The sequence below is a fragment of the Python bivittatus genome, unplaced genomic scaffold (genome assembly GCF_059951505.1).
Source record: "Python bivittatus isolate LINGU-HERP-01145 unplaced genomic scaffold, Pbiv_v1 ctg000340_np1212, whole genome shotgun sequence".
Taxonomy (NCBI): domain Eukaryota; kingdom Metazoa; phylum Chordata; class Lepidosauria; order Squamata; family Pythonidae; genus Python; species Python bivittatus.
In genome coordinates this window covers 922,124-985,584 of record NW_028277056.1, presented here as the reverse complement: position 1 = coordinate 985,584, position 63,461 = coordinate 922,124, and the positions used below count along the sequence as shown (strand labels likewise).

The 63,461-nt window shown below is 47.6% G+C and overlaps 7 protein-coding genes across 7 annotated transcripts; 3 read left to right on the top strand and 4 right to left on the bottom strand.

Moving 5' to 3' along the window:
* Positions 1–16,429: 16,429 nt before the first annotated feature.
* Positions 16,430–19,329, top strand: LOC103060431 (olfactory receptor 52D1-like). The gene is made up of 2 exons (XM_088140875.1): positions 16,430–16,487; positions 18,380–19,329. The coding sequence occupies exons 1-2, from the start codon at positions 16,430–16,432 to the stop codon at positions 19,327–19,329; spliced, it is 1,008 nt and encodes a 335-aa protein (XP_087997001.1).
* A 6,731-nt stretch (positions 19,330–26,060) lies between these two features.
* Positions 26,061–30,239, top strand: LOC103060679 (olfactory receptor 51E1-like). The gene is made up of 2 exons (XM_088140874.1): positions 26,061–26,980; positions 30,206–30,239. The coding sequence occupies exons 1-2, from the start codon at positions 26,064–26,066 to the stop codon at positions 30,237–30,239; spliced, it is 951 nt and encodes a 316-aa protein (XP_087997000.1). The 5' UTR covers positions 26,061–26,063.
* A 41-nt stretch (positions 30,240–30,280) lies between these two features.
* LOC103057328 (olfactory receptor 52K1-like) lies at positions 30,281–31,267 on the bottom strand. Its single transcript, XM_007445319.4, has one exon. It carries the CDS (start codon positions 31,265–31,267, stop codon positions 30,281–30,283), a length of 987 nt encoding a protein of 328 aa, XP_007445381.4.
* An 8,992-nt stretch (positions 31,268–40,259) lies between these two features.
* LOC148216021 (olfactory receptor 52K1-like) lies at positions 40,260–41,541 on the bottom strand. The gene has a single exon (XM_088140873.1). The coding sequence runs from the start codon at positions 41,539–41,541 to the stop codon at positions 40,552–40,554; it is 990 nt and encodes a 329-aa protein (XP_087996999.1). The 3' UTR covers positions 40,260–40,551.
* A 5,621-nt stretch (positions 41,542–47,162) lies between these two features.
* On the bottom strand, positions 47,163–47,972 carry LOC148216020 (olfactory receptor 52N4-like). Its single transcript, XM_088140872.1, has one exon. It carries the CDS (start codon positions 47,970–47,972, stop codon positions 47,163–47,165), a length of 810 nt encoding a protein of 269 aa, XP_087996998.1.
* Positions 47,973–54,072: 6,100 nt separating this feature from the next.
* On the top strand, positions 54,073–62,937 carry LOC148216019 (olfactory receptor 52P1-like). Its single transcript, XM_088140352.1, has 2 exons — positions 54,073–54,932; positions 62,715–62,937. The coding sequence occupies exons 1-2, from the start codon at positions 54,073–54,075 to the stop codon at positions 62,866–62,868; spliced, it is 1,014 nt and encodes a 337-aa protein (XP_087996478.1). The 3' UTR covers positions 62,869–62,937.
* Positions 60,544–63,147, bottom strand: LOC148216018 (olfactory receptor 52M1-like). The gene is made up of 2 exons (XM_088140831.1): positions 62,968–63,147; positions 60,544–61,548 (listed from the first exon to the last, which is right to left on the bottom strand). The coding sequence occupies exon 2, from the start codon at positions 61,507–61,509 to the stop codon at positions 60,544–60,546; it is 966 nt and encodes a 321-aa protein (XP_087996957.1). The 5' UTR covers positions 61,510–61,548; positions 62,968–63,147.
* Between the last annotated feature and the right edge of the window lie 314 nt (positions 63,148–63,461).

Here is a 63,461-nt window from a genome sequence, read left to right as displayed (position 1 = left end):
AGCTGATAGATTGATTGCTGGAAGTTCTGACATGCCGCCACTCAAAAGAAAAAAATCTTCAAAGTTGGTTCTCAAAGACCTGCAATGAAATGGATAAAGACAATAGAACAGAAATATATACATGCATTTTGTTGTTTAGTCGTTAAGTCGTGTCCGACTCTTCGTGACCCCATGAACCATATTGCGCCAGGCCTTCCTGTCCTTCACTGCCTCCCTGAGTTTGCTCAGTTTCATGCTCATTGCTTCAGTGATGCTATCTAACCATCTCATCCTCTGCCGTCCTCTTCTCCTTTTGCCTTCAATCTTTCCCAGCATCAGGGTCTTCTCCAAAGAGATCTCTCTTCGCATTAGGTGACCAAAGTATCTGAGCTTGAGCTTCATTATCGATCCTTCCAATGAGCAATCAGGGTTGATTTCCTTTAAGATTGACTGGTTTGACCTCCTAGCAGTCCAGGGGACTCTCAAGAGTCTTCGCCAGCACCACAGTTCAGAGGCATCAATTCTTCGGTGCTCGGCCTTCTTGATGGTCCAGCTCTCACAGCCATACATTACTACTGGAAAAACCATAGCTTTGACTATGCGGATCTTTGTCGGCAAGGTGACGTCTCTGCTTTTTAATATGCTATCTAGGCTTGCCATAGCTTTCCTCCCAAGGAGCAAGCGTCTTTTAATTTCATGGCTGCAGTCTCCGTCTGCGGTGATCTTGGAGCCCAAATAAATGAAGTCTATTATTGCTTCCATTTCTACCCCTTCTATTTGCCAGGAATTGATGGGTCCAGATGCCATGATCTTAGTTTTTTTAATGTTGTGTTTCAAGCCAGCTTTTGCACTCTCCTCTTTCACCCTCATCAAGAGGCTCTTTAGTTCTTCTTCACTTTCTGCCATTAGGGTGGTATCGTCTGCATATCTGAGGTTGTTGATGATTCTCCCTGCAATCTTAATTCCGGCTTGTGATTCTTCCAGCCTGGCATTTCTCATGATGTACTCTGCATATAGGTTAAATAAGCAGGGTGACAGTATACAGCCTTGTCGTACACCTTTCCCTATTTTGAACCAATCGGTTGTTCCATGACCGGTTCTAACTGTTGCTTCTTGGCCTGCATACAGATTTCTCAGGAGACAGGTAAGGTGGTCTGGTACTCCCATCTCTTTAAGAATTTGCCACAGTTTGTTGTGATCCACACAATCAAAGGCTTTTGCATAGTCAATGAAGCAGAGGTAGATATTTTTCTGGAACTCTTGTGCTTTCTCCATGATCCAGCGAATGTTGGCGATTTGATCTCTAGTTCCTCTGCCTCTTCGAAACCCAGCTTGTACATCCGGTAGTTCTCGGTTCATGTATTGCTGAAGCCTAGCTTGTAGGATTTTGAGCATAATCTTGCTAGCATGTGAAATGAGTGCAATTGTGCGATAGTTTGAGCATTCTTTGGCGTTGCCCTCCTTTGGAATTGGAACATAAACTGACCTTTTCCAATCCCGTGGCCACTGTTGCGTTTTCCAAACTTGCTGGCATATTGAGTGCAGCACTTTAACACCATCATCTTTTAGTATTTTAAATAACTCAGCTGGAATACTGTCATCTCCACTAGCTTTGTTGTTAGCAATGCTTCCTAAGGCCCACTTGACTTCACTCTCTAGGATGTCTGGCTCAAGGTCAGTGATCACACCAGCGTGGACATCAGGGACGTTAAGATCTTTCTTGTATAGTTCTTCTGTGTATTCTTGCCACCTCTTCTTAATCTCTTCTGCTTCTGTTAGGTCCCTGCCTTTTTTGTCCTTTATCATGCCCATCTTTGCACTAAACGTTCCTTTCATATCTCCAATTTTCTTGTAGAGATCTCTAGTCTTCCCCATTCTATTGTTTTCCTCAATTTCTTTGCATTGTTCATTTAAGAAGGCCTTCTTATCTCTCCTTGCTATTCTCTGGAAATCTGCATTCAGTTGCTTATATCTTTCCCTTTCACCCTTGCTTTTCGCATTCCTTCTTTCCACAGCTATTTGTAGCTCATCAGCCTCATCAGACAGCCATTTTGCTTTCTTGCATTTCTTTTTCTTTGGGATGGTTTTAGTTGCTGCTTCCTGTACAATGTTACGGATCTCCGTCCATAGTTCTTCAGGCACTCTGTCTACCAAATCTAATCTTCTAAATCTATTCATCACCTTCACTGTGTACTCACAAGGAATATGATCTAAGTCATACTTGAGTGGTCTAGTGGTTTTCCCTACATTCTTCAATTTAAGCCTAAACTTTGCAGTAAGAAGCTCATGATCTGAGCCACAGTCAGCTCCTGGTCTTGTTTTTGCTGTCTGTATAGAGCTTCTCCATCTTTGGCTGCAAAGTATATAATCAATCTGGTTTCGGTATTGACCATCTGGTGATGTCCATGTGTAGAGTCGTCTCTTGTGTTGTTGGAAAAGAGTGTTTGCTATGACTAGCTTGTTCTCTTGACAGAACTCTATTAGCCTTTGCCCTGCTTCATTTTGTACTCCAAGGCCAAACTTGCCTGTTATTCCGATTACTCCTGGACTTCCTACTTTAGCATTCCAATCCCCTATGATGAAAAGGACATCTTTTTTTGGTGCTAGTTCTAGAAGGCGTTGTAGGTCTTCATAGAAGCGGTCAACTTCAGTTTCTTCAGCATCAGTGGTTGGGGCATAGACTTGGATGACTGTGATATTGAATGGTTTGCCTTGGATACGCACTGAGATCATTCTGTCGTTTTTGAGGTTGTACCCCTTTACTCCCTTTCCCACTCTCTTATTGACTATGAGTGCAACTCCATTTCTTCTAAGGGTTTCTTGCCCATAGTAGTAGATATAATGGTCACCCAAATTAAATTCACCCATTCCAGTCCATTTCAGTTCGCTGATTCCCAAGATGTCGATGTTCAATCTTGTCATCTCATATTTGACCACATCCAGCTTGCCTTGGTTCATAGATCTTACATTCCATGTACCTATACAATATTGTTCTTTACAGCATCGGACCTTCTTTTCGCTTCCAGATACATCCACAGCTGAACGTCCTTTCGGCTTTGGCCCAGCCGCTTCACTCTTTCTGGAGCTACTTGGAATTGCCCTCCGCTCTTCCCCAGTAGCATATTGGACACCTTCCGACCTGAGGGGCTCATCTTCCGGCGTCATATCTTTTAGCCTTTTAACATTGTCCATGGGGTTTTCTTGGCAAGGATACTGGAGTGGGTTGCCATTTCCTTCTCCAGTGGACCACATTTTGTCAGAACTCTCTGTCATGACCTGTCCGTCTTGGGTGGCCCTGCACGGTATAGCTCATGGCTTCACTGAGTTATGCAAGCCCCTTCGCCACGACAAGGCAGTGATCCATGAAGGGGATATACATGCATACACATTACTATTGTTCACAATATGACTTCACTTTGGCTTATCAGGATATTTTTTATAAAATTCTCTATTCAGGTTTGAGGCTTTCATATGTTTCCTCGCTACCCATTCAGAGAAAGACTTTGGAAAATGTTTCCATTGGACTAGAAATTGTATTTCGCCTTTATATTTCCTGACACCTAGTGTTTCCCTTATTTCAAAATGTTGCTCGCCTTCTATCATTACAGGTTCCGGGACTGGTGGAGCCACGTGCCACCACGTTGATTCTTTATAAGGCTTCAGCAAGTTACAATGAAACACGGGATTAATCCTCCTTAATGATTTAGGCAGTTTGAGGCAAAAGGTCTCTGGGTTAATCACTGTTTCAGTTTCAAAAGGTCCTAGGTATTTAGGTCCCAGTTTCTTTATGGTTGTAACGATTTCAAATGTTTAGTTGAAATAAATACTTTGTCACCTACTTTCCATTCCTTTTCAGGTGCCCTCTTCCGGTCTGCATATTTTTTGTAGCTTTCTCTTGTTTTTTCCAGTGCCTTTTCTATAGTTGGCCACAGGTCTTTCATTTGCTTAACCCACTCGTCTGCCAATGATACGCCAGTCCTCTCACAAGGAAGTGTAGGAATTGGTATGAAGTCTTGACCCATGGCTACTTTGAAAGGGGTAAACCCAGTACTATCATGTACAGCATTATTATAAGGCACTTCCGCAAAAGGCAACAGATCAACCCAATTATCTTTTTGATGATTTACAAAACATCTGAAATATTGCTCTAAACCAGCATTCTGCCATTCACTTGCCCCATCCATCTCGGGATGATAACTCAAACTCAGACCCTGCTTGGCTCTAATGAGTTTCACGAACATTTGCCAGAATTTTGAGGTAAATTGAATTCTGCAATCGCTGATTGGGGGACGCGGTGGCGCAGTGGCTTAATGACGCTGAAAGTTGCCGGCCAGAAATGGTCGATGCTTCAGCAGTTCGAGTCCAGCCTTCGCGTTAGCAGGGTGAACTCCTGTTTCCTCCCCAGTTCCTGTAAACCCAACAGTTCAAAAACTCACGTGAGTAGATAAATGGGTACTCTCACTCCGGTGGGAGGAAAAGTGCTGGCGGCGCCTTGCAAAAAGGAGTCGGGAGCAGTTGCCGGTAAGTGCGAAAAACTGCGCGTGCCCGAAAAGGGCGCGAAGCAACGGAAACCCCACCTCCTGTGCTCGCCAGCTGGGCTCTGCCCTAGGAAGGAGGCTCTGGCAAACCACTTCTGAAACAATTGCCTTGAAAACTGCAAGGACTCGTCCAAGCAGTCACTGCAGAGTCGGTAACGACTGAGCGCAGATTAAAAATCAAAAATAAAAAATCGCTGATTATTCGATTGGGGACTCCGTGTAGGCGATATACGTGTTGAAAAACATTTTTGCTAATTGGATCGCTGACGGGATTGCCGTATACAGTATGAAATGAGGTTGTTTTGAAAACAGGTCCGTAACTGTCCAGACTACAGTCCGCTTTTTGCTTTCAGGGAGATCTACAATAACATCCATAGCAATCTCTTTCCAGGGTTTGGTTGGGTTCGCCACAGGTTGTAGCAAGCCCATTGGTTTCCCCCCCTGCTTCTTTGCCATAGCACAAGTAGGGCAACTAGCTACGTATTTGGCCACATCTTTTCTGATTGCAGGCTGCCAAACCTGTCTCCGGAGGGGATGGAAGGTTTTCACAAACCCAAAACGTCCAGCAGTTTTGTTGTCGTGGCCCCTTCCCAACACCACTTTCTTAGCTTTGGCTGGAACATAGTTTATTTCCCAGCCACCAAGCTCCATTCCGTTCTGCTAGGGAGTTTTTGTTCTGTAGGCACCATTCACCTTTTCCAAATACGAATTTAGCTCTTTTAACAGTTCCTGTTCTGGCTCTTTTCCCTTGCTTTGCCCTCTGGTGACTGCTGCCATTGCATCCTGGCAAATTGGAATAATTGCTGATTCAACCTTCTCTCTCTGGCTGTTGGGTTGCAGCAGTTGGGAGTGGGGATCAGCTAAGAAATTCTTTCCCCCCAGGATGTATTTCAAGGTGAATTTAAACCGGCTGAAAAATTGAGCCCACTGGACTTATTTAGGAGACAATTTCCGTGGGGAAATTTGAAAAGCCTCAGGGTTTTTATGATCAGTCCAAACCTCAAAAGGTGAGTCAGCTTCCTCCAAGAGGTTCCTCCAATTCATCAATGCCCATTTTACAGTGAAGGCTTCCTTCTCCCACACTAACCATTTCCTCTCCGTTTCGGTAAACTTTCAGGATATGTAGGCACAGGGATATAATACCCCGTTGTCAGTTTTTTGCAATAGCGCTCCCCCAATTGCCACATCGGATGCATCTGCTTGGATTACAAATGGTTTATTTGGGTATGGATGTTTTAGAATGGGTTCTGCAGTGAGCAGTCTTTTTAAGTGCTCAGATGCCTCTTGGCATTCCTCTGTCCAGGATAATGGTGACCCTGGCTTTTGAGCTTTGGTTTTATCTTTTCCTTTTGTCTTTAACAAATCAGAGAGGCAGAGCGACTTGAGCAAAATTAGGAATGAATTGGCGGTAAAAGTTAGCATATCCCAGGAAACTCTGTAACTGGCGCCTAGTTTTTGACGCTTCCCGGCCCACTACGTCATGGACCTTGTTGGTCTATCTCCACCCCTTCACTGGAGAATCGATAGCCTACATAATCAATTTGTTCCTGGTGAAAATCACATTTTGAAAGTTTTGCATACAGTTGTGCATCCAAGAGTTTCTCAAGTACTTTCCTCACCAATTCCACATGCTCATCCAAGGTTTCAGTATATATCAGAATATCATCCAAATACACCAAACGCCCCTTGTACAAATATTCATGTAACACTTCATTTATCAGTTACATAAAGTCCTCCGGTGCCCCCGACAGTCCAAAAGGCATGACTCGATATTGAAAACAACCTAGGGGGCAGTGAAACGCTGTCTTCCATTCGTCCCCCTCCTTGATTCATACTCTAAAGTACACGTCTTGCAAGTCCAACTTCATAAAAATTTCCCGTTTGCCAAATGAGGCAATACTTTCAGAGTCTGTACACTCATTCCCAAAGTTCAGTAAATCTGCTGGAGTCTAGATAATTCCATCAAAGATTTCTTTATTGGGAGAAATGCACAGCAGCTATAGTTTGTTGAGTCTAATTCTACAAAGCAAAACCTTCCCTTTTAAGCCCAATTTCCCCCCCTTCTCCTTTCTTTTCCTGCTTGAAATTCTTCGCGCCTCACTCCAGCTCTCACAGTGCTTGACCTTGTAGATGCCTCTGTAGAGATAACAACACCTGGCATCTTCCCCCCCCCCCAACTCCTAACTACAGTACAATGGCAGGTCAAGTAAGCAGCCTGCAATTAACATTTTTACCATTAACCATTTAATATGCAACGCTATACTATGTTAAAAGCAAATAAGGTTTGTAGCTTGCATAGATCCTGACATGCCACCCTCCAACAGAACGAATGTTTTTGCATTCGAAACAGAATCTGAAAAACATAAAGCAAAATATATACACAATGATATTTTACACAAAACCACATAGTTCATTTAGTTTTATCAGTCTATTTTGAATGAAAGTCAGAAATGAGTTTAGGAGCTTTTATATTTGCAACATCAACCCATTCATGATGTGTTTTTGGGAAATGTTTCCACTGGACCAAATATTGTAGTTTGCCTTTATATTTTCTGGAGTCCAAAATGTCTTTTACTTCAAAATGCTTTTGCCCCTCAATCATAATGGGATTTGGAGGTTGTACTGTTGGATGCCATGTATTAGAGTCTTTAAAGGATTTCAATAAATTAACATGGAAAACTGGATGTATGTTTCTGTAATGTTTTGGAAGAGTCAATTTAAATGCAACTGGATTAATAATCTTTTCAATGGGGAAAGGTCCAACAAACTTGGGGCCTAGCTTTTTGCATGGCTGGGTAGTCTTTAAGTTTTTGGTAGATAACCAAACCACGTCTCCAACTTTCCAAGGAGGGTTTGCAGACCGTTTTCTATCAGCAAATTTTTTATTTTGGTCTCTGGCATTTTGCAGAGATTTGACAATCAGAGGCCACAGTTTTGTAATATTAGAGATCCATTGATCTGTGGAAAGCTCAGGAAAATTTTTCAAAGGCAGTTCTGGGAAAGGCAGAAAGTCCTGACCAGTAGCTATTTTATAAGGTGTAAATCCAGTACTTTGGTGCACTGTGTTGTTGTAAGCCACTTCAACAAAAGGTAAAAGTTCTGACCAATCATCTTGTTGGTGATTAGTAAAACATCTTAAATATTGTTCCAATAATGAGTTCATTTTCTCCGTCAATCCATCCGTTTCCGGATGAAAACTGGAACTCAGGGTCTGATTGGAACCAATTAATGTAATAAATTCTTTCCAAAATTTGGAGGTGAACTGTGGCCTGTGATCTGAAATCACCCTCTTGGGGCCGCCATGGAGGGGGTATATGTGTTGAATAAACAATTTAGCAAGTTTTTTGGCATTAGGAATTGAAGTGCATGGAATAAAATGTGCCTGTTTAGAGAAAAGATCAATTACAACCCAAATAACAGTATTGTGGTTACTGTCTGGCAAATCAACAATAAAGTCCATAGAAATTTCTTTCCAGGGTTGTTTTTTTTTTTTTAATAAAATTTTTTATTCTTTACAACAAACACAAACATACATAAACAAACAAGAACATACAAAGGCATAAAAAAAACCATCTTCCATTTTATACCGTGTGTCAACCAGTTACCAAATCACTGGTGCCCCTTTCATAATCTTCACTCATTTATATAAATTCTCATATCATCTATTCAAAATATATTTGTATACTTATCAATTATCAATTATTAATAATTTATAACTAGTCTATAACATCATTTATTACAAGAAATTTTAGCTTTCATTATAGGATTTGTAATACATTTTTATCCATCGATTATATATGTATATATATATATATATAGTAATTAATATCAAATTTCTATTATAAAATTTCCTAATCCATTACATTACTATATTTTCTCATCCAACCATTAATAAAACAAATCCTATATCATATAAAATTGCTTATCTTCTTGCTCTCTAATTTCAAATATCAATTAACTCGTCTCTGCACATTCCATAATTTTCAATAACTTCCTCCTGCATAGGTACTTTTTCATTCTTCCAATTCTTAAGAGATACAATTCTAACCACTATCAAAACATACTTCAATTCTTCACTACATGTTTCAACAAGAATATCTCTAGTTTAAAATCTATATGTTACTATGTCCAACGATGTATGAATTTTAGTCTAATATCTTAAAACATTTACAATCAAATACAATTCTTTACTATATATTTCAGTTTTATACCTTATTCAAACGCTTGCATAGTTTTAAGTTCACCCTTTTCATTCAATATCCCAAAATATCTAGTTGTTTATTCCTTTTTCTATATTATTGGATAAGAGAAAGCAATAATAAATGTCCTTTCAAACATTCTGCTTTTTGAAGCTTCTGTCAGTTCCATCATTGTTATATTCCCCTCGTTTTTTCTTTAGGCATCTGGAGTAATTTCTTTAGGTGGAGCTGGCGTCGCGGCGATACAGTGGGCGATCTTGGGCTCCCAGGATTGCAGCCGATATCTCCCCCCCCCCCGGATGGTCCCGATGGACCTAAGCCGTCCCGTAGAGACGGTGATTGTAAAGGGCGCGTCCTGTAGATCCCAGGGACATCACAAGTCCCAGGTCGATCCAGGAGAAGCTCTTAAAGCCGGTGGAGGAGAGGCAGCCATTTAATGACTGTGAAAGCCGGGACAGCTCCAAAGGAAGAAGAAGGAGAGGGTGTGTCAACCGGGTGAGATGGACCTTTACTATTCAACTATTCTTAGAGAACACCTTAAGTAACTTAAAGAGATTTTTAAAAGTGAAGAAAAGTGGATTAAGCGGCGAGATCGAGCCTTATAAAAAAAAAAGGGGGGGAAAATCTTTGTTTTTCAACTTTCCCTTTTTAGTGGAATTGGTAAGATGTTTTTCTTTTAAAAAAATATATTTTTAACTGGACTGGCTTTTTCTTTTTAATACTCAATAATCTTTTATTTCAAGCTTCTTTTTTGATTAAGATTTTTTTTTTATTGTTATAAGAAACCTATATTTTTTGTTTTGGAAATGGGGAAAGTGGAGTTAAGAGAAAGTAAATGAAAGAAAGTTGCACTACCATCTAGAGGCTTGATACAGTGTTTTTTTTTCATTGTGACGTATACTCAAGGACTTTGGGCTTTCTAAAAATATAGTGGGATGTGCATGTTTATACAGGTGCCATCCGAATAACTATAAATAAGAAAGCGGAGTTGAAAGCGATTTTGAAAATATTCAAGATGGAAAGTTTGATTTAGTCACAAGAGCCTTGTTTAGTGGCAGTAGCTCTTCTTTCTGGTAGAAGCTTTGCTTTGCTCTCTATTCCCCCTCCAACTGGACTTTTAAAGAGACCTAGCCTTTCCCCTCCTCTTCTTTTTTTTTTTTCTCTTGGCAAGAACAAAGATAAAGAATCCTTTGACATAATGAAGGTCTATGCAAGGGGTTTGATAATAGACTATACAAGAAACATAATGCAGAAAAAGATTTTTAAACTATCGAGGATGACTATAAAAAACTGGAAAAAGAGCTGCAGAAATTCCTGCAAAAAAAAAAAAGACATCAAAGCTAAAATGGACTTAATTAAACATAAAACGGGATCAATGGAAAAGGAAGAAATAGCACAAGAAATCAGAAACACTAAACAGAACTATTTTGAGGCTTATAAACTGAGAATCAAAAAGGGTTAATCAGTTGATAAATGAAGAGGGACAGACTTGTTTTTGGTAATGAGGGTGAGAAAAAGATTATACAAGATTATTATGGAAAATTGTACTAAGAGAATACTTAAGAAGAAGAAGTAAAACAATATTGAAAGAAATTTTCCAGGGTTGTTGAGGAGATGCAATAGGTTGTAAAAGTACCAAAGGCTTTCCTTCCCTCTTTTTTGAAATGGCACATGTGGGGCATGTAGATACATATTCAGAGGCGTCTTTTCTCATGGTAGGCCACCAAAATTGCCTACGTAATAAATGCAATTTTTTTATAAATCCAAAATGTCCAGAGGTTTTGTCGTTATGGCCTTTTTGCAAAATGAGTTTACGTAGTGAAGCTGGTACATACAATTTGTCTCCCATCCACCAAGCTTGTTGTTCATGGGTTAAAGTATTTTTATTGTGCTCAAACCATTCATCTGAATCCAATGCTGCATTTAATTTATTAAGCAATTCATTAGTGGGTGCTTGTTTAGGAATTCTGGTACGAGCTCTGGTGAGTGCCACTGAGCCTGGTTGTGATTTTGGGATAACGGGAGCGACTATCTGCTCCCTTTGGCTGTTATGCTGAGGCAGTCTGGATAAAGCATCAGCCAAAAAGTTTTTCCCTCCAGGGATAAACTTCAGCGTAAATTTGAAACGGCTGAAAAATTGAGCCCAACGCACTTGTTTAGGAGAGAGCTTTCTAGGAGTTGTAAGGGCTTCTAAGTTTTTATGGTCCGTCCAAACTTCGAATGGGTGTGGTGACCCTTCCAAAAGATGTCTACATGTCATTAAAGCCCAGCGAACTGCAAAAGCTTCTTTTTCCCAAATAAGCCATCTCCTTTCTGTTTCAGTAAACTTCCAGGAGATATAGGCACAAGGCTTCAGTGATCCCCCTTCGTCTTTCTGAAACAACACTGCTCCTATGGCCACATCAGAAGCGTCAGCTTGAATTACAAAGGGTTGATTTGGCTCAAGGTGCTTTAAAATTGGTTCAGCAATAAATAATGCTTTCAAAGCTTCAAAGGCTTTCTGACACTCCTCAGTCCATATTAAAGGGGCTCCAGGCCTTTGGGCTTTTGGTGTTCCTTTGCCTTTGGTTTTTAACAAATCAGTTAAAGGCAATGCTACCTGTGCAAAGTTTGGAATGAACTGGCGGTAGAAATTAGCAAAACCCAGAAAACTTTGCAATTGCCTTCTAGTTTTAGGAGCTTTCCACCCCAGGACATCCTTTACTTTGGAGGGGTCCATCTCAATTCCTGCATGTGATATGCGATATCCCAAATAGTCCACTTGCTGTTTATGAAACTCACATTTTGACAGTTTGGCATATAATTGAGCATCCAGTAGCTTTTTTAACACATTACAAACCAACTTTACATGATCTTTCAAGTTATCAGAATAAATAAGGATGTCATCCAGATAAACCAATACTCCCCGATACAAATATTCATGGAGCACCTCATTAATTAGTTGCATGAACACCCCAGGGGCCCCAGAAAGCCCAAAGGGCATGACCTTGTACTCATAGCAGCCAAAAGGGGTGGAAAATGAGGTCATCCATTCGTGCCCTTCTTTAATGCGCACTCGAAAATATGCATCCCTTAAATCCAGCTTGGTAAAAACTTTCCCCTTTGATAATTATGCTAACAAGTCTTTCATAAGGGGTAAAGAATACTTGTTTTCTTTGCAAATAGCATTGAGGCCCCTATAGTCAGTACAAAGTCTTAAACTTCCATCTTTTTTCTCCCAAAACAGAACTGGTGCAGCCATTTGTGATTTAGCAGGTTGTATGAATCCTCTAGCCAGACTGGTATCTATAAACTCCCTTAAAGCTGCCAGTTCCTTTTGGGTCATGGAATATGTCTTCTTGTTTGGGAATTTAGCCCCTGGTTCAATTTCAATAGCACAGTCAGTGTCTCTGTGAGGAGGCAGCGTGTCTGATTCTTTTTTGCTGAAAACAGCTTTTAAATCCCTGTAAGGTTTTGGAATGTTTTCAATCGATTCTGGGTCCGAGGATTGAGGTGGAATCTCACTGCTTGCAGCTGCAGCCATCACGCCTTTTCCCTTGGGCAGGTCACAACTCAAATAGACCCCATCTGCAAACTGCATTTGCCCTGTTTTCCAAAAGACTCGAGGGTCCCACCGTTTCACCCAATTTGCTCCCAGGATCAGGGCATAACTACCCAAAGGAGCTACTAAACATTTAAGAGTCTCTCGGTGAGTCCCCACTTGCAGTTCAAAACGTTCAGTGCGGTACAGCATAGCCCCTCCCCCTGCTTGAGATCCATCCAACTGGTTAAATACTGTGGGGGTTTTCAGTTTTTTCACCCTTAGTTCTAAAGCGTTGACCAGAATTGGACTGATTAAACAGCACAAATAGCCTGTGTCCATTAATGCAGTAAGCGTAGCTCTGCGCTCCATTCTGGGTGCTGAGATAGTCACTTTTATGGTGGTCACACTCACCCCCTTGTCCTCATCAGAATCGTCGTCCTCGTCGTCCGTCGCAGCCTCCATTTTGCCAGGAGTCTTCCCGGGTTGGCTGTTTGGGTTTTCCTGCTCCTTTCCTACCAATCCCTCTTCATAGAGAATGTGGTCTGGGAACGGTGACTCCGTTCCCCCAGCTGCAGTTCCCCTCTTCCCTTTACAGATAGTGGGTTTTTGGGCAGCTCCGGAGGGTTTCCGCGGCTCCTGCACACGCGCAGGCATCGGTTTGGTGCAGGTTGGCGCAAAATGCCCCAGCTCTCCACAACAAAAACAGATGCGTTGCTTTGCCGCTCTGGGAAATTTCTCATCTCCTCCTCTCGCTGGCAGTTTCTGAGGTGCCAGTGAATGAACGCCAAGCTTCCGCTTAAACTCTGGATCCATGGCCATCCAATCGGCTTCCACTTGCGCGGCGTGCTCGATCCATCTATCAAGGGTACGTGGGTTTGTTCACGAGTAGACTAGCTGCCACAAATCTTGTCACAAGCCTTGTTGAAAGCAGGCAATTTAAAAATCTTCCAGCCACTGGGGAAGCTTCCCCGCAAGGCTTTGAAACTCTAAGGTATATTCACCCACGGTCCAGGATCCCTGCCACACTTTAACCAGTTGGGAATGAGCTCTCATGATTGCTCCTGGCTCTTCAAATCTCCTTCACAGGGCTGTTAGAAATCGGCCGAGGTGGTGTAGCTCAGGAGCTTGGGCTTCGCGCATTTCAATCAGCCATTCTCCTGCCTTTCCGGAAAGCGCCCTGCAAACATAGATCACACGTTCCCTGTCGGAGGCGAACAGATGGCCTGTCTGCTCCACGCACAAGGTAGCTTGAGCCATGAAGCTAGCCAATTCATTCGGATCTTTGCTGAATTTTGCGCTTAGTCCCCAGCACTTAAGGAGCTTGTCTTGGTTGTCTTGGGGAAGTGCGGCCGGCCATTGGGCTTCAGGAGGGTGCACAGGTGGCACGGCTGGAGCGGGCAGAGGATCCCGAGCTACCAGAGCTGCTGGAGCTAATGTTGCGGGAGGAGGGGGGGTGGCTAGCCGCATGTCCCCCAACCTCTCTTCTCCATACTCCCTCTCTGCCTCGGGGCCCCGGAACATACCCGAACGCCATATCAGATCGCCCAGCCCTCTTAGTTCTTGTCGCATCATGCTGTTCTCGGCTTGCAGCAAGCTCATGTCTTCCTCCAAGGCACCGATCCGGGTGGATTCTATTCGGCCAGTAGTTAGGGCCCATCGCTCTTTGGGTTCCATCTCTAGGAAAAACGTTCCCCCGTACAGCTCCTCCCGGCTCCATATCTTGGTTTTACGCCTGTCAGGATTGCTGGGCACCGGTAAGTGGGCGAAGGTTGCTGTTAGGAGTTCTTCCTCCTCTTCGCAGCCCCCCACTGCTCCTAGTTCAGTGCTCGCCTCTTCCATCCCAACAGCCGCTGGGCGTTTGGTGAGAGGGATCTCCACGGTAGGATTTTCCCCTGGGTAAATCCCTCGTTCAAGTAGTGAGACTCAACAGAATGTCAGAGTCTGCATACTCATTCCCAAAGTTCAGTAAATCTGCTGGAGTCTAGATAATTCCATCAAAGATTTCTTTATTGGGAGAAATGCACAGCAGCTATAGTTTGCTGAGTCTAATTCTACAAAGCAAAACCTTCCCTTTTAAGCCCAATTTCCCCCCTTCTCCCTTCTTTTCCCGCTTGAAATTCTTTGTGGCTCACTCCGGCTCTCACAGTGCTTGACCTTGTAGATGCCTCTGTAGAGATAACAACACCTGGCATCTTCTCCCCCCCAACTCCTAACTACACTGGCAGGTCAAGCAAGCAGCCTGCAATAAACATTTCTACCACTAACCATTTAATATGCAACGCTATACTCTGTTAAGAGCAAATAAGGTTTGTAGCTTGCGTAGATCCTGACAAATACATCTTCCATCAGTGGGAGGGGGTATTTGGTCTCTTTACAAATGGCATTTGACCCCCTATAATCAGTGCACAGTCTTAATGAGCCATCCTTCTTTTCCCTGAACAGCACAGGTGCCGCCAGGGGGCGAGTTGGCAGGTTCTATAAAACCTCTTTGTAAATTCTTGTCAATGAACTTCCTAAGAGCCACCATCTCCTTCGGAATCATACAGTACATTTTTGGTGTGGGGTATTCCACCCCTGACTCCAGTTCTATTGCAGTCAGTTGTGCGATGAGGTGGTAGCTGGTCCAACCCAGTTTCACTAAATACTTTTGCCAAGTCTCTATATTCTTCAGGAAATGATTTGGCACCGTCCGAGCCTCCCTGGGTTGGGACTTGCACACTAGTTGCCACCACCTCTGGGCCTGAGATTTCAGTGGTGCTCTCCTTTTTTACAGTATAAGTCCCATCCTGAAAAGTCAGGCTCCTGGTGCCACTTCAGGATTCCACTGTTCTAACCAGGACATCCCCAAGATCAGAGGGTGACCCACAACAGGTGCAGCTAAGCACTAAAGTCTCTTGATGGCAACCTGAGGAGGCATCCAGCCCACCCAGATGGGGAGGAAGAGGACCCCCTGGGGCTCCCGCCCTGCTTAGCCAGAGGGGAAGGTGACCCACTGAAATGGTCGGGGCTCAAGGAGCCGTATGGAGGAGACCTGAACGAGCTAGCCAGTTTCTTGAACCAATTCAGGATTTGCATGGGAAGCTGCGGTCATCTGTTCCTGAGCGATGCCTGGAGGGTCATCTCTGTGTCTCGCTACTTGGTGGGTCATGCGGCCAAATGGGTGATCGATCTGCAGGAAGCCAAGGCACCTGAGTTGGAAGATTCCCTGGGTTCATGATGGTGTTCTGGGAGTGGTTTGAAAATCCCTGGGCTTGTACCCAGGCACAAGACGCTGTCACAGAATTCAAGCAAGGCACCCGATTGGTGACTGAATATGCACTGGAGTTTAGACTTCTAGTGGCTAAGCTTCACGATTGGCCTGATTCATTCAAAGTGAACCAATTTCACCTCCAGCTGGGTGAAATTTATTTATTAAAATTTAGAGGTCACCTGATTCCAGATGACTCTGGGCCACTTACCTTTAAAAAGAATAAAGAATAAGGACAATAAAATAAGAAACAGTTCATAAGTGCCCAGATGGTCAACCCTCTGTAAAAATAAAGCATCCAATGGGGCTCAACCACCGTTTCTCCCGGGAGAAGAACGGCCACGTTTTCAGTGACTTCTGAACTTCCCCAGAGTGAGAGCCAGACAGCCACAGTTATCCATCCTTTGGAAGCATTGCCTTGTGCCATCATAATATTTTTATTAGGGTTATACATAATTAAAAGCTAAGAGATGATTAGAAAATAGATACAAACCAAAAAGAAAAGAAAGAGAAAAAGAAAAAGAAACAGGAAAAGGAAAGGGAAAAGGAAAAGGAAAAGGAAAAAGAAAAAGAAAAAGAAAGAGAAAAAGAAAGAGAAAGAGGAAGACATATAAAAAGTGACTCCCCCCTCCCTGCAGCAAGTATAATCATTTACAGTAACTTCACACTTCTCTGATATTACAGAAAAATAAACTTCATCTCCTCCAATAATAGTTACTTCTCTTCCCCGGACCAGCTACAGCCCAATGCTCAGTCCAACGGTAATGGAGAAGCCGCTCGGCAGCCATGCCGGTGTTTCTGTGGGCGCAGGCAGAGTTGCAGCCTGAAACCCTTTGGGGAACCCTCCTCTCCTCTGGCCTTTCTCTGATGGGAATTCCTGCTCATCCAAGCCTATAAAAGCAAAGGCTGCGGAGCTTCTCCTTCCGGCCCTGCCTGGCCACAGATGAGCAGCGTCTTCCGGCAGATGCAGGACTGGGCCGGGGGCAGAAGGAGGCCGCTTTGTGAGTATGGCTTTGCCCACTGCCCACAGTGCCCAGCTCCCTTCTGTGCTGTGCTTAGAACAGAGGGGCTTGCCGAGGGGAGAGCAGAGCAGAGCAGAGCAGAGGAGAGGAGAGGAGAGGAGAGGAGGTGGCCACACCGCCATGTAGCTTAAGTTTTCCCACCGCTTGTTGGCACTTGCTGAAAACAGAGACGCTTAGGGTCTTCCAAGTCAGAACGGTGACCATGTTCCAGACGAGATTTATTTCTAACTAGCAAAATGTGCCTCATCAAAAGCGGGCGGGGGGGTGTAAAAAAGAGAGAAGGAACGTGGCCCTAGAAATAAGGTTGAAGGTCTAGAAGAGGGATGAAGGTGACAAAGACACATATCCTGGAAGAAACTGGGTAGTTTATGTTTCCCCTTGTCAACAAGTATGTCACTGGGGATATGTTGAGTTATACAGATCCCACATTCAGAAGGATATTGGCAAAAGTGGAGATGTCCAGAGAGCCATAGAAACACCGATGGGTCTGGAGGCAGTCTGTGAGGACAGATGGAAGGAAGTAGATGTGCTTCACCTGGAAAACCCTGATGACCAGCTCATATGATAAACATTTCCAAACCACAAACCACAACAGTTCAGCTTCCTTCCTTCTGAGGAGGAACCTGCCACTATGTTCTCGACAAAACCTGTCAGAAAGCCTTCATTTCCCCAAAAAGTGTCTCTGAAGGTTCCACCTGAAAGCAGGTTCTGCTTTTTTTCCTTTTCCTCTTCTTGCAGGCAATACGGGGGAGCTTTTCTCATCTTGAACTTCTCTTCTTATTTACAGAGCAGAGAGAGAGAGAGAGAGTGAGTTGGATAATGCAGGGTGAGTAGTAACCTGAAAAGAGATTTGCGGTAGGAGCCAAAATGGAAGGAACTGTGAAAATGCTCATGTTTTCCCTCTGAGGGTTGCTTAGTCAAGCGTTGAGGTTCCACTAAGCAAGAACTTTGTTGCTGGAAAGGAAGAACTTCAGCTTAACCATTAATAAATACGGAGGGTACGAGCGTAAGAAGACCAGGGCTCCGCTGGTCCACCTTTCTGTATCAGATGGTGGCCAACCAGGTCATCCAGGAAACAAGAATATAAGCAGAAGGGTGACTGCCTCTTCTGCTGTTGCTCCCCAGCAGGTGCTACTTTCTGGGGGAAGCTGCCCAGGATTCAGGAGGTATGAAATGGATAGCTACTGAAAGCCCAATCCTCCATAAACCTCCTGGTCCACTTCGTCTGAACAAGTGGCCAACACCACAGTTTAGCTAAGCTGTCTGGAACCCACCAGCATTAGACCAAGAAGGATTTCCTTCTGCTGGTCCAGATTCTCCCAACAGATCAGCCTGACCCCGAATGTAACTAGAAGGGGAAAAAGTTCTCAGGGCCAGGACCCATTCTGGATATTTCTGATAACCAAACAGCATTAACTGGCCAGGATGTAAATTAAACGTGTACGAGGTGCGAAGCTCTGCATTGCTGCCATAGACCTTCAGCCTTAAACATAACCTGAGATACAGTTAGGGCTCCTGTTAAAATATGAAAAGTCCTTAATAGAAACCAGAGTATTGAGTAAATTAAACATTTTCCTGCGAGGGCTTCTTTCTTCCCTGTTTGTCACCCAACTGAAAAAGAGCCGAAGAATGTGAGCAAAGCCAGCATGTTTTGGTGGCATTACAGATGGTTTTCAGAAAAGGGTTTGCCAGGGGGTGGTTCCAGACAGAATGCCCAGAACGGAAGTCTGCCTGCCAAGGTCTGAAGTGGACAAGGCAGAGGTTGAGGCCTTGTGCCAGCTGATAATGAAAAATGTCTCAGAGTAAGTGGCCTTTATACCCTCCTGACAACAGACTCTCTCTGACAACAGCTTTCTCTTCCCTCTGATTAGTTCCTTCCAACCTCAGTGGCCATGCCTCTTCCACCTCCTTCTTCCTCCTGGGTCTTCCCGGACTAGAGAGCGTCCAGGCCTGGCTGTCCATTCCCTTCTGCCTCATCTACACCGTGGCTCTCTTGGGCAATGCCACACTGCTCTGGGTCATCTGGACAGAATCCAGCCTGCACCAGCCCATGTACCTCTTCCTCTCCATCCTGGCACTGACCGACATGGCCATGCCCACCTGTATCCTTCCCAAGATGCTTGGCATCTTCTGGACCAGTGCCCAAGAGATCACCTTTGCTGCCTGCCTGGTGCAGATGTTCGTGGTCCATGCCCTCTGTGTTGTGGAATCTGGGACACTCACCGCCATGGCATATGACCGATATGTGGCCATCTGCTACCCACTCAGCTACACAACCCTGCTGACAACAAAGACTGTGGTCAGGCTCGGAGCAGCCATCCTTATCCGAGCCTTTGTAAGCATCTTGCCCGTTCCTCTTCTTGTGCGGAGGCTGCCATTTTGTCACTCCCGACACATTTCTCATACTTATTGCGAGCATATGGCTCTAGTAAAACTAGCATGTGGGAACACTACTCCCAACAATTTTTATGGGCTGATTCTGTCCCTTCTCATTGTTGGTGGAGACCTGACCTTTATCTTCATCTCCTATGGGCTGATCTTACAAGCTGTATTCCATCTGCCTTCAGTGGAGGCTCGTCACAAAGCCCTGGGCACTTGTGGGGCCCACGTAGGTGTCATCTTCATTTTCTACACACCTGGCCTCTTCTCCTTCCTCACCCATCGCTTTGGGCATAGCATCCCCCACAGTGTCCACATCTTCCTGGCCAACTTTTACTTGCTAGTCCCTTCCATGCTCAACCCTATTGTCTATGGCATCAAAACAAAGGAGATCCGTGGGCGGGTGCTGATGGCTATGGGCTTGGGAAATAGCAAACTGTAGGCCCAAGGCACAGTTGCCAGCTTATATCCTGTACTAGTGCTGTGTGAAATTGTCAGCTTTGGTTGTTTTGATCTATCTATTCAGTGTGGATGCAAATAAATTATCCTGGGTGGAATAGTGAACTATTGCTCTATATTCGAAAATCTCTTAATGGATTGTGATTGAACTAAGCCATGAGCTCATCCCTTGAGCCTCCATTGCTCCTCCAAACCCTTCATCAGATAGCAAAATGGTTAATTAACTTCCTCTTCTGTCAGCAGCACTTCTTGAGTTCCAGATACCTGGAACATTCACCAGATGACTTTCATCATATTAACCATTTCCACGTGCAACCAACTGTTATGATTCATGGCCCGCTCGGATGTTCTCCTTGACCTCTCTCAAGAAGTCTCCTTGTTGGCACTTTATCCTTTGGCTTTCCCTCTGAAGCCTCCAGTGCAGCTTCTCCCCTGGCAGCAGTGGTGGCTTGACTCAGTAAACGAGGTGTCAGAATCCTCTCAATTGATCACTTGCCCTGCTAGTTCGCTTGCTTCGTTTCTGCCATTACAGAGAGAGGGAGGAAGGGGGAAAGGTTGGGAGGTTAACCGCTAGGCGCAGATGGACTGTTATCTGGATCTCAGGAATGCCCAAGGCCGTGCCAGCGTGAGACCCGGAGAGCGTCTTCGACCTGCTGAAGAGAGACTCAAAGACAGAGGGAGGGGAAATAGGAGTGGGGTAAAACTAAGTTTCAGCGCGCGCGGGACTCAGTTTCAGCTATGCTTTTAGAGCCATGCACTACTTTCCAATAAATGAACTTTCCTTTGAACCTGCATTGCTTTCAATGAGAGTTGCTTTCGTTGGGAACTGAGTTCCGTGGTTCTTACATATAGCTGGAACTCCCCTTTTGGATTTTGCCTGGAACAAAAGTTCACTGAGGAAAGTGTCGGATTTGCATGGAGAGGAGTTGTGTGAGCTAGAGATGGCAGATGAAACTACTGAGGCGGAGGTTGGAGCCATTAGCGGCATAGGGGGTGATCCAACATCTGAATCGGAAATGGAGACGCCAAAGCCAGTGGCAAAACTGGCAGTGAGACCAAAAGGACAGCGGTTGGGCAGGCGGTGGACTCGATCCCAAGAGTCCAGGAAATTACAGGAATTGGATATTGTCTCGTCCTCCAAAAAGACCCCCAAGCCGAAGTGGTCGATGGGAATCAGTGACGGAGTAGGGGAGGCTCAAGATCTCACAGGGAAGAGAGAGCCTGGGGTCACACAAGGAGTCACTGTTTCTCCTCTTGCCTGGGAAGACTCTCCCTCTGTGTTGCTCAGGTCTCCCCTCTCCAGGCCTGGCCTCCATCCCCTCTCATCGATACCCCCCGTGCTTTCTGGGTAAATGAGAACAGCTGGAGGTGAGCTTCTGTGCAAGCTTGCCAGCGACCCATACGAGCTTCAGCAACCAACTCCAATGATCCCTGCCTGCCTCTGAATCCCACAGGAAGAGAGAAACAACGTAGGTCCAACCAAGCCTGCGGTGCTGCCCTTTCCCATTTTGTGTTCTCCTCTGCAAAAAGAGTGGGAATTGCTAAGCCCAGGACAACTAGCAGCATTGCTATGATACAGAAGCCGGGTTATACTGCCTTTGATTTCACAAAGAGTGAACTGGGCGTCTCATGACCCTGCAGTCAATGATAATCACCCACCATTAAGTCATAAGCCCCTCTTTTCCCTCAGAAAGGCTTGAGGAAGAAATTCCTGGTGGGAGGAAGGGTGGACCTTAGGTGGAGGACAAACTGGGCATGTCCCAGTGCTGCACTCCAGTTACTTTTATTTGGTGGTAACCTATATAAGACAGTCAATACAATGTCTCCCCCCCCCCCCCCCCCGTAAAATCTGGAAAGATCCCCCAGCAAATCAGGTTCTTCTCTCACTGTCTGCCGTAACAGTTCCCAGCTAGTAAAATACGGATAAGTCTAAACTGATTAAAGTGGCTTTTTTTTTTTAATCCGTTCAGTTGTGTCCGATTCTTGGAAACTGTCCGGACAAGTCTCTGCAGTTTTCCTGACAAGGTTTTTTGGAAGTGGTTTGCCCTTGCCTCCTCCCTGGGGCTGAGAGAAAGGACTGGCCCAAGGTCACCCAGCTGGCTTTGTGCCCAGGCGGGACTAGGATTCACGGTCTCCCGGCTTCCAGCCTGATGCCTTGACCACTACACCAAACTGCCTCTCAGAGCAGCATACAAATAAATCAGCATGCATATTGCCCTCTGACAGGCATGTCCCAGGCTTCAAAACGCTGCTTTCCTCATGACAGGGACTTCACTCACTCCTTACTGACATTGGTGTCACTCAGAGTCCCCTTTTGTTCATCTTGCCCTCCCTCTTATTTTTATTTATTTATTTATTTACTTATTTATTTATTTTAAAATGGATATGCCGCCCATCTCCCCCAGAGGGTGGCGCTCTAAGAGAACTTCACTGCTGTCTCCAAAGTATGAGGGCTGATGGACCCAGTGCCGGGTGAGCTGTGATCCTTCTTTTGCCAAATAGAGACCTCTTTTATTAGCAGTTAACTGAGAGTGCAAAACTGGTACATGGGAAATCAAAGATGGCCAATGACCCCACCACTCGCTCAACCCCTACCCCCATCTCTCTGCCTTGGAGAGCCTAAGAAGAACCTTGAGTTCCTGCGTGGTTGGCATCACCATGGCATCGGGGGTCGTAATGGTCTGTGGGAATGGCCTTGGGAGACAGGAGGGAGTGCCGCAGATGGGAGAACTGGCGTGCAAAAGGTATTGCGGCCCACAGAAGGGGGGAGGGCGTGGGAAGCATCTCAGAAGGGACCCTCCCCAGTTTCCCAGGGAGTAAAAGGAGAGGAGGGGAGGAATACTTTCCATCTTGCAAGATTCTGTTAACGTCACCTTACAATAAAGATGGAGCTAGTGCTCCTGGCCACGCTTCTGGTCCGGACTACCTCACAGAGCTAACAGGCAGAACATGATGCACGGGCAGCTGGTGCACTAGGAAAAAATGATGGCCTTTTGATTGACATTATCTCATCCACATGGATAAGATAGATACATCTGTGAGGTAGCACCAAAAACTGGCTCCAAAGGATGCAAGATGGGCTGAGGTACAATGGTTAGGTTTCTGGCAATATGTCCAGCAACATCTTGTTCAGATGTGCTCAGAAGGAGCAGTTCCAGTGAGGAAGCCACAAAAACGCAATGATGGAAATTGGTACTCTCAAACATCTTCAGTTGTTTGGTTACTTGTTTTATTTATTTATCAAGCTTATATGCCTGAGAATATAACCTGCAAAAATTCCCCTCCAGGAGAGATTCATTCCATCTTTCAGATCCCAAAGGCTTGCAGAAACAGCCAGGTTTTAATGGCTTTGTGGAGATCCAAAAAAACTGGGGACAGACTGATCTCCAAGGAGATGCTGTTGGAGAGAAGAATGGCAGCAACAGAGAAAGCCTGACCCCAACAGGCCTGAAGATGACATTTCCCAGGGGAAATGGGACTCAGAGAGACCCTATGGGGCAGGCTACTAGGAGAAAGCAGTCCCAAAGGACCACAGCCACGAACGGCTTCAAAGGTGACAGCCAGAAATTTCAATTGCACCTGGAAACCAACTGGTAACCAATTTCCAGATGGTATCAAAGGCAGCTGAGAGCAGGATAGGCGGTCACATTTCCCCTAGCCCAATCCCATCACAGGTCACGAGTGATCAATTAGGTTCCATAAATGGATCTGACCCAGACTGAAAGGCTCCAGATAATTCATTTGTTCCAGAGACATCTGCAATGCAGAACCACCACTTTCTAAGCAGCCTTCCCTGGAAACAGAATGCTGAAGACCAGTCAATGGTTGCTTAGAATTGCTGGGTCACACAATGGTTTCTTAAGGAGGGAATGCATCACCACCTCCTTCAAGAGCAGCAGAACCACTCTCTCACTCAAGGATTCTTCAGCCCCCTGACCCACCCCCCTGATACCTCCCTGGAGGTTTGCACAGACCAAGAAGAAAGGACAGGAATCCAGACCACAGGTGGTAGAACTGATGTCACAGAGAACTCCATCCACTTCCTTAGGACCAACAGGCTCAAACTCATCCCAGAGTTTCAGGAAGGGAGTAGATGTGGTGACTACTGCTACTAGACTCTGTGGGTTTGCCAAGGAAGATAAGAAGCACAAGAAAGGTGTTAAGTAGACCCCGGTTCCCACTGTCCTATTACTGGGAGGTGAGGGATCGTGGTTAGCAGTAATGCAACTATGGTGACTGTAAGCCTTGGTCAGGCAGAGTAGCTTTGATATGTATGTGTCTAGATTCCCCATCATTGCCTGATATGTCTTCTGCTTCCTATGGGCCAGGTGATGGAACTTCAGTGTTGGGGACATGCTGGGTTGGAGAGACACAGAACAGGAGCAAACTTAGTAGATGTTCGTATCCACACCATGCATGTTTCCTTGGACCTTCAGGGCAGCAGATCAAGCAAGGCTAGGCCCACTCCTTTCCACAGTTTGAATACTACTTTTTTTTACTGGCATCTAATGGTTTAAGGACCCACAGCTTTGCACTTGCCCCTTTCACCCACATATGCTATCCTGGGCATCAGTAGTGACAATTGGTTCTCTCACTGAGCCATGGAAGGGGAGCTTGAAGCTATGAGCAGTTTGCCTGCTGCAGAAGACACCGCCAGGTCTGGCTGGGGCATAACTTGTCAGTGCCTGCTGCATATTGTGTCCCAGCCACACTAAGAATTATGGCCCTCACCCCTCCAAACACACCATTCAAGACTGGTCAGCAGTGTTCCATTAAAGATGGTCTCAGGGAGATGGAAGTCCTCCATGAGGAAGAGATGTGGATAGGCAAGGTGGCCATCTCTGTGGTGTTTTGTCATAGAGCATGCTGCGTGTCCCCCAAATGGTTGTTTAGGAGTGCCAGCACCTCACAGATGGCTTTGGTCAGTGCAGAAAGCTCCTGACACTATCGGGACTCTTTCCTCGGTGCACAGCAGTAAGCACTCCTGTGCTCATCCTCAGCATCTCCCCGGCATCCCGCCCAATATCAGCTGATCACCTTCTGCTTTCTTTATAATGCTGCTCACAAACGGCTTCATTCCAGGAACTCTTTCCTTTGGTGTTCAAGAACCACCTCTGATGCTCTGGGAATGAATGAGAGCATTTAGTTAAGCTGATGACGTGGAGAGTTGCTGGTCTTAGTTGTCTAAAGGGAAAACTCTACACGCGAGGGAACAGAGGACCCAGAACAGGGCCAGAAGATGAGAAGGTGAAAGCACAGTCCCAATGCTCTTACTGATCTGTGCAATTCTGGAGGGTGCAAAACAGGGTGGCCCCCACTCAACCCAGCCTGTGAGCCCTGCATGGCATAAGGGGGTGGCTGGGGATAACTGATTATCAGAACCAATCTTTTCTAAGTTGATCATTTGGGAAAGAGCCGTGCTCTCCTCCACTCTCCCGGGAGAGCTGCCTCTTTCAAACCTGAAACAGGCGAGCCCTTCCCCGTTCTTTACGCGGCATGGCAGTGGTGGAGGCAGGAAGGAGCCGCCAGCATCCACCTGGAATTGACCTTGCCTCCTAAGGGCCACCCATTGTGAGGCACCCCAGGTTGCACAGATTTGACACTCCCACTGGGAGCCGCCCACTTAACGCTTCATCCAGAGGGATTTCTGAAGAAAGGATAACCAGACACAAAGAGCAGGAGTATCCAAGGGCAGAGAACTGGCACTGTAGAAGGAGGCAAGTTTGCGGAGAGCTGCCTGCTGGACGGTTACCACGTAGTGCTTTGGTTGGCTCTTGCATCTCAAACTGGGGGATATCTTCACAGCACCTTTTCAAAAGCCACTGAACTGCCTTGTCATCTGGATGGGGGCAAGACCCAGACAATGTAAGAGGGAATCTTTCCACAGAGAGGGCGGGAAGGATGCATTGGGTTGAGTTTAGTTCTGCGTTTCATCACACCACCCCCACTTGTCATCTAGGTCCAGGGGATTTTTCCATGAACCAGAGTAGGCAAAGGGGTCACCCCTCTTATTGGATCAAGTTCATTTGAGGATGTTAGGTTTACACAATCTTTCTGGCTGTCAGACCACACAGGAATTTTGTGGATGTTGAAAGGCTGCACATGCTCTTAGATTGTCTCAATAAAATTGTCCTCCCTGCTTGTTCCTTTTTTCACTAAGGGGAATCTCTAATGAAAATCATTCCAGGTCTAGACATAATAGCATGTACATTAAACTAAAGTCTGCAGCAAGTCCATTGTCAGTAAGGGGCAGACCTCTCATCATTTTGCTTTAGAATGTGTCTGTGTCTGTGTCTGTGTCTGTGTCTGTGTCTGTGTCTGTGTCTGTGTCTGTGTCTGTGTCTGTGTCTGTGTCTGTGTCTGTGTGGGATTTGCTCTAGGGGACAGGGAGCAAACACTCCTGTCTTCCTTGCCAATCTTTCCATGGCAGTAGTCATGGCACAAGAAAGGTCTGCCTACACCAGGGAGTGAGGCTTTGCCAGGATCCCAACATGCCTTCCCTTCCCTTTGCTTTTCTGTTGCTCATTGCAGCACATGGAAAACATGTTGGGGCCACACATTCCCAGCCACTGTGACATCTGGAGGACCCCAGATTGGGCAAGATAGGCAGCTCAAAACCCCTGGATAGTATATGAAATGCTACATGAAGATGAAAATGACTGTGATTCTTTTGGTTCCAGTTCTTCCTGGAAAAGGCGCCTAGAGGCCACAAGAAGCATGCCATCTCTCCATCAAGGCAACCTTTCTGCTTCGATCTTTATTTTGGTTGGCTTCCCAGGTTTAGGAGAGGTTCACTGCTGGCTGGCTTTTCTGCTCTGTTTCCTGTTTGCTCTGGCTCTCCTTGGGAACAGTACTATTATTTATATCGTCAGTGTTGAGCGAAGTCTCCACCAGCCAATGTATCTCTTCCTCTGCATGCTGGCAGCTACTGACATCATGATCTCCCTATCTACGATGCCCAAGATGATGGCCATAACTGGATTCAACTCTACCAGCATCACCTTTGATGCTTGCTTGCTCCAGATGTTCTGCATCCACAGCTTATCAGGAATGGAGTCAACCATCTTGTTGGCTATGTCTTTGGACCGCTACATTGCCATCTGCTATCCACTGAGTCATTCTTCTATCCTCACTGGCCCCAGGATAGCTAAGATAGGCCTGGTGGCAGTAATCCGTGGAGCAGCCGTGATGGCATCCTTGCCAGTTTTCATTAAGAGGCTGCCCTTTTGCCAGTCAAATGTTCTCTCTCATCCTTACTGCCTGCACCAGGATGTCATGAAGCTGGCTTGTGCCAGCATTAAACTCAACGTTATCTATGGACTGGTGGTCATCATTTTTGCCATTGGACTGGATTCACTCCTCATCTCCCTTTCTTACATCTTTATCCTGAAGGCTGCCCTCAGCCTATCCCAAGAGGCACGCCTGAAGGCCCTGGGAACCTGTTTCTCCCACCTCTCTGCTGTCTTTCTTTTCTATGTTCCCTTCATTGGGTTGTCCATGGTGCACAGATTTCAGGAGACCCATGGCTCCAACAGCCATACTGTCCTGGCCAACCTACACCTTCTGGTGCCTCCAGTGTTGAACCCCCTCGTATATGGAGTGAAGACCAAGGAGATCCGATGCAGAGTCATCCGGTCATTCCACAGAATTATCCTGAGAAGGACCTTCCAGAATTCAAGATCATAATCAACTCAAGAAAATTCTGGATTTGATCTGTCTGGGTGCCATAGAACTGTTTTCCTTTGGGTGCAGCCCTTTTCCTCCTGACACCCCTTTCCCCAAGTGAAAAAGTAGGAGTGGGCAGGAAAGCAATGCCCACGCATCCCCACCTTGGTGATTCCAAAGTTGGGTCCCCCACTTTTATTCCTGAATGGCTGCAAAGAACAACTCCACTCTATTTTTCCACACATCCTCCTTGTAATGTGGGGTAATCCTATGTGGGAATGACCTTGGCAGACAATGTCAGAGTCTGCACACTCATTCCCAAAGTTCAGTAAATTCTAATTTACTCTAATGGACTCTAATTAGTTCCATTAAAGATTTCTTTATTGCGAGAAATGTACAGCATCTATAGGTTGTTGAGTCTAAGCATTGCTAAGCAAAACCCTTCCTTTTAACCCTTTCCTCCCCCTTCTACTTTCTTTTCCTGTTTGAAATTCCTCACGCCTTTCTCCTGGTCTCACGGTTGCTTGACCTTGTTGGCGCCTCTGCAGAGATAACGGTAGCACCTGGCTTGGCTCTCCCCCCCTTCTCTCCTGACTTTGATGGCAGGAACAAGCAAGTGGGCCTCCAATTAACAATTATAACATTTAACCCTGTCAACTATGCATCACAAGCTTACATTCAATTAAGCTTTGATTTCTAGCTTGCGCAGATCCTGACAGACAGGGCAAAGAAACACAACTAAGGAAATGGTCAGGTAAAAGGCAGCTGAGCCCACAGCAGGAATGTGGGTGGGACAAGAGGCTCAGAAGAGACCCTCCCTAACTTCTTGGGCTGTAAAGGAGACGGGGGAGGGTTGTACTTTCAGACTTGCAAGCTTCTGTTAATGTAGCTTTACAATAAAGTAGAATTAGCTCATCTGGTCATGTTTCCTGTCTGGTCTACTTCGTAAGGCTGACATCAATCTTGCAAGTCTACATCTCTCCTCCTGTCTCCTGCCCCAAACATTCCCCCAACCCTGCCTCTGCTTGGATATGTGTTGATTCCTCCAGGCCCCTCACCAGGACCTCAGCTCATGCTGCAACCCTGAAGATCTGGCCAGGGCTACTTTTCCATCAGAACTCACCAGAGGTACCTGCAATATGGCTATGAATAATGGTCAAAAGCTGCATCTGGAATCAAATTAGTATTAGTATCAGAGTTATCAATGTTACCAGTACCTTAAATATTACCCAATTTTGTCACTTCAAATCAATATTGTCATTCTCATAACATCACAAAACATAATGGCTGGAAGGGACCATGGAGATCACTTAGGCCAGCCCCCTGCCCACTGCAGCACCCTTGACAGGTGGTGATTGTTAGGGTTTTTCTTATTCTGGTATAGATCACAGACACAAAGACTGCATTTGGTTTTCCCACAACACATGGTTTAATTGTAGAAAATTTAATACCTATTCCTTATTTCTAAACTTGATGCTAATTCTATGCTTGTTTCTATTTTCTATTTTCCTACCTATCTTATTCCATAGACCTCCTATGTCTATGTCTATGTTCTGTGTCATTGTTCCTATTTCTGTGTTTGTAGTACTATGTCTTCCTCTCTTAACTATTTCTTAGCTCTTTAAATCTTCCTCTTTCTCCCAGGTCTTCAGCTCCTGAACCAACCTCAGTCCACTTGTGTGTGAAAAAAACCCTTTCCACTCCTCTGTAGACTTGCAAATGGGCTTTTCTCTCCCACTCCCAAAGCAATCTTTCTGGAGCTGGTGTGGAGAGCTCTGCCCCTGGGCGGCTGCAGGCAGCGGGCTTGGTTGGGTTGGCAGACTCTGGTCGGGCTCTCCTCCTCCCTGTCTCTCAGCTCTGCCTATGAGCCAGGCTGGTCGTTGGGTATATCCCACCAGTCCCAAGAAAGATTTAGCTTCCTTCCTTGTTTCTGGAGACTTGACTTCCTTCAGAGCCAATATTTTCTTTCTATCTAATTTCACCTCTCCATTCCCTGCCAGAATACCTGAAGTTCTTTATAGCCCAGATGACATTTTGTTGGACTGACTGTAAGACCAGCCTTTTGAAGACTAGTTGCCACTTTCCCCAAATGCTTTAAATGGTCTTCCCAGCTTTGGCTATAGACCATGATGTCATCTAGGAAAGCCTCATATCACTTTCCTCAACCAGGTAAGATTTGGTCCATTAACGTTTGGAAGGTGGCAGAAGCTCCATGCAGACCGAATGGCATTAGGGTGATCTGAAACGGCCCCTTGATGTTGCAAAAGCTGTCTTCTCCCTTGACTCTATCTCTAAAGGCTTCTGCCAGGACTCTTTTGTTCGGCCTAACGTTGACACATGTTTAGCTCCACCTAGATGATCTACCAAATCATCTATATGAGGCACTGGATAGCTATCAAATTTGGCTATTTTATTGATCTGCCTCACGTCAGCCCAAAATCTATCACCAGTAGGTTTAGGAGCTAATACAATAGGAGAACACCACTCACTGTATGATGGCTTTCTTATTCCCAGTTTCAACATTAATCTATTACCCCCATTAATATGTCTCTTAAATGTTCTGGTACTCTCTAGGGTCTTTGCCTAATGGGACGAGAATCTCCTGGATCTATCCATTCTCAATCAGGCCAGAAGTACCAGGCCTGTCAGTAAATTTCTGAAAAATTTCTAGAAACTCCTTTAAATATTCTTTTTGGAGTAGAGTTAACTCAGGATTCACATCCACATCACTTTTTTCTTGTCTTCCCCTGTTCTCATATTCCTGGTCTCTGTTTAAACACCCGCTGCAGAAGTCAGTCCCCCACTTCCGGTCAATGGTTGAACACCATTAAGAAACTCTTCTTGATGACTATCTGGTCATCTAATCTATAGTTGATATAGATTATTTAAACCTGCTATTTTTTTCATTCTGTTTTCTCTAATGACTCTGAACAATTCTGCCCCGTTTCCTACATGACAGCCTTTCAGATATTGAAGTCTTCTCTTCTCCAAGTTAAACATACCCAAAGCCTACATCCATTCCTCATCAATGTTTCCTTCCAGGCTCCTTAACATCATGATTGCTATACCCTGGACACCCCAGTCTGTCGGTGTCCCTTTCAAAATTCAGTGTCCAGGACTAGACACAATATTCTTGGTGCTGTCTGATCAGCACAGAATAGGGAGAATCAAAGAGGTCTCTTGATCTTGACTAGGACTGTATTCAGTATCAGGTTTATAGAATTCTAGTGTATAGAACTGAATCTCAACCTTATGAATGTGCACTTCCTTTACAAGGTTGCCTTTCGTAAGAGCTGGTGGAAGAGGTGGAGAGCTCTCTCTCGAATCTGCTTTGTTTGCACCCCATAAATGATGGGGTTCATCATTGGAGGGAAGAGCAGGTAGAAGTTGGCCAAGAGAATGTGTATGTAGGCAGGAACGTGGTGGCCAAACCTGTGTATGAGTGAGGAGAGAACCACAGGAATGTAGAAAACCAAGATGGCGCATATATGAGAGAGGCAGGTGCCAAAGGCTTTGTGCTGTTCCTCCTTCGTAGCCAGGCTCAAGACAGCACTAAGGATCTTGGCATAGGATAGAACAATAAAGCCCAAGTCAAGGCTCGCAATCAGGAGAGCTCCAAAGATCCCGTAGATATTATTGAACTGGGTGTTGGAACAGGCCAGCCTCACCACTGCCATGTGCTCGCAGTAGCAGTGGGCAATGGTCAGTGAGTGGCAATAGGACAGTCTCTGCAGCAGGAAGGGCAAAGGGAGCACCAAGGCAACTGCTCTCATCAAAGCCACCAGCCCAGCTTTGGCTACCAGCGAAAGGGTCAGGATGCTGTGGTACCTCAGAGGATGGCAAATTGCCACATAGCGGTCAAAGGACATGGCCAAGAGCACTGCAGACTCCATGATGGAAAATGTGTGGAGGAAGAACATCTGTACCAGGCAGCCGACCAACCCAATCTCTCCAGCGTTGAACCAGAAGATGCCCAGGGTTTTCGGCATGGTGGTGAGGGACAAGACCACATCAATGGAGGCCAGCATGGAGAGGAAGAAGAACATGGGCTGATGGAGACTCATGTCTGTCTTGATCACATAGAGAAGGCTGCAGTTACCCAGCAGGGAGATGACAAACATAGAGCAGAAAGGGATGGAGATCCAGTGCTGAACATGTTCCAGGCCAGGTATTCCAGTCAGGAAGAAAACCACGGGCTCCAAGGCTGTGTGATTGCGCACTGATCCATTATAAGATCCACTGAAAAGTTGTTTCATTTCAAGATGTTCTTCAGTGGGCTTTTCTCGCACAGACAGCACACACCCGATGGGGGGATGAGCTCTCAGTGAGGTTTGGGGCTTGGGAGGTTGCCTTCCCTTCTGGCATCAGAAGCAGAAATGCTGTCAGCAAAACAGAACGTTAGCCCAACATTCATCTTAACCCGCCTTCTATCTCTGACTAATCAGTATCCTTCATGAACTAGTTTCTCTAGCACCAAGCAGAAATTAGACGTAAGAATTTAGGATTTCAAGCACCCCGTTCTGTCACCCGTTCAGGCAGCAAAGTACTTTCCACCAAACTCCAGGATTTTTGGAAACAAACAAGAAAAATAACGAATTCTCAAACAAAAGAACACTGCAGCCTTCTTTGGACCTGGACCTTTTTTTCTTTTCTTTTCTGACCTGGCTATCTGGGCAGTAAGTCACATTGCATGTTTGAAGAAATCATCAATAAATAACTGCCTTGCCTAACTTCTTCAAACACTCTCAGACCATCAGTTTTCCAATTTTGCAATCCTTGTTCCATCAGGATAATCCTGAAGCAAATTCGTTAAAGAACAAGAACAACAACAACATTCTGGTATTCTGCTTCCTTCTGGAATTAGTAAATTTTATGTGGTTGACTACACTGGAAGGTATTTGATCTCTTTTCCTGAATAGGCTCATAATGTTACTGCAGTTTTTGCTGACTGGTTAACCTCTTCTTTTCCTGCTTTTCAAAAAATCTGTTAGTCTCTAATGATTGCAGGAGTGAACAGTTCAAACCCTCTTGATATACACAGACAGATAATTTCGTTTTCTTTCATCACTCTGTATCACTTGAAATTCCTGTTGTTTTCCCATGGAGCGAAGAAAAAGTAACTCTACAGAAGATGCCTTCCATATGAAAGAGAGGGAGAGAGAAATACACTTAGCTTGCATTTAAAGTCAAACTTAAATTTTCCATATTCAAACCAAGTCAGAAACTGAAAATCTCTGTCTTATATGATGGGGTTCACCAATCAAAATAACCACCCTTCTTAGAAATGTGTGTGTGTGTGTGTACGTGTGTGTGTGTGCCTTTGAGTCACTCTTGACTCCTGGCGAGTGCCTGGACAAGTCCCTGCAATTTTCCTGGCAAGGTTTTTTGGAAGTGGTTTGCCCCGGCCTTCTTCCTGGGGCTGAGGAAGAGGGACTGGCCCAACGTCACCCAGTTGGCTTCCATGCCGAAGGGATGACTAGAACTCACCGTCTCCCAGTTCCTAGCTGGTGTCTTCACCGCCACACCAAACGGGTCCCAATTCTTAGAGAAACATCAATAGGACTGAGTTCTAGTCAAGCTAGTTGGTAAATTCCTGTTGCAACCAATGGATCAACATTTGGTTGATCTGAAAAAAAAATAGACCATGCCCCGTGGGAAGAACACTAGTAATAAAATACATACATACATACATACATACATACATACATTATTATTAAGGATTTTGATTCTAATATTAAAATCTAATACAAACTAAACTTAAAGACAAGAGAATAGAAAGGGGTAAAAAGTGCAAAAAAAAAAAAAAGAGAGGGAAAAGGGAAAAGTAAGACTATAACAAAGAGGAAAGAAATATATAAAGAAGGGACTTCCAACCTTCATCACAACAAGTATAAACAAATTTAGTGACTCTTCACCCCCTTTAAGTCACAAACAATTATCTCTTCATCCCAGATCCCATCTCTTATCTATAAACAAATCCATAAAAGGTCATCTTTTCAGTCCTGGTGGCAGCAGAAAGTCCATAAAGGGTTGCCAGAAGTAACAACATCTTGTTTTAACCTGGATCAAATAAACCAACTTTACATTCCTTCTTTTTACTTCTAACAGTCTTAATCTTTAGTTCATTCAAATATTGCTGTAGGATTTGATTTCTCTTCATTTCTTCTTTGTCCCATTGCACAGAGTGCTTCAAGGCTTTAACAAGCCTCTTTTGTAAATCCAATAGGAAAAAAATTATCCAGGTCACTCTCTTGGTCTGTCATTTGTATTTCCCTTTTAAATTTTAAAACCTTAGCCAGTTTCTTTTGGAGATCCAGTGAAATGTCCTTTTCTAAGTCATCCTCTGGGCTTGTCGGTTGTAAATCCACTTTTGATACCCTCTGTGTCTTGTCAGATGAAAGTTGTTGTATATCTGTCATTTCTTTAATAACATCTTTTGGACATAGTTTATCCACCGAAACAGACATCATTACTGACATTGTTGATATCGTGGCTACTATTTACTCCATCCTTCAAAAACCTGCTTTAGTATATTTATCGTTAGAACATTTTGCAACCTTTTAAAGGTTTGTAAACCTTTCCTCCGCCTAAAAACGTTAGTTCCCTCTAGTGTCCAGTTTTTGAAATCATGAAATTGCTTATCTTTCCTATGTCTTGTAACAACCAAAACAGAATCTATTTCCTATGAGAAGCTGTTTGTTCTTTATAATTAATTCCAAAATTAATGTATTGGCCATCACAACTATGCAATATAAATTTAAAATTTAAAAAGGGGGGAAATTAAAAAGTGCCTGGAGAATTATATAAGAAACAAAGCATATTGGTCAAAATTCTTCTGCCTTACCCTCTTGTCATTAAGGACTAATTCAAAGGAACAGGGCATAGATATTAGCAATCCATTGCCCAAATTGGGACCAGAGTTCCTGGCCATCTACCCTAATTCTTCCCTGCCTGCCTTCCCTGCCTGCTCCTCCCACAAAGAATCTACATTGTGATGTCTTGCTAAATCCCAAATCCTGGCCATGTTGCTAAAAAGAAGGTAAATGACTTTGATAATCAACAGGGATTCCCAAGAAGGTGAATTTCAGCCCCAAAGGTAGAAACGTAGGATAAGCCCAGACAATATACGTGAATGTTCCACTTCCCAAATTACTGTACATCCTCCACAGCAAGGCCATTATAACCAATCCTCATTAAACATTCTGGGGATGCCCAATGCATATAAAACAATATATACTCTTTTGTTAACTGCATTTTAAGATCAAAAGATAATGCTGGGCCAGGGATGGGTTCGATAGTTTTGGGGATCACTCTCTTTTCCTCTTTCTGGAAGAGGGGGACATTTGGCCCCCTCTAGTACCTCCTTAGTTCTCCAGGACTCCTGGAAGCTCCCAACAGCTCTTCAGCCAGTTCCTTCAGTATCCTGCAGGAAGGAATGTCGTCCGCAGGGCCTGGGGACTTGAAGGCATTCAGATAGCTAGAAGATCCTTTATCGCATCTTTTCTGATCTGCACTCTTTTTTTTTTCAGTATCCCATCAGCTCACCCTGCCACATAGGGATCATGATTCTTTAAGGAACTTGGGCGGGGGGGGGGAGAAGAAAAAGAATAAAGAAAGAAAGAAAGAAAGAAAGAAAGAAAGAAAGAAAGAAAGAAAGAAAGAAAGAAAGAAAGAAAGAACTCACTGTATCACTTCACCCTGCCCATATATCCAAGACAAGCAGCCCAGACAACATGTATTAAGATGGATGCACAGGGACTTATAAGGGAATTACAACTGATTGAAAAGAGCCTCTGGTTAGAGTTCTTGGAAGAGGCTGAGTCAGGCTAGAGCCGTGGGAACTCCTTAGACCTTAGCTAAGGAAACCCCAAAGAAGAGATGGTCCTCTCTGGTCCAGGAAAAGCTCCTGCAACATCCACAAGGCAAGTGTTTTTATGTGACTTAGGGAGGCACTGGCTGCTTACACCAGAGGAAATTGCCCTGGGAGCTGCTCAAGGCAATGTTCTTCATCCATGTCGTCTGTAAAGAATTCCCGGGAGCCCAATAATGATCAGGCTTCTGCCCAGCAGACTGGATAGGAAACCTTTAAGCAGGCCCACAGAATCCAACCACTTCTGATAAGCAAATGTACTGCAGGAAAGCTAAGAAGCTATTAGGAAAGGGTTCCAGTAACTGCTGTGTGTCAAATGCAAGCACTGTCCATAATGGAGTTTATGTTCACTCCAATGTTCACCAGACCGTCACATGTGGACAAGTGCCTGGGAATGAGCTGAATTCTGAGTTTGGTCTTCACTGGTGTTTCACGTCACCATCACATGAGGAAGAAAAGGTTGACTGATTTTAAATAGGGATAGCATATTTGGGCTACAAAATCCAGGCAACCGCTGACAGCAAAGAGATGCAGAAGACTCTAATGGTCATCTGGATCCTTTAGCCCAGATCTAACTGGTCCATTTTGAGCATGTGTTAAGTACAGTATTGCATCAAATGCATTTCATACCTGCCAAGAAAGGGCCAGGCCTTCCTAAAGATGGGGACTATTGGAGGTTGACCAAGAGCTGTTACCATTGTTACGATTACAGGAAGGCTTTTTTCAGGAGGAAACTTGCTCTTTTAAGGTGAGCGTGAAGGTCCTTCTTATAAAAATTCAGTCACCCCTCCCTGGATTCAGGTAGGCGTTAATAGCCTCAGAGGGCCAGGGCTGCACCAAAGAGCTTGCTTGTACAAGCCGCACAGTTAAAGAGCAGGAATGTTTCTGAAGGTGCCCCTAAATGCCCGATGAAGAGGCCCTGGTACTTTTCCAGCTTCTCATACTCCTTCCTGATGTTGAGGTCACTTGACACTGCTACATCTATCGCTACTGCTGTCTTCTGGTCCTTGTCTACTACCACAATGTCTGGTTCATTGGGCAGTACCTGCCTGTCTGTCTGGATTTGGAAGTCCCACAGGACCTTAGCCCTGTTATTCTCCATGATCTTCTGTGGAATCTCCCATCTGGACTTGGGGGGTACAGCCCATACACTGTGCAGATGTTCCTGTACACAATGCCAGCTACTTGGTTGTGCTGTTCAGTATATGCTGTTCCTGCCTGCATCTCACCCTGCCACTATGTGTTGGGCTGTCTCTGAGGCCTCTCTGCACAGTCTGCACCTTGGCTCCTGTCTAGTGTGGTAGACCCCTGCTTCTATGGATCTGGTGCTTGGTGCCTGTTCTTGTGCTGCTATGATCAGTGCCTCAGGGCTGTCTTTTAATCCAGCCCTTTCCAGCCACTGGTAGGATTTCCCAATGTCAGTCACCTCACCTCACCTCACCTCACCTCACCTCACCTCACCTCACCTCACCTCACCTCACCTCACCTCAGTGTGTGTGTGTGTGTGTGTGTGTGTGTGTGTGTATGACAGTTGTACACAAAACTCCATATATTTCTCCAGGCCCCCACTAGGGACTCAGCTCATACTGCAACCCTGAAGATCTGGCCTGGGCTACTTTTCCATCAGAACACACCAGAGGGACCTGAAATATAGGTTTACGACTATTTCTGGCTTATTTAATCTAGAAATGTCTACGTTCTGTGTCCATGTTCCTATCTCTGTGTTTGTAGCACTATGTTTTCCTCTCTTAACTATTACTTAGCTCTTTAAATCTTCCCCTTTCTCCCAGGACTTCAGCTCCTTCAGCTCAGTCCACTTGCGTGTGAAAAAAATCCTTTCTACTCCTCTGTAGACTTGCGAATGGGCTTTTCTCTCCCACCCACCCACCCACCCCACAGCACTCACCATCCTCTCTTTCTGGAGCTGGCATGGGGAGCTCTGCCCCTGGGCAGCTGCAGGCAGCGGGCTTGGTTGGGTTGGCAGACTCTGGTCGGGCTCTCCTCCTCCTTGTCTCTCAGCTCTGCCTATGAGCCAGGCTGGTCGTTGGGTATATCCCACCAGTCCCAAGAAAGATTTAGCTTCCTTCCTTGTTTCTGGAGACTTGACTTCCTTCAGAGCCAATATTTTCTTTCTATCTAATTTCACCTCTCCATTCCCTGCCAGAATACCTGAAGTTCTTTATAGCCCTTTATATATGACATTTTGTTGGACTGACTGTAAGACCAGCCTTTTGAAGACTGGTTGCCACTTTTCCCAAATGCTTTAAATGGTCTTCCTAGCTTTGGCTATAGACCATGATGTCATCTAGGAAAGCCTCATACCACTTTCCTCAACCAGGTAAGATTTGGTCCATTAACGTTTGGAAGGTGGCAGAAGCTCCATGCAGACCGAATGGCATTAGGGTGATCTGAAATGACCCCTTTATGTTGCAAAAGCTGTCTTCTCCCTTGACTCTATCTCTAAAGGCATTTGCCAGGACTCTTTTGTGAGAACTAACACTGACACGTGTTTAGCTCCACCTAGATGATCAACCAAATCACCTGTATGAGGCACTGGGTAGCTATCAGATTTGGCTATTTCATTGATCTGCCTCACGTCAGCACAAAATCGTATATCACCAGTAGGTTTAGGAGCTAATACAATAGGAGAACACCACTCACTGTATGACGACTCTATGAATGCTCCTTGCCATATATCCCTGCATTTTGTTTAAAGAAACAGAACTGTTGAAATGTCAGTCTCTGCACCAAATGTTAACTCCAATTGAGAAATTTTTATTTTTGATGCCACTATAGAGTTGCTGGAAGGCCATGTGAGATACTGAGCAAAGCCTAAGCATTTTCCCAGGAGGAGGAAGACAGAATCCCGACCTACATAATCCAGCAGATTTATTGCCCATCGTTCCTTAAGTAGCCTCCTTCGGTTTTCTCACCAGGTATTCCAAACCCATTACCTGGAACAGGCAAACGCACAACACACGATCGCTGACCTGCAGGAAAGCCATGGGTGAGAAGAAGACAGAACCTCAGGATGGCAGACGGATACAAGGCCTGTTTGTACATGGCTGGAGATTTCAGAGGGAAGGAATTGGACAGGAAATATTGTAGAAGACCGAGACCACCTACACGTGATGGAGTCCGAACTGGCAGTGGCTGGCCAGGAATGGGATTGTGGGGTTATGGTAAACAGCGGATGAAAATCTTTGCTCTTCTGAAATAACGAAGTGTTATAAAAGCCATCTCTCTCTCTCCCTCCCTCCCTCCCTCCCTCCCTCCCTCCCTCCCTCTTGTATTTGGGTGGCCAAAAACATTCATGGCAAACCTATGATAAAAGACAGCATGGTGCATTTTCCTCAAAAGAAGGTCTTGATGCGCTACCTCTGTGGATGCAGCCCAAAACGGCACTGGCTCTTTTGGCAGCCGTGGCACACGGCTGGCTCATGCTTGTTCTGTGGTCCACCAAAACTCCCAGGTCCTTCCTGCAAGGACGGCTGTTAAGCCAGGTGCCACCCGCCTAGGTGCAGAGACTTGCATTTCTCATCCCTGAACCACATTTTGTTCGAAATTCAAGCCTACCAAGATCCTTTTGAAATCGGAGCCTATCTTTAGGAGTGTTCGGGTGGCAGCGCAGTGTCCTCCCGCCAGGTTTTGTTGGCACCTACCCCTGAATGGGAGGGGTACATAAAGGACCAGCTCCTCATGGGGGCCCAGTCCAAAGGCTTTGCCAAGGAAAAGGCGGGGGCAGGAGGGAAGCGCCCCCCATTCCATGCTAAAGGTTAATAGACGTATTTGATGGTTCAGGATCTAATTGAATGGACCTTTTTTTGGTTAAAGCGCTTTATAAATACTTCTAAATAACTCCAAGGGTGTTGGAGATCTGAACTCAGCAGGAGCCCTAGTTAGGGGATGTGCTGCTGAACATAAGCAGAGCGCTGAAAGAATCTCGAGTTATTTATCTGTTATTGGTTTTTCATTTATTTTGCATGGCTTACCCCCGTCACAAACAGCTTTGAGCTGCATAAATCTCAGCTTCTGTAAAATAATAATCACAATAATAGTAACTTATTAAATTTAAGTGCTAGAGACTCTGGGCAGTTTACAAATGATTTAAAACATGAAACAAAACAACAAGAAGCCAAAAAAAGGGTAGAGGAGGCAGGATAAATGGGAATTAATAAATACATAAATAACAAACTGGGTGGAAAGAAAAGAGAACAACCGAAGCTAACAGGAGGCTCCATCATCCCCACCAAAGGCCTGGGCAAAGAGCCAGGTTCTGAGGGCCCTTCGAAACACCAGCAGGGTGGGGGCCATTTGGATCCTGGAGGGAACCTCATTCCAGAGGGCAGGGGCCACTACAGAGAAGACACAGTTCTGGGCTCCTGATAGGTGGCCTTGTTTAATTGACGGAACCCAGAGTGCGCCAACCCTGCGGGATTGAATCGGCCGGGCAGAGGTTATGGGACGGAGGCGGTCCCTCAAGTGCCCAGGCCCTATGCCATGTAGGGCTTTATAGGTGACAACCAGCACCTTGCATCCCACCCAGAAGCAAACTGGCAACCAGAGCACTCGCAAAGGCAGAGGTGTTACGTGGGCATACCGAGGCATGCCCATCACTCCCTGCACCACGGCATTCTGGGCCAGCTGAAGCTTCCAAGTGGTCTTCAAGGGCAGCCCCTTGTAGAGCGCATTGCAGTAGTCAAGCTGTGAGGTGACCAGGGCATAAGTGACCGTCTGAAGGCCTCCGATCTAGGAAAGTGTACAGTTGGTGCACTAGATGAAGATGGGCAAAAGCCTTCCCGGCCATAGCTGCCACCTGCTATGGAGGTGGAGTAGGAGCTGTGAGTCCAGGAGGACCCCCAAACTGCACACCATCCTTGAGTGGGGAAGTGCAACCCCTTCCAAGCTCAGAGTTCCAACAGAAGAGACTCTCCGTAGCTCAGGGTGGAACTGTGGAGTCCTTGGGGCTCTCTGAGCTTGGCTGTTTCATTGCAGACATGTCATTACCCAACGAGGGAACATCATGAGTGCTAGTGAGGGTGGGGTTTGCTCCCTGTTTAACAAAAATCAAATGCCTCCCATGCCCAGAGAATACAGGGTCACAGCTTTAAAGCCCCCAGTTAAGTAGCAGTTCATCCCATTAAAAAGGAAAAAAGGGTTCCCGACATAATTGCCTGGGGTGCAGGGCGCGGGATTTCCCAGCCATCAGTGAACGCTAGCAGACCTAGATGTACCTGAAGTAAAACCTAGATTTCTATCAAGAAATAGACAGACAAAGAGCCATTTAAGCCGCAGACAGCCATTTGAGTAACCCCAGGCCCAGCAAGCAACAGCCCGAGGGACTGTGTGGAGACCCTTCCCCCTCCCGTTCTCTTTCCTCCGGTCTCCCATTGGCCCTGGGGCCAGGATCAGAGGGGAAAGAGACGCGGCACCTCCATAAATAAGCACCAAAACAAGCCCCAGTAGAGGAGACCGTATTCCTTCCCTTCGGCCAGTTGTAATGGCGGCGAGAGTGAGGACTGTAGTTCTCATCGCTCCTGCAAGGGAGAGGAGATGGAGGCTGCCTGCCAAATGCTCTTCCTTATGAACCTGAAGATGTGGACTAAGAAATATCCAGTTTTGTCTGTTGCACATAGACATGAATCTCAACCTTATGAACGTGAACTTCCTTTACAAGGTTGCCTTTCGTAAGAGTTGCTGGTGGAAGAGGTGGAGAGCTCTCTCCCGAATCTGCTTTGTTTGCACCCCATAAATAATGGGGTTCATCGTTGGAGGGAACAGCAGGTAGAAATTGGCCAGCAGAATGTGTATGTAGGCAGGAACGTCGTGGCCAAACCTGTGTATGACTGATGAGAGAACCACAGGAGTGTAGGTAACCAAGATGGCGCATACATGAGAGAGGCAGGTGCCAAAGGCTTTGTGCTGTTCCTCCTTCGTAGCCAGGCTCAAGACAGTTCTGACAATCTTGGCATAGGATAGCACAATAAAGCCCAAGTCAAGGCCCACAATCAGGAGAGCTACAAAGATCCCGTAGATATTATTGAACCGGGTGTTGGAACAGGCCAGCCTCACCACTGCCATGTGCTCGCAGTAGCAGTGGGCAACGGTCAGTGAGTGGCAATAGGACAGTCTCTGCAGCAGGAGGGGCAAGGGGAGCACCAGAGCAACTGCTCTCATCAAAGCCACCAGCCCAGCTTTGGCTACCAGCGAATGGGTCAGGATGCTGTGGTACCTCAGAGGGTGGCAAATTGCCACATAGCGGTCAAAAGACATGGCCAAGAGCACTGCAGACTCCATGATGGAAAATGTGTGGAGGAAGAACATCTGTACCAGGCAACCAACCAACCCAATCTCTCCAGCGTTGAACCAGAAGATGCCCAGGGTTTTCGGCATGGTGGTGAGGGACAAGACCACATCAATGGAGGCCAGCATGGAGAGGAAGAAGAACATGGGCTGATGGAGACTCATGTCTGTCTTGATCACATAGAGAAGGCTGCAGTTACCCAGCAGGGAGATGACAAACATAGAGCAGAAAGGGATGGAGATCCAGTGCTGAACATGTTCCAGGCCAGGTATTCCAGTCAGGAAGAAAACCACGGGCTCCAAGGCTGTGTGATTGCACACTGATCCATTATAAGATCCACTGAAAAGTTGTTTCATTTCAAGATGTTCTTCAGTGGGCTTTTCTCGCACAGACAGCACACACCCGATGGGGGGACGAGCTCTCAGTGAGGTTTGGGGCTTGGGAGGTCACCTTCCCTTCTGGCATCAGAAGCAGAAATGCTGTCAGCAAAACAGAACGTTAGCCCAACATTCATCTTAACCCATCTTCTATCTCTGACTAATTAGTATCCTTCATGAACTAGTTTCTCTAGCACCAAGCAGAAATTAGAGGTAAGAATTTAGGATTTCAAGCACCCCGTTCTGTCACCCAGGCAGGCAGCAAAGTACTTTCCACAAAACTCCAGGACTCTTGGAAACAAACAAGCAAAAATCATGAATTCTTAAACAAAAGAACACTGCCACCTTCTTTGGACCTGGACCTTTTTTTCTTTTCTTTTCTGGCTATTTGGCCAGTAAGTCACATTGCATGTTTGAAGAAATCATCAATAAATAACTACCTTGCCTAACTTCTTCAAACACTCTCAGACCATCAGTTTTCCAATTTTGCAATCCTTGTTCCATCAGGATACTTACTTCCTGAAACAAATTCCTTAAATAATTATAATAAAAACTGTGCAGCCAACTATAACAATAATAATACCCCAGTGAGGCACTGCCTTGACATGGTTGTGGGGCTTGCATGCTCTGAGGAGGATGAGAGTGATGCCAGAAGTTCAACCATTCTGGAGAAGTCTTGTCAGCCAAAAAGTGTCTCTCCCATAAACAATATGGTGAGACATAATTTACAGAAACACATAACAGATCAGCAAGGATCGCGCTAGGTATCCTAGTTCCTGAAGGTCTGCAGCTGCAGGACTACTGGAAGAAAAGATGTCCACCCATTGTAAATATACAAAGACTGAAAACAAAGAAATAATGATCTGCTATTACAAATCAAGTCCGAAGAGAGCAGAATATCTGAAGAGAATGCACCACTTCTGGAAAGAACAACATCCAGAATCAGAAATAACAGAACAGAGGCTAGCAGATCAATGATGATTTATAACACGAAATAAAGTATTCACTGAAGTAGAATTGGAAGAACTGCAAAGGTCTACCCAGGGCAAAGAAATTGAAGCCTTGCCAGAAGGAGCTCAGACTGTAGAGCCTTCTCCTCAGAAAAAACAAAGCCCTCTAAGTAAAAAACAAGAGGAATTGAAACAAAGAATAACTGAGCATCTAGAACAGCACAAAAAGAACAGAATAAGGTTGCCTGCATCGAAGGTTGCCACAAAAAACAGCTCGCGCAAGTATTAAACGATGCCAGTACTGTAATGTCAAATATAAGCAAGAAACCAACCAACCACTATACAGCATGGCTGCAGTTATAACTGAATGCCTTGGATGCAGAATCAACAAACAAGGAAAAAGCCAAACAGTGCACCACCAAAACGGAAGATCAGGTTGGAAAATAAGATCAGCATGCTAAGATCAGATGCAAACAGGCTAGAATAGATGAACGAAAAGAAGCTGAAGAACAAGAAGAGCAAAGACTACCTGATCAAGAAACAAGGAACATCAAGGAAGCACTGGAAATAATAAAGCAGCAAATAACAGCCACAGCCAAAAAGATCAGCAGATAAGAAGCTTCAATTGACAAAGAAGAAACAGTGCAGTTCTGGGCACATCTATGGGACAACCCAAAGAAATTCAACAAGAATGCAGCTTGGATAAAAGGGGGTAGATAAGAATAAAAAAGAAGCTGAAATGAACGGACTTGTAATAACAGCAGAAATGGTGGAGAAAAGGGCAAGGAAGATCAAGAACTGGGCAGCACCAGGTGAAGATGAACTGCATGGTTTTTGGTTGAAACATCTGACTGCTCTGCACCCACTCATTGCCAAGCAGTTTAACAAGACACTGCAAGGAGGTGAAACCGAAGATTGGTTAACACCTGGCAAAGCCTATCTGATAATGAAAGATCCAGCAAAAGGGGCAGCACCAGGCAACTACAGGCCAATTACCTGCTTACCAACAACTTTCAAATTGCCAACTGGTGTGGTAGCTGATGCAGTCCAACAGCACCTAGTTGAAAACAAGCTCTTTCCATCGGAGCAGAAAGGAAACCGCCCAAAGAGCAGAGGGACAAAAGATCAGCTCCTAACTGACAAGAGGATTTTGGAAAACTGTAAGAGAAGGAAGACCAACTTGAATGTAGCTTGGACTGATTACAAGAAGGCATTCGACTCCCTGCCACATGACTGGGTAATCAAGTGCCTAGAAATAGCAGGAGTCAGTAGAAACATCAGAAGCTTTGTGCAAAGATCAGTGGCACAATAGAAGACCCAGTTGCTGGTCAATGGTGATAGACTGGGAGAAGTTAATATCAAGAGAGGAATCTTTCAAGGAGACTCACTATCACCACTACTGTTTGCCATTGCAATGGTTCCTCTGTCAAAAATACTGAACAAGTCTGGCCATGGCTGTCAAACATCAAAGACATCTGTCAGGTTATCCCACCTCCTTTACATGGACCATCTGAAGCTGTATGAAGAAACACCATCTGAAATGGAATTGCTGCTCAACACTGTCCAGATATACAGCCAAGATATTGCATGGAGTTTGGACTGGACAAATGTGCCACCCTTACCATCAACAGGGGGAAAATAGTGAAAACTGAAGGACTCAAGATGCCCCATGGAAATAACATCAAGAATCTGGATGAGGAAGATCACTACAAACACCTGGGCATCCTTCAGGCTGACAACATCAAGCACACTGAAGTCAAGAAGAAGGTTAGTAGTGAATATATCATGAGAGTGAAGAAGATCTTAAAGTCGAAAGTCAGTGGAGGAAATACCATCAAGGCCATTAACACCTGGGCAATTCCAGGCATTAGATACGCAGCTGGAATAGTGGACTGGACTCAAGCAGAACTAGAAGCCCTGGGTAGGAAGACCAAAAAAAGAATGACAACGAATCATGGCCTTCATCCACACAGCGACGTTGACAGGCTCTACTTACCAAGGAGCATAGGTGGGCATGGAACCTTGCAAGTACACCAGGCAGTTGAAGAAGAAACAAGGGCATTGGAAGAATATCTGAAGGACAGTGAAAAAGATGCACTGAAGCTAGTACACCACGAAGGCTTACTGGATACCAAAGAGACCAAACTGGCCTATGAGAAAGACCAAATGAAGCATAGAAGAGACATGGCAAGGCAAAGGATTACATGGCCAGTACACAGGAAAAAAAACTAGCAGGCAAAGCAGATCACAACAAGACCTGGCGATGGCTAAGAGCAGGAGAGTTGAAGAAAGAGGCCGAGGGTCTCATTCTGGCTGCACAAGACCAAGCCTTAAGGACAGATGCATTCAAAGCCAGAATTGAGAAGGCAGCAACAGGCAGCGAATGCCACCTCTGCAGAGAAGCTGAGGAAACAGTGGGCCACCTGGTCGCTGCTGCAGAGGATCGCACAGACTGACTACAAGCAACGGCTTGACAAAGTAGCAACAGTGGTGCGCTGGCGTATCTGCAAGCAGGAACTGGTGGGACCACAACACAGACCAAGTCATAGAGAAGGAAGAAGCTCAAGCGCTCTGGGACTCTGGAAGTCAGACAGACAAGCACCTCCACACAACGCCCCAGACTTAACAATTGTGGATGAGAAAGACACAAAAGTCCCGATAGTGGACACTGCAGTACCTGGAGACGGCAGAAGAGAAGAGAACGAACTGGAGAAAATCACAAGATACAAAGACCTGCAAGTGGAAGTAGAACGACTGTGGCAAAAGAAGGCAAAGATAGCCCCAGTAGTTATAGGCGCCTTGGGTGCAGTCCCAAAACATCTGGAGCACCCCTTGAACACCTTCTGCAAACCCTCTTGATATACACAGAGAGATCATTTAGTGTGTCACTTGAAATTACTGCCGTTTTCCATGGAGCCAAGAAAATGCAACTCTGCATAAGATGCCTTCCATATGAAGGAGAGGGAGAGAGAGATACTTTTAGCGTTTAAATTCACACTTAAATGTTCCATATTCAGACCAAGACACAGACTGAAACTCAGCTGCATTCTGAAAGTCACATGCCTCTGAATTATATGATGGGGTTCACCAATCAAAATAACCATCCTTCTCAGAAGTGGCTGTGTGTGTGTGGGTGCATGCGTGTGTGCCTTCGAGTCAGTTTTGACTCCTAGTGGGTGCCCAGACAAGTCCCCCCAGTTTTCTTGGCATGGTTCTTCAGAAGTGCCGTTGCCTTCTTCTTCTGGTGCATAGGTAGGTGCATGATGAACTGAGTGGCAGATCACAAAAGATTTGCTCTTGGAATGAAACGGGTGGGTTGGAAAGGGGGCTCCCAGACTCCCCATTTTTGGCCACCCTAGACTCACCCGGCTCTCCTCCTCCAGTGTCAAACCAGGATAGGAATGGGACAAGCCAAAGGGTTGGACTAGAAGACCTCCAAGGTCCCTTCCAACTCTGTCATTCTATGAACAACTGTCTCTTCTACTGTGCCAGAAGTCTCAAACTCCCCCCGCCGCCACCCCCAAAGCATGAAATATATTTACAAAATGCAGCCCTCCCAGGTCACCTACCTGCAGAGCAGGCTCAACTGCTTTCCTTAACTGGACCCACACTGAAACTGGAAGGACTGCGCCACTCGCAGGCTCACGGCTGAGGCAGAAGAGGGCTCGGCCGCAGGACACCGGCGCTGATGCCCGCTCAAGAGCTGGAGACGGCTGCCGAGACACGCCCGGTTTATACAGGAGGAGGCAGCTCCCTTTTTCTCCACGGGACTCAATCAGACTCCAGCATAGGGCGGAGACACCGTCTCCCGCCAGAGGGGAACCCCATTTGCTCGCCTGGAGCTCTCAGGGGAATCCAGGACCTACAGCAGGTCTCACTCCAGTATTCAGGAAGCTTTTAAAAATGTGGCTTCTCAGGTGAGGAAGACAAATGGAGTCCGTGGAGTTCTCTGAGCTTAGCTGTTTTCTTGCAAACGTTTCGTTACCCGCCTGGGTAACATCTTCAGTGCTAGAGTGGGATGGGGTTTGCTCTCTGTTTACATAGAGGGCATGTGGGGCTGGGGGTTTCGTTTTGTTTTGCTTTTCCTCTGGTAGTTCCTTGATTAGGGTATAGTTTTCTGCTTGATTGTTTGTCTGGTGATAACCTTGGAGTTAATCTCTGCTTATCTGGGTGATGACTGCTGGAGAGGAGATGTTCTGGTCCTTTGTTTTCCTTTCTGTTGTCTCTTTTGAATAGTGTGTAGATGTTGTTTATCTCTGCTGTTTATATAGCAAACATATAAGCTTGTTATATTTGTAACATACAAATAAAACAAGCTTATAGAGCAATAAATAAAACTGCTATGTGGACTAAAGTTTTCAGTCATGGACAGGAAGCCGGAAAATAGATGGACAAAGTAAAGTGCTGATAGAAGGAGTGTGACAGGAACAATGGAATAGGGAAGTATGGTAAAATTAGCACCAAGGACGTTATGATTCAGTTGCAAATCCTGGGAGTCATGTCTGTGGTCTGCGGTTTTTGAGGATAAAAAGGATTGCAAAAAGGGGGTTGGGGCCACTCGGCCAAGCTGTCTTACCTGACCGCTTGCTCATGCTGGTCCTCATTGCAATGTGAATCTAAGTCAGTACCTTGTATGCTATTGGTTGAATTTTACTTGCTTATTGAACTAACATTTAATAAAGCTTTTAGAACTGGTGTATACGAGGTAACAATGGCACAGATGTGAGCACTGCAGGTGCCAAACGCCTTGCTCCGTTGTTCCGGAGAGGAAAGGCCCACCACCGCCTTCAAGATCATGGCGTAAGACGTGGTAATGCAGAGGATATCAAAGCCCCCAATCAGCAGGGCGACTGTCAGGCCATAGATGGCATCCACACGGATATTGCTGCAGGCCAGCTTTACCACTGCCATGTGGTCGCAGTAGGTGTGAGCAATGGCTCTGCTGCCCCAATATTTCATGTTCCTGACTAGGAAAGGAAAGGGGAGGATGAGAACCGCTCCTCTGAGGAAGGTAAAGAGCCCCACCTTGAGGATGATGGGGTTGGTTAAGATCGTAGCGTATCTCAGTGGATAACAGATAGCGACAAAGCGGTCCAAGGCCATGAGCATGAGGACTCCGGATTCCATCCCGGTGAAGGTGTGGACCACGTACATCTGGACCAGGCAGGAGCTGAAGCTGATCTCCTCCAGGTTTAGCCAAAAAATGCAGAATGCTTTTGGCATCGTAGAGGTGCCCATGATTATGTCCGTGACAGACAACATGCAGAGGAAGTAGTACATGGGCCTGTGAAGGACCTCCTCAGCCCAGATGATGTAGAGAAGTCCACAGTTCCCCACCATGCCAATGAGGTACATAGAGAAAAATGGGAAGGAGATCCAGAGATGAGCGCGCTCCAGGCCTGGGACCCCTTTCAAGAGAAACTGCACGAGGCCGTAGTCAGTTTCATTCATGATGCCCATCATGGGAAGAGAAAGGTACGGGAGCCACCCTAGAATGTAAAGAGTCTGGGAACAGAAACACAGGAAGAAATCCGCCAAACCAATGTCAGGCTTCATTCCAAACACCTGAATGGAATAAGATCCCTTCTAAACTATTTTTATCACTTTCACAAACATATTAATTACTGCAAGATGTGTGCTTCACTGACCACCATGAGGCACCGTGTTACCAGTCTCGTCTTTATTGGGAGTCATCCGATGTGGGCAGCCTGACGTTATTCTATGGGGTTCAAACCTTCCACTGAGAATAAACTCACAGACCTTTCCAGTTGGGTGACTGTGGACAGTGCGGTAGTTCTGGGAGCCATCCAGCTCCTGGCATTTGGTAGTCTGCAGGAAAGGGTCTATGGGGGCGATCCGAAGGGTCTGCACAGTCCAACTTCCAAAGCTTTCAGAGCACAGAGACACAGAGAGAGGTCCACGTCCGATGATTCTCAGTAAGGGTATGAGACGTGTATATGGATATACACTGTGTAAAACGAAGGAGGCTTCCACCCCCTCCTCCAAAATCCCGTGCATGCAGGCCTGGCATAATCTAACATCTGTGCTCGGAGAGCTTAAGGGGAGGTGGACTATACAGACTATTCTGCTAACCTTTACAATTTGTAGAACCCCTTTATCGATCTGTTTCTTCTTTTAGTATGCCTGAACTTCTGTCCTATCCGATGGACACTTTTACGCATCTCGCTTGAGGACGCATAAACGAAAGCAAACACAGCATAGCTCTGTATTTACTTTACCATCTCTTCCTGGGGCCGTGCACCGGCAAACGCCAAATAGCAAAATTATGGCAAAGCCAACCAAAGCGATCTCCCTGAAAAATACTATTGTAGAGCATAAGAGCCACGAAGGAGGAAATGGTGCAAAAGGTTGCATTTTTGCGCACCCCAAATGGGACTCACTGACCCAAGAGCCAGGGGGGCAGGGGTGTCTGAGCAAAGGTCCAGACGTGCCCCAGAACTGGCCGGAGCGCTCAACATGTCTGCAGCAAACAGGCTGAAGGATCGAAGCAGAACGCTACATCCCCTAAAGACGTTCTCACGAAGTACCTTTGCACTGTCAGCTACAGGAGATCCTTCGTGTATCCAGACCAGATTTGCATGCAACCTTTGGAGAACAAAACTGCAGGAGGCAACTCTTGGCAGGATCTGGTCACACTTCAGAACTCAGCTGATGCTGAGGATGTGTTGTCACACATCACACAGAGATTCCTCTTTTGCAGCACCTTTCACCTCAGGGGCAGGTGGCACTGCTTGAAGGAGCAAATGCCTTGGAGAAACTGATGCCTAGGAGCTCAGAAGACACCTGCTCATGATCAGCCAAATCCCTGCCAGCCAGTCCGTGTCCTTCTCTGAAAAACGGGTTTATAGACCTTCAAGATACAGAGTCCCTTTGGGATTCTCCTGGAATCAGCTACCTGTGAGGCTGTAGAGAACATTCAGAGGCTGAAGCCGGACAGGAGGAGGCTTCTCATGGGAGTTTCCCAGTCACCCTGCCCTCCCCGGTGCTCCGAGGCTGAACTGACCCCTGGTCTCTAAGTCTTCACTCATCCTGGGAAATAGGAATTGGCTAACTCTCCCAACACTTTGGAATGGGTCTCCCACATCCAAGCCGTCCATTTCTCCGTTCTCACTGACTGCAACCGGCAGTCTTCTCTCTCCCCATCCCAAAGTCAACTGCTCCTTCTGTCAGTGCTCCTTCTCTAGTATCCCATCATCTGTTCTGCCCCTTCAGCCATCCTACATGAACTGTAGGCACCACAGGCCGGAAGACAATCAACGCGTGCATCTTCCCTCAAAGCCCTATCCCCTTTACTCCATGGACTCAACCGTTCATGGGGTAGGCGTTGTTAACGCGTTTCCTCAGAACGGAGCCATGCAGTGCGCTCTTATGAGCCACTTAAACAATGCTCCTATCGCATTCATTCCGCAATAGCTGAGTGGCTGAAATAGCAACGCATTCTGCTTGACTTGAAGAGCAAACTGTGCTCCTTGGTCTCCTTCTTCAGGCCAAGGGAGGCATGACATCACTGTCCAGGGACGTAAAAGGGCGCCACAGAGGAGATGGCCAGGAACCGCAATGCAATCTACCCAGAAACTACAACCGCCCAGAACGTGGTGGCGAGTGTGTTCTGGGTGTGCCACGTTTTGTTCATGTTCCACCAGTGCTACATGAGCTCCGCTGGCTTCCGGGTTCTTTCTGGGAGCACTTCAAGGGCTGGTTATCAGCGTTAAAGCCCCAAATGGCATGGGGGCAGGTCACTTGCAGAACTGCCTCTCCCGATGGTATCTGCCCGTCCCAGCAGGTCAGATAGGGTGGGCACGCTCCAGTCCCTTCCCTTAAATGTTGACCTCTAGTGGCACCTACTGTAGGAAGTCTGCCTTTGTGAGGAAAACACATCTTTGGGTGAAGGAAGGAAGCTGTCAGAGGCCTCAGATGAATGGGATCGCCCTCGTAACATTGAAATATCAAGGAACGTGCAGGCTGGCTGTAAAGAATTTGTCCAGCCGGGGTGAACTGGGGTGATTGTAGAAAGCCTCATCTCAAAGCCTGATCGCAAACATCCCATTGCACAAGGCGTCTGTCTCGCAGTCCTTCCTGGCATTTGGTACCTTGGACTAACCTCTTCCTTCCTCTTAGTAAGGCTGTTGTTTCCCTTGAAGGCAGCAGGTAAGAAGAGGGGCAGATCCACGAGCCATCCCCCTCGAAGGAGGATGAGATAAGAAGGGGGCAGAAGCTAACTTGGGGCCTATTGCTTACTGATGGGTGTCTGCATCATCGCATGATTATGTACGCACATGCATCCTTTTCCCTTCCCCCAAATAAAGATCAAGGTATCCATCTTGCCTGCAGGGGAGAGTCTCCCACGAACCCTTGGTGGGTCCCCTCCAGTGCGCGCCGCAGGGAAGCCTTGATTATTTTGCACTTCGAGTCCTGCGTTTTGATTCCACGCCTTCTCTGCCTGCCCTGCCCTGCCCTGCCCTGCCCTGCCCTGCCCTGCCCTGCCCTGCCCTGCCCTGCCCTGCCCTGGGGCACACCCTCCCCCCAGGATCCAGCTGGGCACCCGAAATCTCAGACTCAAGACTTCGTGGCTGTGTTCCTGCAACCCCTTTAACTAGGCCCAGCGGCTACACCCACCGCCTGCTTAGTGTGGCAGATGCTGACCTTGGCGATTGGGTTGCCTTCTGCCAGCCAGGCCCATTTGGTTAGTTCAAGGCATTGTGAACCCCCAGTAAATGGGTGCATTTGGTAGCTAGGCGTGACGTGTTGCGGAAACGCCTGCAGAGGCCTCAGACGGCCTCGCAAGATGCCATGTTGACTCACTCCAGGTTGACAGCCCTTCTTCTGGCTGAGGAAGGTAGAGCTTCCTGGGCGAGAGCTACCTGGAGCAAACAGGCCGCTCCAGAGTAGAGCAACAACTGGAGAGAAGAAGGTTGCTGGCTCTGCGCTTGCAGCTTGAATATCAGCTCCTCCTTTCTGCTTGGGAGCGATCGGGATACCTCTCCGCAGGTTTTTAGAGCTTGCGTCAAACTGGCTGAACGATTCTGTGCCATCAAGTCGCTGTCGACTCTTAAGCGACCAGATAGATGGATAGACAGGCAGATTAGGACATTATTATAATAAGCACTACAAATACGCAGCACTAACATCTGCTAAAATCCCCCAAATGGTTTCAGGAAATAGCCTGAAGGAACCCCTATTTCAATTTCTCAAGGAGGTTTCCAACACGCCCATTGCAACCCTGTGGGCCTTCCTGAAGTTTGCAGGAGCACACCCCTCCTTCCAGCCCACAGGGATGTGTATTCCCTCCTGCACCGCTGTGTGCCTGCAACGGTTACCAGATTTGTCGGTTTCGATCACAGGACTGCTGATCCCGCGGGGGACTGAGCCACAGTATTAAGTGGCTCCTCCTCTCCGCCTGTTCGTGGCAGGTTTGGTGTGCATGTGTGCAGCCCAGGCTGTGACCCCGGAAGAAGCTCCAGGCGAGTCGATGTGCCTGCGTGCCCGCTAAGAAGCCAGAAGTGCCCCTCCTCTCCAGGAAAGGCGCTGCGGTTGTTGAACTGGGCACTGGAGAGGGGCGCAGAAGCGAAGGCCTGGAAGGGCGATGCCAGCAATTGCTGGGGATGGGTGGGATCAGCCCGAGGGGCTTCGGTCACACCCGGGGCACGGCCAGAAGCACTGGATGTGCTCAGCCCAAGGTGCCCCATTACTTGTAGCCACCTTCCTGGCACAGGGTTTGTCCCGGACTTGAGGAGGATGACTGCTCTATTCGTACCGGATTTAATTAAATTGAAGGGAAGTTGGTTCTTAAAGCAGAATTTGTGAAGTACTGACCAAGCAGCAGCTTTTGCCCGTGTTTCCAGTTCTGGTGCCCTGCAGGTTCATGTGGAGGGTGGTGGTTGTCTGGATTTTAGAGCTGAATCTGTCTGGAGAGTCAGACAGAGTCACTGCTGACCGCAACGGGCTTTTCACATACTGCAACTGGGGTACGTACCATCGATACGGCAGCCGTAAACCGTCTCACAGGGAACCCGCACCTGCATAACCAGCTTGCCTTCCTCTCCCTTCCCTCCCGTCCCCGTTGCAACCCCACGTCAGTCGAGCCCTCCGGGTGTCTGATGAAGTGAGCGGCAGTTCACTAAAGCTTCTGCCTTGTCATGAGATGGGTTAATCGGAAAAGGGGCTCCCAGGCCCTCCTGACCTGGGGCCGCCGTAGCCCAGCACGGCTCTCCTCCGACAACGCTGATCACCCTGAGGCGCCTGCGGGAAAGGGCGTGAGGATCTGCCATCCAAGGCACGAGCCGCAACGCCCTTCTCCTTTCGGTGCTGAAACACCCAGGCAGGACGGAGCGGATCTCGCGAGGGCAGCCCCACCTCAGGGCGGGGGAGAAAGCAAGAAAGGGCTCTTGAGTTCTCCTGGCCCCTTTTCCAGCTTTCCAGCCCCTTGTCACGGCCGGACTGTCCATGTTCTTCTGGGCGGTCGAAGCCATGAGCTCTTCCTAAACGGGACAAGGTTTACAGGCGGCGGGAGCCCTGCTTGGTCATCCAAAGACGAGGCGGCCCATGTTTTTCTTAGCCAGCAAAGGAAGTGGCGGTAATCGGACGCCCCTCGGCCCCACTGGACTGTGGGCCTCCCTGGCTTTCTCTCCAATGCGCAAATCTCTTTGCCGCTGCAGGGCCCTGAAGAAGCACTGCCAGGCTCAGCTTCCACTGAGGGACCACCAATCCGCCACACCTTTTCCTCCCATGCCACACAAGTGCGCGTGCATGCACACACGCACACACACACAAAACAACAACTTTCCACTGTATGCATCTGCCCCAGCTATGCTCCTAGAAGCACCAGCATCTGCAGAGAAGGCTGCAACCAGGGTCTTGGTTGGCAAGCAGGACCTCTGAGCTTCTAAGCTGGGTAAACCTCCGTGATCAGTCCCTGAGTTGTGTGGGGGGGTGACCTCAGCCATCTCCAGAGCTCTTCCCTTTGGAACACGGGCGCGCAGTGTGCAGGCGTATGAGTATAAATGGGAAGGGGAGGCATCCTAGTGGTTCCCACACGGCCAGCCCCTGCAGGGTTAGCGTGTCCTTCCCTTTCTATTTCACGATAGAAAGCCCAGACAGGCCTCCAAGCCCAACCGCCGGCAGCAAAGGCTCATGGGCTTGAGGACAGACAACCCAGACCCCATTCTCTTAACTGCATAATCTGTGCGAGAAGAGGAAAGGGGACTTAAAACGCCAGAGCAAACATGCAGCCACAGATGAAAGCAATGTTTAAGAACAGGGCGCAGCTCAGCGTAAACATGTAGAAGGCAGCTCCAAAGGGCTCATCAGAGCAAGTCATGCAGAACTTTTAAATAAGGTTTTCAGGGGCTGGAAAGAAAAGGTCTGACGGCACGCCGCCGGGATGGACCTCTCCAGCTGCACAGTTTCTGCAATTCCACACATGCGACGCTTTCTCTGACCGCCTTGTTGTCTCTGTTGCAGGCAATGAAATGGTCGCCAAGGCCAGTTAGATGCCATGTCCTGTTACAATCAGTCCAGAGGCGCCTCGGTTTTTTTCCTAATGGGGATCCCAGGCCTAGAAGGCGCTCACTTCTGGATGGCCTTCCCCTTCTGCTCCATGTATCTGGTCGCTTTGGTGGGGAACATCACCATCCTCCTTGTGGTCAGAAGGGAGCCGAGCCTCCACTTGCCCATGTATTACTTCCTTTGCATGCTGGCCATCCTGGACTTGGTGCTGTCCACCTCCACCGTGCCCAAGATCCTCGGTATCTTCTGGTTCCACTCCCACACAATTGGCTTCAAAGCTTGTGTGATCCAGATGTTCTTCATTCATGGTTTCTCAGCTGTGGAGTCAGGCGTGCTGCTCGCCATGGCCTTTGACCGTTACGTGGCAATCTGTGACCCCCTGCGCTACACCACCATCCTCACCACCTCTGCTATTGCCAAGATTGGATGTGCAGCCTTCATGAGGGGCATTGGGTTCATGACCCCTTTGACCTGCATGGTGAGCCACCTCCCATACCGTGGGCCCAATGTCATTGCCCATTCCTACTGCGAGCACATGGCTGTGGTGAAGCTGGCCTGTGCAGATACAACACCCAACAACATCTACGGGATCACTGCCGCCACCTTTGTGGTGGGCTCGGATTCGGTCTTCATCGCTGTCTCCTATGCGCTCATTCTCAGAGCAGTCCAAGGCCTGTCCTCTAAAGAGGCCCGGCAGAAGTCCTTTGGCACCTGTGGCTCCCACATCTGCGTCATCCTGATCTTCTACACCCCTGCCCTTTTCTCCTTTTACACTCAGCGCTGGGGCCACAATATCCCTGCACATGTCCACATCTTCTTGGCTGACCTTTACCTTCTGGTGCCCCCCATGCTGAACCCCATCATCTACGGCATGAAAACCAAGCAACTCCGCCAGCAAGTGCTCAAGCCGTTCTTGCAACCCAACCTGAGTCTTGATTCCAGCTGTTAGAAGCCAGAGGGTGAGAAGGACACCTCCTAGGTGTTAGGTGTTCGTGTCTGTGTGTCAACATTCAGGTCATTTGTTGAAGGGTGCCTTCCACGTCTGGCCTGCGCCTCAGCACGTCAGCCGGCCTTTCTCTTCCACCTTTCGTCCCCTCAGAAAACTGGGAAACTTCAGCTCTAACAGAAAGCTTTCACGCTCAGCTACTAACACCTCAACGAATCTAGAAAGCAGCAGGACTCGAAGGATCCCTCTGTCAAAGATTTGCAGCCCATTAAGCTGCCAAAGACAAATGTAGGTGGTGCGACAGAGGATGGAGTTGGGCTGGGCTCGAACATTGCCCTGGGGCCTCTGTTGCATTGGACGCTTATGCAAAAGATGGCTTGGCCTCGGTCTCCGTTATAGGCAACCTTGTCAGGGTCAGTCTTTCCCTAGGGGGTGCCCTCCAGATACGTTGGCCATCCCAGCTGAGAATCTGGCGGGTCACAGCCTCAACGTACCTGGAAGATGCCTGTTACAAGGCCTGGAACGCAAGGCCAGCACCGTGAGTGGATCGAGGGCAGAGGTCCTGCTGAAGGGCTGACCTGCTGGGGGCTACCACTTGGTTTCACACGTTATTCCCTTTGATCGTCCCCTGCTAGGCCGCCTGGTACCCCCTTTCTCGCAAGAAGACACCAAGGAAAGAGGACAGAGAAGAAGGCGGCGGCAGCTAGCGAAACCCGCTGAGCGTTCTCGTTTCTAATAAACGCCGCTGGGCTCCGGAACGGGGAGCAGCTGGGCAAGTTGGGTGTCCATCGCTTTGGAGCAATGCTGGAGGCCGTGATCCAGAAACAAGGCTCTCCCTCCTCTGCTCCCCTCCCAAGCCCGCGATGCTCAGGGAGGGGGACGGGCCACAGGAGGGCACCCGCCGTGCTGCAGGAGGCCCCAATCCAAGCACAGCAGCTGGGCACGGCAGCTTCCATGCCGCTGGAAAGCAGGGCCATCCTGGCCGCCAGAGGGGCAGCCGTGGCTTCAGGGCCTGGGTCAGAACACTTCACCCTCTCGGTGGCTCCAGGCTCCGCTCGGCCCTGGCCCACGAGGGCTGGCGCAGTGGGGAGAAAGAGAGGAAGGGTGCCGCTGTCCCCTCTGCCCGCCCTGTGCCCTTGGGCGCCTCCTGGGGGAACCGAGGCATGGAGGAAGGGCCTCAGATTAGCAGCCTTGTAGGCTGCCCCACCGGTGCTTGGCTCTGGCGCCCGCCTCGGGCACGTCCTGTCAACAGACGTTCCTCTTCCAGATACAAACGCCACCCCACTGATCCTCGCTCGGGTTAGATTCCTCCCGCTGCCCAGAAACAGGCAGCCAGTCTTCCCACACAGGCTAATCTCAGGGAGCAGAACCTGGGTATTCCTTCGTGGCCCTTTGGCCAGTGTGGGGGGACCCCAGAATGTGGGCTAAGTCAGTAACCAGGATAGGCAGGATGTGCAATGGGGCCACACAGAGGGCTAAGCCACAATAGGGTGTGTCTGGTTTTGCTTAGGATGGTGCCTGAACCCAAACATGGTGGGTTAAAACCATCATTGACAGCAGAGAGTGCTGGATGACACACACGCATGCACGCACACGCACACACCCGATTGTGGCTTACTTAAACAAACGTAAAGCATGAGCTGAGTCAGTCTAATCGGGTCCTCCTAGCATAGACCTTTCTTCTGTGTAATCCGCAAATGATGGTTTGTATCTCACGTGTTCTATCAAGCCACCAAGTCTGCTGCTGGCAATAAACCATGGTTCATGCAGTCATTCAAAAACAGCAGGCGTGCAGCAACCCCCGCTTGCTCCTGAGCAGCCCCTGGGCAGTTAGCCCAAAGAGAAAAGCACTGACGTCCGCAAAGCCTGGTTCGTTCCTGGGGTGCCCCGAGGGTTTTTACTTTGCTCCTCGATGCCAGTTACATGGCCACCTACATTGTAAAGGTTAACCCTGGGCAGCTCCTGTCCACCTCCATAAAAAACAGAGTGAAAAGGTCCGTCCTGCCTGCTTCCACGTCCTTCTTTGTTTTGCAGTCGGCCTACGGGGTGGGAGAGGATTTCATTCGGTTCTGGGCGGGGGTGAGAAACCTGAGCTCAATCTGGTGGCCTCCGCAGCTGGGGACGAGGCCCCTTCAGAAGACCCCGGTGCCCCCTGACCCCGCCCGCTCTCCAGGTGCAGGGAGACCCCCTTGGCCGAGGCGCGAGGAGCACTGCTTGGCGGCAGCTCTTGGGCCGAGGAAGGCCAGCAGGACCCCAGAGGGACGGACGGGTGGACGGAGGAGCCTTCGGCCTTCAGCCACGCAGCCGGACGGGCACGCTGCTTCATCGCCTTTGCACCCTCCTTTCTAACCGGCTCTGATCAGGGCTACAGGGCAATCCGTGGGCGGCGTTCTCGGGCGAAAAGTGAAATTCATGATTCGCTACGGAATATGGGGACCAGGATAAATGCTGATTGGAGGGTCTTTTTAACTTTACTGCTTCCTTTACTCAGTTTTATTTACAGTACAATGCAACGAAGACAATTATCAAAAGAAGATGCACGTAATGCATCTTCCTATCAAAGTGGTTTTCCAACAAGTTTGCAGCTATATGGAAATATGGAGTGCTCGGTTCTTAACATTTTGCTAAAAGACCCTGGTGGCCTCTCGTGGAGCCTTGAAGACCGGGCGGTGCTCCTGGACCTGGAGGTTCGATGGCCCGTCGAGAGGTCTCTGTTAATGGGGGGGGGGGGATCCTTGATTGCCATTGTTAGAGAGAGACAGAGACAGAGAGGCAGATAGAGATAGATAGATAGATGGGGGAGAGAGAGAGAGAGAGAGAGATGATAGTTGATAGATAGATCAATAGAGATGATAGAGATTAGATAGATGATAAATGACAGAGATAGGCAGATAGATGATAGAGGTATAGAAGATAGATGATAGGTGACAGAGAGAGAGATAAGAGATAGAGAGAGATGATAGAGAGATATAGATAATGATGGAGATAAATGACATAGATAGATAGATAGATAGATAGATAGATAGATAGATAGATAGATGATGGAGAGATAAATAGGCAGGTAGGTGAAAGAGATAGATAGAAGGTGATAGAGATAGAGAGAAGATGGAGATTACAGAGAGAATAGAGAGATAGGTAGAGATAGATAATAGATGAACAGACAGATAAATGAGGGGGGGGGAGAGATTTAGAGGGAATTTTCCTTCTCAGTTGCTGTGTTCACAAGACAAATTGAACCAGGTCAGTTAAAGATCAGATCTAGCAAGTGCCTTTAGACGTATTTTCTTTCCCAAGCGTTTCATAGAAAACATGCATTGTGCAGACCCACAACATGGGTGAGTGCAGTAACCAAACCGGCTGTATTGTGCGAATGCAGCCAAATAGGATGGCTGGTGTGGGTCTTCCGGGCTGTGTGGCCGTCTTCTGGAAGTTTTGTTTCCTAACGTTTCGCCAGCATTTGTGACCGGCATCTTCAGAGGGGAGGAGCACAGACAGGAGCAGTTCTCTCTGTGCCCAGGATGATGTGACCCTGTTGTGGGTATTTAAAAAGATCAGCGAGGGTGCATGAAGGGTGTGTGTGTGTGTGGGGGGGGGGGGGTTGGGTTAATGATTGGCTGCTTGTTTTGGTGTCTGTATATGTGTGTATCTTCCTGGGGGTTAGGCAGGGTGTTTTCTATTGAGTTGTTAACGAGTGGCTGCTGAGGGTGATTAGCATGTTCGTTGTGTGAATTGTTCATGCGTCCTGGTGGTTGAGCTGAGTTCGTTGACCTTTTGCAGGCTGTATTTTTCAGGATTGGTAGCCAGGTTTTGTTGATTTTTAGACTCTCCTCTTTTTTATTGAAACTGTGCTGGTGTTTGTGAATCTCAATGGCTTCCCGGTATAGCCTGGTATAGTGGCTGTTGGTGTTCTCCAGTATCTCTGTGTTTTCAAATAGGATTTTGTGTCCAGTGTGCTTGAGAGCATGTTCAGCTACTGCAGATTCCTCTGGTTGCTGTAGTCTGCAGTGTCTTTCGTGTTCTTTTATCCTGGTCTGGATGCGGCGTTTTGTGGTCCCGATGTATACTTGCCCGCAGCTGCATGGTATGCGGTATACTCCTGCGGCGGTGAGGGGATCCCTTTTGTCTTTTGCTGATTTTAGCACTTCTTGCACTTTTCTGGTGGGTCTGAAGATTGTTTGGAAGTTGTGTTTTTCCAAACAATCCAATGGTGGTCACAGATGCTGGCGAAACGTTAGGACACAAAACTTCCAGAACACGGCCACACAGCCCGGAAGACCCACACCAGCCATCGTATTCCGGCCGTGAAAGCCTTCGACAATACGCAGCCAAATAGCTTCAGTAAGATTCATCAAGTTCGGCTCCCAAATCATCCTTTCAAGCCTTGCAGGACTCTCAAGAAAACCTGTTCTGGTAATGTAAGCTTCACACAACGCATGTAACATCAGTGTCACACAATATTGCTTTTAAATGGAGCATACATAGCTAACTCTTCCAATATTGATAACAGGTTGATGCATTTGACTGAGATTAAAAAGGAATGACTGAACTTGTGGTGTTATTATCTATCATTCATAATCACAATTAAGACTGCATTATTGATGGTTAATCAGAGCAAAAATACATAGAGCAATACAAAACTGCATCACCACGGCTGCAGCTGCAGACCCCCACATCTCACCATCTTCTGCACGCGTGTTAGCCCCAACTAGCACAGACCAATGGCAATGTCTGGGGCAATATTCCCCCTGCGTGCCCGCACAACAATTGCATGCCTGCACCATGCCCGCGCACGAGGCAAGGCAGAACAGCAGTGGCAGAACGCAGAGACCCGCAGAGCCCCCTCCCTGGGATTCAGCTCTGGCAGCGCCCTGAGTTGTAAACTGTCGCGGACCGCAGAGGAGAATTTAGGGGCCCGTAGCAAGTGTGTTTGAGGTCCCTGCCTATGCCACGAAGGGCTTTCTGTGCAATAACCACACCTTGAATGGCACCCAGAAGTGGTAGCCAGTGCCGCTCATGAAGCAGGGATGACGCACGGACTGATCCCAGTCTGCCTGCTCTGCCTGCGTCACTGCCTTTTGGACCAGCTGGAGCTCCTAGATGGTTTCAAGGGCAGCCCCTCGCAGAATCCATTGCAGTAGTCCAGTCATGAGGGGACTAGGGCACGAGTGATCATCTGAAGGACCTCCTGTCCTAGGAAGAGGCACAATTGGCGCACCAGACGGACCTGTGCAAAGACCTTCTTAGTCACCGTGCCACCGGCTCCTGAGCAGGAGCAGTGAGTCCAGGAGGATCCCCCAAGTTGTATACCAGTGTGGGATGGGGAAGTGCCACCCCGTCAAAGACCAAAGATGACCACTCCCCAGCTCCCCAGCTCCAGGGAGCCCAAATCATTACAGCTACTTAGCCTTGGCAGGGTTGAACCTGAGCCTCTTCCTCCCCGTGCAGACCCAAACAAGCTCCAGGCAGTGGGTCAGGACATCAATATTACCACCTGGACAGCTCACGGCTGAGATGAATTCCTCAGGGCCCTTACAGAAGAAAACTCCCTTTCTGAAGAGCTTACAAGAGGCGTCTGGCTTGTCTCCGGGCCCAGGAGAGCGTGTTGGCTAATTTCCTCTGCATTTCTTTGCTCCGGGCAGTGTAAACAATGGGATTCAAAACAGGGGGAAAGATGAGATAGAAGTTGGCCAGAAGAATGTGAGCTGGAGGAGACACCTGGTGGCCAAACCTGTGGATCAGGGAGGAGACTGCTATGGGGACGTAGAAGGCTAAGATGGCACAAATGTGGGAGCTGCAAGTGCTAAAAGATTTGAGTCGAGCCTCTGCTGTGTCCAAATTCATCACTGCCCGGAGGATCAGGACGTAAGACACCCCGATGCCCAGGGAGTCGATGATGAGGATCAGGAAGCCAATTACCATGCCATAGATATTGCTGACGGAGGTGTCCTCGCAGGAGAGCATGGCCACAGCCATGTGCTCACAATAAGAGTGTGCAATGATGTTGGTGTGGTAGCGAGTCAGTCTCCTCGCAAGCAAAGGAAGGGGAGAGATATAGAGGAAGCCCCGCAGGAGAGCTGTCGCCCCAATCTTGACCACAGCCGAATGGGTTAAGATGGCCCTGTGTCTCAAGGGGGCACATATCGCCACATAACGGTCATAAGCCATAGCAAGGAAGATCCCCGATTCAACTGTGGCGAACGAGTGGATGACGAACATCTGGAGGAGGCATGAGTGGAAGCCTATCTCCTTGTGGTCGAACCAGAAGATGGCCAGCAGCTTGGGCAGGGTGGAGGAGGAGAGCACCAAATCAGTGACGGCCAGCATGGAAAGGAAGAGGTACATGGGCTGGTGGAGGCCAGGCTCCGCCTTGATGAGGAAGAGGATGGTGCAGTTCCCAAGCACGGCCATGATGTACAGGGAGCCAAAGGGGAGGGAGAGCCACGCGTGGACCGCTTCCAGCTGAGGAATGCCCGTGAGGAAGAAGGTCGATGGGCTGAGACAGGCGTTGTAGAAAGCAGGCGTCATGTCATCCGCGCCTCCCAGGGCAGACCATCATTCCTGCAGCTGGGAACATCAGTACGTGCAGAAGAGTTATCGAGTTCTCTTTCTTTGTGTGCCTGTTCAACAGATTTATAGCGCCACCCATCTAACCGCCAGCGAACAATAATTAAAACATAATACAATTATAAAACAGGTTTAAAAGAAGGGGCAAAAGCAGGTCCCAGTAACCACCTTGTCACAGGGCGACGGGGCTCTTTTGAGCTGGAGGTGCATCTGGCTTTGCAAGGGCGGCAACTGACACGGAAAACAAGGCGGTGGGGGCTTTTGTGCTCGTTCCCGTTGACAGCGAAGCTATTTGCAACCAGTATCTGCAACCGGCATAGGCAACCCACTCCCGGTGTTCTCCCGGTTCCAGGTTTCCTCCTAACTCCCTCCCATGGACTATCCCTCCCCCGTCTCTCCTGCTGCCCCCTTTCCCGCCTCCCCTCCCTGGTCTCTGGGCTTGTCGAGGGAGAGTGGAAAGAAAGGAGGGGCCGGGATTTTGCTGCCGTGTCTCAGCGTGGCTTGGCCTCCTCCTGGAACCGCTCAGCCAAACGCCTGCTACCTCCCCGTTGGGGGAGAACCTCTCTCGGGGTCTTCTGCCCGGTCCTTCTCCAGGGACCGACGAACCCCTCCTTTCGCCTTGGGCCTTGGGCGAAGATGTCGTCTCGCTGGGTCTTCACCTCCCTTCTTCCAGGGAAGCCGCCCGTGGGCCTTCCTTCTTCCTCCCCAGGCAGGGACTGAGGACTGCTCTGCACACGCCTGTATCGTCGCTCTCCAACTTTCCTCTCCAGCCAGTTTCGCACACTCTTTTCTCTCCTCTCCCCCCCCCCGCCACTCTCCAACTTTGGGTCAGACCGGCATTACGTCCCCCAGCAGCTGAGGAGGTGGGTGTCCCCCAGGGCCCCGGTCCCCAACGCCTCTATGCCAGGCTGGGCCAACGGGGCTGCTGCGTCTACATCTCCCCGGCCCCCGTGACAGCCCAGCTGCCCTTCAGCTGAGCTTCTTCCCCCCGCTCTCTCCATCTGCTGACTCACGCAGCAGAACAGCAGCCAGGCCAGGCCAGGCCAGGCCAGGCCACCAGAATCCACACGCCGCACACCTGTCACACGCAAGCCCACCCGAACGCCGTCAACCCCAGTTTGGTTGGGGCAAAGGCCAGCTCTTGTACCTCCATACACTTCCACCAGTGGGGCTGTCCGTCTACTCAGCCTCATCCTGGGAGGTGGGTTGCGAGGGTTCTTTGCTTTCCGAGGACTGGGCGCAGCACAGCGTGGCAGAGCTGTACCCAACACACCTCCCCCAGCAACAGACTCCTGCTCTCCAGGTGATGTTGCCCTGTAAATAGGTCTTCGATGCTCAGACCTTTAATACTTAGTCCAAGCAAAACCTATGAGTCTGCAAAGTGGCAGACCGCCTTCGCCTCCTCCCAAGCGTTCTTACTCTAGTCGGGATGAGGGGCTGCCTCAGGGTGGCGGTCCCTCCTCCAGGCACTGCTGAGCTCCAGGCGCCAGGCAGGACTCCGCCAGGATGGGCCGCTCCCCTTAACTTGTGGTCCTGGCCGTTGACTGACCCTCCCCTTGCCTGCTGGCAAGAGCTGCCGGGCTTCAGAGGTCACCTCCGCTTCCCTGTCCGCAGGCCGCTGGCTCATCGCCTTCCCTCCCACGTGCTCTGTCTTAGCTAGGAGGCGGGGGGGTGGGGGGGCTGCCTCTGGACTTCAGTCCTTGGAAACATGGGGTGTGGCTGAAATGTCGCAGGCAGCTGGAGCGCCGGCGTGGATGCTTGTGAGTGAATGCGTGAATGGATGAGGGAGATGGGGCGAGAAGCTTTTCTGCCCGGCCGCAGCTACTCTTTCCAAGCAGACAGCAGCCCCACCTTCGCGCCCCGACGTGGATACAAGGGGGATCTCAGGCTGGTCGGAGGAGGGCTGATCAGGA

Bases quoted from the DNA above. Each gene is read 5' to 3' on its own strand.
- LOC103060431 (XM_088140875.1), top strand. From the start codon at position 16,430: ATGAGCAGCGTCTTCCGGCAGATGCAGGACTGGGCCGGGGGCAGAAGG. The intron at 16,488-18,379 runs GTGAGTATGGCT...CCCTCTGATTAG, and splicing joins GGGCAGAAGGAGGCCGCTTT to TTCCTTCCAACCTCAGTGGC.
- LOC103060679 (XM_088140874.1), top strand. From the start codon at position 26,064: ATGCCATCTCTCCATCAAGGCAACCTTTCTGCTTCGATCTTTATTTTG. The intron at 26,981-30,205 runs GTCATTCCACAG...GATCTTGACTAG, and splicing joins ATCCGATGCAGAGTCATCCG to GACTGTATTCAGTATCAGGT.
- LOC103057328 (XM_007445319.4), bottom strand. From the start codon at position 31,267: ATGAAACAACTTTTCAGTGGATCTTATAATGGATCAGTGCGCAATCAC.
- LOC148216021 (XM_088140873.1), bottom strand. From the start codon at position 41,541: ATGAAACAACTTTTCAGTGGATCTTATAATGGATCAGTGTGCAATCAC.
- LOC148216020 (XM_088140872.1), bottom strand. From the start codon at position 47,972: ATGGGCATCATGAATGAAACTGACTACGGCCTCGTGCAGTTTCTCTTG.
- LOC148216019 (XM_088140352.1), top strand. From the start codon at position 54,073: ATGGGGATCCCAGGCCTAGAAGGCGCTCACTTCTGGATGGCCTTCCCC. The intron at 54,933-62,714 runs GCAAGTGCTCAA...CACTTCCACCAG, and splicing joins AAAACCAAGCAACTCCGCCA to TGGGGCTGTCCGTCTACTCA.
- LOC148216018 (XM_088140831.1), bottom strand. From the start codon at position 61,509: ATGACGCCTGCTTTCTACAACGCCTGTCTCAGCCCATCGACCTTCTTC.